The sequence below is a fragment of the Pyrus communis genome, chromosome 11 (assembly GCF_041283825.1).
Source record: "Pyrus communis isolate YQ-2024b chromosome 11, ASM4128382v1, whole genome shotgun sequence".
NCBI lineage: Eukaryota > Viridiplantae > Streptophyta > Magnoliopsida > Rosales > Rosaceae > Pyrus > Pyrus communis.
Genome location: NC_142575.1, coordinates 29,916,555 through 29,977,502, shown reverse-complemented (window position 1 = coordinate 29,977,502; position 60,948 = coordinate 29,916,555). Strand labels below are relative to the sequence as shown.

At 37.1% G+C, this 60,948-nt stretch overlaps 3 protein-coding genes, 2 long non-coding RNA genes, 1 other non-coding gene and 2 pseudogenes across 16 annotated transcripts; 3 read left to right on the top strand and 5 right to left on the bottom strand.

The window, feature by feature from the left end:
* The first annotated feature begins 10,475 nt into the window (after window positions 1–10,475).
* On the top strand, window positions 10,476–11,071 carry LOC148693260 (uncharacterized). Its single transcript, XM_088679207.1, has one exon. It carries the CDS (start codon window positions 10,548–10,550, stop codon window positions 10,965–10,967), a length of 420 nt encoding a protein of 139 aa, XP_088535333.1. The 5' UTR covers window positions 10,476–10,547; the 3' UTR covers window positions 10,968–11,071.
* A 4,232-nt stretch (window positions 11,072–15,303) lies between these two features.
* LOC148693259 (uncharacterized) lies at window positions 15,304–16,444 on the bottom strand. Its single transcript, XR_015953094.1, has 2 exons — window positions 15,959–16,444; window positions 15,304–15,785 (listed from the first exon to the last, which is right to left on the bottom strand). It is a non-coding gene; the product is annotated as an uncharacterized LOC148693259 (long non-coding RNA).
* Window positions 16,445–19,777: 3,333 nt separating this feature from the next.
* Window positions 19,778–21,374, bottom strand: LOC137741868 (uncharacterized; annotated as a pseudogene).
* A 3,054-nt stretch (window positions 21,375–24,428) lies between these two features.
* LOC148693258 (uncharacterized) lies at window positions 24,429–24,990 on the top strand. Its single transcript, XR_015953095.1, has 2 exons — window positions 24,429–24,529; window positions 24,915–24,990. It is a non-coding gene; the product is annotated as an uncharacterized LOC148693258 (long non-coding RNA).
* Window positions 24,991–26,396: 1,406 nt separating this feature from the next.
* LOC137742341 (protein SRG1) lies at window positions 26,397–39,965 on the bottom strand. Of its 11 annotated transcripts, none has more exons than XM_088679196.1 (11): window positions 39,651–39,965; window positions 38,529–38,776; window positions 34,904–35,228; window positions 33,099–34,177; window positions 32,317–32,650; window positions 31,804–31,979; window positions 31,339–31,468; window positions 31,136–31,242; window positions 27,509–27,624; window positions 27,155–27,236; window positions 26,397–26,521 (listed from the first exon to the last, which is right to left on the bottom strand). In XM_088679196.1, exons 1-4 carry the CDS (start codon window positions 39,921–39,923, stop codon window positions 33,932–33,934), a joined length of 1,092 nt encoding a protein of 363 aa, XP_088535322.1. In that variant the 5' UTR covers window positions 39,924–39,965; the 3' UTR covers window positions 26,397–26,521; window positions 27,155–27,236; window positions 27,509–27,624; window positions 31,136–31,242; window positions 31,339–31,468; window positions 31,804–31,979; window positions 32,317–32,650; window positions 33,099–33,931. The 11 variants fall into 11 exon arrangements, with proteins under 11 accessions (XP_088535322.1, XP_088535320.1, XP_088535323.1 ...); XM_088679194.1 differs by having other exon boundaries at window positions 31,892–31,979; XM_088679197.1 differs by having other exon boundaries at window positions 26,397–26,511; window positions 31,892–31,979.
* On the top strand, window positions 37,491–37,637 carry LOC137743969 (small nucleolar RNA snoR138). The gene has a single exon (XR_011069574.1). It is a non-coding gene; the product is annotated as a small nucleolar RNA snoR138 (small nucleolar RNA).
* Window positions 39,966–51,012: 11,047 nt separating the features above from the next.
* On the bottom strand, window positions 51,013–52,562 carry LOC137741870 (putative sodium/metabolite cotransporter BASS1, chloroplastic). The gene is made up of 3 exons (XM_088679205.1): window positions 52,002–52,562; window positions 51,418–51,501; window positions 51,013–51,331 (listed from the first exon to the last, which is right to left on the bottom strand). The coding sequence occupies exons 1-3, from the start codon at window positions 52,029–52,031 to the stop codon at window positions 51,041–51,043; spliced, it is 405 nt and encodes a 134-aa protein (XP_088535331.1). The 5' UTR covers window positions 52,032–52,562; the 3' UTR covers window positions 51,013–51,040.
* A 2,026-nt stretch (window positions 52,563–54,588) lies between these two features.
* Window positions 54,589–55,859, bottom strand: LOC148693257 (uncharacterized; annotated as a pseudogene).
* Between the last annotated feature and the right edge of the window lie 5,089 nt (window positions 55,860–60,948).

Sequence of the window (60,948 nt, the reverse complement as noted above, 5' to 3'; positions counted from 1 at the left end):
ATATAACATAAGATTTTATGGTATCCACTAGTGTAAATATTTTAAATTAAAGATCGAATTCATTCATTGTATTCATATAGGATCAAAGAGTGTAGTTGTAAAAAAAACATCAAAATCGGAGTTAAAATAACTGTTAAATCGTGATTTTTCATTTATAATCGTCGAAAAGTTTTGTCCAGTTACTTGATCTCTGAATGTTTGTTTTTTGCGATTTTTGGCGTATGCGATCTCGAAGTATATACAAATAAGTTTGACGGTTGGATCATTGAAACTAGTTTTGTAGAACGCGTATCCCATCATAACAATAGATTCATTAACACTTAAAGTTTATTTATACTTTCATTATGTATAACATAAGATTTTGTGGTATCTACTAATGTAAATATTTTAAATTAAAAATCGAATTCGTTCATTGCATTCATATAGGGTCAAGGATGTAGTTGTAAAAAAATCATCAAAATCAAAGTTAAAATAACCGTTAAATCGTAATTTTTCGTTTATAACCGTTGAAAACTTTTGTCCCGTTACTTGATCTTTGAATGTTTTTTTTTTTTGCAATTTTTGGCGTATGCAATAACAAAGTATATACAAACAAGTTTGACGGTTGGATCGTTGAAACTAGTTTCGTAGAATGCGTATCCTATCAAAATAATAAATCCACTAACACTTAGAGTTTATTTATACTTTCATTAAGTATAACATAAGATTTTGTGGTATGCATTAATGTAAATATTTTTAATTGAAGATCGAATTCATTCATTGTATTCATATAGGGTCAAGGAGTGTAGTTGTAAAAAGTCATCAAAATTAGAGTTAAAATGAAGGAAACTAATGAAAAGGGCTTGAAAAGTTTTAGTTTTAATAAAAAAAACCATGTTATAAGTTTTGTTTAATGATTAATACAAGGCCGATAATAAAGTAGTCCAATTAAAAATTGCCTAACTATAATAAATTATGATTTGTCGATTTTACCCCTAACTTTTTTAGGTTAAGTTCCAGATTTTCGTCGTTAATGGAGTTCATCGTTGTTTGCAAACCTTCTTCTTTTTCTTTGAAACAAAAATATAGATCCTCATGCTATTTAATTTATATTTTGTATTATTTCGTTGAAACGTGATCGTAGTTATTATTCATAAAGTATTCGAGGTACTGTTTTTCAATTTTTTTTCATTAGTGGAGTTCATCGTTTGTTTCTCCAGATAATAAATTTGAGATCTGTATATTATTCAATAATAACGACGGATCACTGTTTCTGGACTATAAAAATAAACTATTTCTGGATTTTAAGTAACATTATTTCTAGAATCTAAGTCACTGTTTATAGAATCTAAGTTATTGTTTCTGGAATCTAAGTCACTATTTCTGGAATCTAAGTCACTGTTTCTAGATCCAAATGAAATAGTCACACTGTTTCTTAAATGTAAGATAGAAAATAAATAGTGAAATTCATTGTATTTGGATTCAAAGCAAAATAAGCATCTTGTTTCTTAAATATAATCAACTGATGCATGAAAGAAAATAAACAATCAAAGGTTAAAACATAGATTGTTTCTGGAATCTAAGTCACTGTTTCTGAAATTTAAGTCACTGTTTCTGGATTTTTGTTCTTTTCTTTCCAGATACAGTGTTTGTTTATGCACAGAAAAAACTAACACTGTATCTGATTTTTTTTTTCCATAAACAGTGTTATGTTTTGGGTTCTCCAGAAATAGTTTTATGTTTTGGTTTTTTTTTTTCCTTCCTATTTACAAACGCCTGACATGTACGTACATCACCGGAACCGTAGGTCCTTATTAGATCTGATGGAAATAAAATACTAACACTATAAATTGTTCGTGGTGCAGATAAGAGGATGAGGATGAGGATGATGACGAGGAAGAGGAGGATAAGGGCATGAAAGAGGTAGACAATAGTTTTAGATGGTTTTTTATTAAACTTTGAGCCATTTTGGTTAAATAACATTTTAGGATGGTTTTTGGTTAAATATTTGTTGGCCCAAGCCCTTTTCATTAAAGCTCCCTTAAAATAACCGTTAAATCGTGATTTTTGTTTATTTATATAAGTGTAGTTGTATACATGCTGACACAACCCGACCCGGAATGTCCACTAAAACTCTGAATTGAGCTGTGCTGGCTTCGTCACCTTCCGAAATCAAGACGTACTGGCCGTCACGTCTTGATTTCGGTTGGGGTGTGTCATATGCGTTGCGCAAACCAATTTTATTTTATTTTTTATTATATTATAAATTTTAAAATATAGTTGTTTTCATAAGTTTTTATTATTTTTTAAAAAATTTGCGCGATAGATATCAACATTTCGTCGTCTAATAGTTATTTACTTATTTTTTATTTATTTTTATATTTTACATTGTTAAACTAAATTTTTTTTTATTATTTTCTTTGTGCGACGAATACATATTTGGTCACCTAAACCTTATTTATTTTAATTTATTTATATTTTAAATTGTAAAATAAAATTATTTTCTTTTTTATTATTTATAAAAATTATTTTTATAAATTTTGTGCTACGAACCAATATTTCATCGCGCATAATCCTTAAATTTGGACGGGAGCCAAAAATGGGATGCGGGATTTTTTTTTTTAAGACTTTGCACGACCAATTTTTCATCGCGCAAAAAACTTTGCACGACCAACACTTCGTCTCACAAAACTCTAAAAATTTATGTGGGCACAAAAATTGGGACGTGGGAAATTTTTTTTAAGACTTGTGCGACCAAATTTTCATCACACAAAACTCTAAAAATTTGGGCGGGCACAAAAATGAGATGCTGGAATTTTTTTTTTTTTAAGACTTTGCACGATCAATTTTTCATCACGCAAAACTTTGTGCGACCAACACTTCGTCGTGCAAAGCTCTAAAAATTTGGGCAGGCACCAAAAATGGGACGCGGGAAATTTTTTTTTAAGACTTTTCGTGACCAATATTTCATTGCGCAAACTCGTATCCTTCGTCGCGCAAAGTGTTATGGCTTTTAAAACCAAAGAAACTCCTCCACCATTTTCTCAATGTCTTTCTCTACTCTTACCTCTCCTCTCTCTTTCCCTCTCCCCAAATCCGACCCTTTCTCTCACTCTCACTCCTCTCACTTAATCTTTCTTCTCTATCTTCACTATCCCTCACTCACTCACTCTCTCATCTCTCTCTCACTATCTCCTCTAATTCTCTCACATTCACTCCTACTTCTCATTCTCACTCACTCTCAATCTTGCCAAAAGGTATATTCTCCCCAAATTTTAATTTACTTTGTTAATTTATGTGTACATTTGAATATATTATATATATATTGGATAATTTGATCACTACTTTTCATATGTAATTTTATTTTGAATATGTCAATTTAAATTAAAGTAATTAAAAAAAATAAAATCATACAATTAAATTAAATTAAAAAAGTAAAAATTCGAAATATCTTGCGCTACCAAATATTTTGTTGCATAAACAATTAATATAAGAAATAATAAAATAAAAAGTCAAAAACCTTGTGCGACAAAATATTTAGTCACCCAAAATATTAAATTAATTTATTTTAATTAAAAAAAATTTAAAGCAAAATTTAAAAATTTTAAATATTTCATCGCGCAAAACTTTGCACGACGTTAATCTTCGTCGTGCAAACTCTATGGTCACGTGCTTTGCGAGATGAACTATCCGTGACCAAACTTTCGTCGCACAAGGTTTTGCGCGACGAAATTATACTTTGCGCAACAAACTTATTTCGTCAACCAAAGTGTTTTTTGTAGTAGTGTTAAAATGCATTGATGTATAGTAGGACTCAAAGTGCAGACCACATATCTAAATATTTGGAAGAAATCTTTAGAGGACAGACATAAACATCTACAAGGCCTACCGATCCGAATGAAAATTTATAAATTAGACATCTCTCGCATGAGTATACAATAAACGATCTTATTCGAATGAAAATTGGTGGAAATGATTTGGTGGGGTGATTGATTGAGAAGTTTGGGACACTTTTTGAGGTTTTGATTTGGGATTAAGGATTAGGGATTTAAATTGAAATATAAGACAAACGAATTGGATTTGTATATGTAAATTAGGCCAATTGATTAAAATAGTGTACCTGCTTTCTTGTTCCTTAGTTCAATCTTCCTTTTAGATTTGACTATTTGTAACTTTTATTGCCCAAGATAGAGGGAATATATATGGAAAAATAAAGAACCGAAATGGTGGACTGGACGTAGGATAAGAAATGAAAACAAAACCTACTAGAAATTGATTTTCGTTTTCAGTTTTCATTTTGTTTACTCTTTCCTAACCTCCTGCCGCCATTCCTCCATCTTTGCTCATCCCTCCTTTATCCTTCATATTCCCCCTCTATACATAACAAAAAAAATAAAACTGAAAACGAAATGGTATTCAGAGCAAGCCAGAATATGTGAAGATATTTTTGCAATTTTGGCTTGCTATTATCTTTGAAATCATGAAATATTGGAGGACTTTTGATACATGAACAAATATGTGAAACATTAAGTTAAAATCCAGAGAGAAAATCAAAGGGTTCACATTTGAAAGGCAAAGTACATACATTGTTCAACTTATTCACAGACCAGCACCGGAAAGTGCAAATCCAATTGTTTCGCAACTAAAACGTTCGAAAGGAAATTCCGACAAATACCAGCTCATACGATAACATAATGATTGAAGTTTGTACTGCTCGTCTAACGATTTTACAAGACATTTCAATCTTGCTTCTGGGTTGGCACGATCTGTCTCCAGAATCCTGCCAAGGCACTACCCAAGATTGAATGACAAACACTGGAAACAGCATATGGTACCGCAGTTAGGGGGTTTCCGAAGTGCTGACCGGCTAGAACAATTCTGAGCACTGAATTCTGAAACATAGAAGAGCCGATAACAACACTCGCAGACAACTGATAACGCATACAAATTGACATGGATTCTTTCAATCATACATACACACACATCACACGTGTGCACACCCACACAATACAAGCAATCTATGGCTTTGGTACAAAATGAAATTAACAATTGACTGTAATGTCTTTTCGATTGAATAAATGTATGCAATGTCTTTTCACTAGAAAGTAAACAGCAGTGGAAAAGCTGTGAAACTCTCTTTTAAGAAATCCAGAAGAAGAAAAAACAACCCAATGATGCTTACCAGCATGCCAACCTCGATGGAGATAGTCCTTGATGATGTGACATCGAGCCCAAGCATCCTTGAAAATATGTAACCAAAGAAAAATCCACTTGCATGAAGAAGAGCGGAAGCAAGTACCACTTGTTTACCAGACGTAAGGATTGCAGATGAACTCTGGGCAATTGCATTCCCACAAAGAACACCTACAGTTGCTACAGCAATGGGTGGCATCACGGGGGAGGCGAATTTAACCGGGCCTTGGAAATACTGATTCAGAAATGCACCCGCCAAAACAGGGAGCAGTACAACCTGTGTTCAAAGCGTATGGTACCTTTATATAATTTAAAACAGCAACAGCTATAACAAGACGAAGGCAAAACAATTGAAAGCTTTCCTGCAGTGTTGAGAATTAGAGCCCAGCTGCATCTACTGCAACATATTGGCCGGCAAGTTTAGCTGTGAGAAATGGGGTCATGATCTACAATATGAAAGGGTAAAAGAAGTAAGGTTCCTTGAAAAAAGCTTATAATTCAAGTCATTAGTAATAGTAAGTGGTAGCCAAATTTCTATGATTATAAATCCAAACAAGGGAATTGGTGATTTCAATTTAAAAATTCTGATTTTTGTCCAAATTTCAAGTTTATTTCCCATGCCCAAACGGTGGGTTAAGGTCTGATCTTTCAGCAGATCACTTTAGGTTGAGAATCGAACAAAGGAAAATTTTATTCATAATTCATAATTAACGAATCATTTCCAAAGGGAGATAGTTTGATGCTCCCCGTAGCTTTTGACAGGCAAAAGAAATAGATATTGCAGAATGTTAATCAGAATTTAATATTTCCGCGAGTTTTAGCAGAAATTTTGATTCAAACTTATCTTTCTAACTAGTTTTCAATGTATGTGCAAAAGTTCGGACCATACCAGTACACCACTTAAAGAACAAAAAAATATCAAAAGAAATTTATGTCAGTTTACCAACCACGGCTGATAACGTGCTTGCTGCTGTCATTAAAACCGAAAGTGCCACATTTCCACTGCAAAAACAACAAGGTCATCAGATCCTCTGAGAAAAGTAGACTTTTGTCACCCTAGTTTTTGAAAGTTTTAGTATCATCCCTTTCGGTCTTATTCATCTGAGCAGCAAGATGGTACGCAAGGTGCAAGTGAAATGTAGGCGTGCCAATCCTGTAATATTTTTTCAATATAACATACCCATCCAACTCACCAACACTCTGTTGGGGCTGGCAACAGAAAGGGGTGGGACAATTACGACAAGTTTGTCAGGATGCAGAAGATGAAGCTTCTGCAATGGTGTTATCAGAGAGATAAATCACTAGTACAAAAATCAATTTGCGCGACGGAAATTTGCACGACGCATCAAATTTCGTCGCCCAAAGTGTGTTTGCGCGACCCTATCCTAAACGCGTCGCGCAAAGCTATTTTGCGCAACGTACTTTGCGCGACGAAGACGACGTCGCGCAAAACAGCTTTGCGCGACGAATACATCATCGCGCAAAGTTGCATTGCGCAAAAGACGTTTGCGTGACCCCTATATGCGTCGCGAAAGATTTTGGCGCCAAACGAAGGATCGTTACCGCTTTTTTTTCCAAATTTGCGCAACGAAGGCAGAAACACGTCGCGCAAAATAGCTTTGCGCGACGTAGTTGGGAAGGCGTCGCGCAAAACAGCTTTGCGCGACAGAGTTGTACCTACGTCGCGCAAAGTCCTTTTTTTTTTTTTTTTTTTTTTTTTTAATCCCTTTTGCTTTTCTTTTGGGGTTCTTTCATTGCATTTTCCTTTATGGTATCCACTTGTGTAAATATTTGAAATTGACGATCCAATTAGTTCATTGTATTCATATAGGGTTAAAGAGTGTAACTGTAAAAAATCATCAAAATCAGAGTTAAAATAATCATTTGATCGTGATTTTTTCGTTTATGGCCGTCGAAATAGTGTGTCCCATTACTTGATTTCTGAATGTTTGTTTTTTGCGATTTTGGCGTATGCGATGTCGAAGCATATACAAAATAAAGCATGTCCATTGATCTCCGAGAAATTACAAGTGCGTACAAAAAAAAAAAAAAAAAAAGATTGCTCATTTGTGAAAATCGTCTCTGGCCCTTTGTGCTACTCTTGAACTGGGCAGCAGGATTCTTTTGGTCTCCCCCGAAGGTCTGAGCTTACCCCTTCTCTGGAAGTGTATCAACCGTTGTAAATTCCATCTTCTCTTTGGTGATTGCATTGAGGCTTACTCTTGAACGGGTTCTCCCATCGTTGATTTTCCTTTGTGCTACTCTTGAGCTGGGCAGCAGGATTCCTTTGGGTCTCCCCCGAAGGTCTGAGCTTCCTCTTCTTATCTGTTTCTTTGTTCAATCTTTCCAATTCGTATTGAAAAGGGTTAGAGGATAGCTCAGCATTTGCTTGTCTCTACATGCTTCAATGTATCTTTTTCCCCTTGCCTTACTTGCTCCCCCTTGCAGAAGTGGTCCCTTCTCTGGAAGTGTATCAACCGTTGAAGATGACTACTCGAGAGCAACGCTAGGTAAGCAATCAGGAATAGATTCCAGGCAGTTGGCTCCAGATCGGAAGACTGGCTCCAAGTGCCGGCTGATTGCTTCTTTCACTTTGCTATGCGAGTAAGAACAAGGACAAAGAAAAGGACAGGGAAAGAGCATGATATGAGATACATTTGCTTTTGACCTTGATGATATGAGATACCTTTGCTTTTGAAGAAGCGGTGAATGAATCAGCGCATGTATTTCCTCCTGGGTCATATGTACTCCAGGTATCTGGTATCATCTTTGGGGAAGAAGAAAAATTTGAGTATTTCAAAAGGCTTTGCTGGGAGTGCGCCCTCAGAGGTGAGGGAGAGTTGGTGGGCATTTTCTTCAAGTCTGCCTTGCCATAAGAGACGAAGGTCGACAGATATAGGGATTTTCTGAATAGAAAGTGGTGGTACTGTTCTTTTACCCTTGTCGAACGAACGGCTCTTCGATTTCTGAACGAACGGCTCTTCGATTTCTGAACGAACGGCTCTTCGATTTCTGCATGGCAAAAGTAGTCACGGGTGCGGCTCTTTTGACAAAGCTTCACGTGATTTGCGGAGGAAAATCCGGCTCTCTGAATAGGTGGACGCATCGCCTTGGCATTTTATAGAGTTATCTATCACCACAACAAACACACTCTGAAGAATTCCCATTCTTGAAAATCGACTCCGGCCCTTTGAGAATTAATTTCATCCACCCCTTCTCTTTGAACACTTTGAAAAAATGGCAAACCCATCAAACCTTAGCTTAGAATTAAGTCTCAGCAGTGATACGGGCGCGCCGCGTCAAGGTAATGTATGGCGCCCTTCTTTCCTATCTTCTAACGGTCCCCTTACAGGTGAAGACTCCGTGATCCAGGACGCCACAACAGCTACAATAGTAGCTAGGAACCTCCTCACTCCAAAAGATAGTAGGCTGCTGTCAGGACGGTCCGATGAGTTGGCCGTTCAAGAGTCCCTCGCACTTAGTGTTCAGTGTGCGAGCTCTGTGTCCAATATGGGCCAACGCCTACTTGCCCGCTCCCGTCAGGTGGAATCATTGATGGCAGAGGTGGAAAGTCTCAAGCAAGAGATCAAACTGCTTAAGCATGAGAATAGAAGTTTGCACGTGCTTGCAAACAACTATTCGACGGGCATGAAGAGGAAGCTTGATGAGCTGCAAGAATCCGAAGGTCGGATTCAAAGTGACCGTCAAAGGTTTTCGGCTTATCTCCAGAGGCACCTTTTTCCTGGGTCATCCAGCATTTGTCCAAGTATTGAGGCCTCGAATGCTCTATATCCGATGCCTTCCGCTCCGATGCCTTCCGCTTCAATGCCTTCTGCTCTGATGCCTTCCGCTCCAAGAGTTTTGCCACGTAGTGGGGCTTCAAGCAAACAACCTTTGTGAAAGTTACATTCTTTTATTTATTTATTTTTTTTTTTTTTTTTAATGCACATGCTTTTTTCATGGAATCTCGTCAAGTCAAGGTTTATCCTAAACCTAATTAATCAACTTTATTTATAGCACATTGACGGACTCTACAGCTTAATCAACATATACCACTCTTATTTAATAATTTAAATTGTGATTCTTTAACAATGACAGAATAATTAATATATACTTTACAACTTAGAAAAATAAGTGCAAAAGAAAAGCGGATTGACACTTGGTTAAGCATAAGCCATGCAAATCCATTAGCATGATTAGGATATGCCATGATTAAAATCCATGGAAACTCTGTCGGTTCTTTGAAAACAACGTGCCAGAGGACTCCAATTCGGAAAGATATCATCTTCATGTCTCTTCTTCTACAGCCTGTAGATTAAGTGATTCGGACTCTTGAAATTTAATTATACAACAAAAACTTATTATAACTCTTCCATGGCTTCAAATTCACCTCTAACTAAAAAGAAATTAGTTCCACATGTTTAACTAAATCCACCTATTTTTTTTTTTCTTTACCTTCATCATTGCTTCCCAACATCATCATTGCTACCTCTTTTTTTTTTATGCCGTCCATCATTTCCCTCCTTCCCGTAAAAACCCCAGTTTTCCTGTTTCCCTGTAACTAGGTTTTCCCTCTTTCCCTCTTTATTTCCCTCTTCCCTTTTTCCCTCTTTCTTTCCCTCTTTCCCTCCCGTATAAACCTCTTTCCCTCTTCCCTTTTTCCCTCTTTCTTTCCCTTTTTCCCTCCCGTATAAACCTCTTTCCTTCTTCCCTTTTTCCCTTTTTCTTTCCCTCTTTCCCTTTTTCTTTCCTTCTTTCCCTCTTTCCCTCTTTCCCTCCTCACTTTCTTCTCCCGAACTTCCTCTCCACTATCGATCCCCCTTGCACAAAGGAAGAAGACAATGATTTTTTTCAGGACCTCAAGGTTTTATTTCTCCATCTTTTTCTTTGGTTTTTACGATTTTTCCTCTCTTTAGTTTTGTTTTCCCTCTTTTCAGTATTTAATTCACTCTTTAGTTTTGATTTCCCTCTTGCAATCGACTTTAATTTGTAGAAACATGCTTATTCACTCTTTTCATTCTCTTTGCTTCTTTGCAGATTTATGAAGTTGAATCAATTATATCAAATTTGTGGTATGTACATAATACTTTAATAATAATTTACTGTTTTTGTTATTTTTTTTTAAGTTTTTTTTTAATAATTTCATTCAAATAATCGCACTAACATTTATATTGTATGTTTAACAGAAGAAATCTATTGCTGGCAAGAAAGCTCGGGACTCAAAGACACTTCTCCACCATTCCGGTTCAAAGCCCTTTTCGTATAGGCTTGAGGCACGACGTCAGGTAAAAGTATATTAATTTTTAAATTTTATACATTTTATTTTTTATTATTGACTAATAAAATTTACTTAATGATTTTTTTTACTTAATGTTATGGTGGAAAAGTCCACTGCTGTTCTCCAAGAAGCAACATCGCAGCTTCCCCCGGAGACCCCGATCGAGGACGTCAATGTACCCGAGGATGCAGATATTCAGATCGTGACTGAGGTCTTGGATCAGAAGTTGGGTCGTCGTTATGGCAAGATTGTTCGATGTATGGGGAAGGCGGGGGTTCGTGAGACGGGTGCCTCCTCTTCCAGATCGTCCACAGGAGAGGTCAATGCCTTGAAGGAGGAAGTGACAACCCTAAAAGGTCAGCTTGCGGCCCAGGGCGAGTACATTAAGGCCCAGGACGAGAGGATGAGTATGATTGTACAAGCCTTAGCGATGTCCGGCCTCCAGATCCCGATGCCAACACGTGATGTTGCTCCACCTTCAACTTCCCAGCCACTTCACCCAGCTGATACCCAGTAGCATGATGTATCCTAGAAGACTAGTAGTTGTTTTTTTGTGTTTGGACATCTTGTGTGTACATTTTTATATATTTTATAATTAAATACTTTTTCTTGGTTTAATAATTATTGTTTAGAATTTCATTACAATATTTATTAAAAATTAAATAAAAAAAATTCTTTGGCCAAAAAAAAAAAACAAAGGGTTTGCGCGACGAAGAAGTGATCTGCGTTGCGCAAAACCACTTTGCGCGACCCAGGTTCTTAGTTGCGCAAAGTTGTTTTGCGCGACGCAGGTACATTTTTATATATTTTATAATTAAATACTTTTTCTTGGTTTAATAATTATTGTTTAGAATTTCATTACAATATTTATTAAAAATTAAATAAAAAAAATTCTTTGGCCAAAAAAAAAAAAAAAAAAAAAGGTTTGCGCGACGAAGAAGTGATCTGCGTTGCGCAAAACCACTTTGCGCGACCCAGGTTCTTAGTTGCGCAAAGTTGTTTTGCGCGACACAGGACCTAGGTTGCGCAAAGTTGTTTTGCGCGACGCAGGACATTCGTCGCGCAAAGTGGTTTTGCGCAACGTAGATCACTTCTGCGTCGCGCAAACCCTGCTTTCACGCACTTGGCGCAACGGTGAATGCGCGACGAACATCCGTTGGGCTAATTTTTGCACGACGTTTTTTGACTTTGCGCTACGAAGGTCCTGCGTCGTGCAAAGCCTTTTTTGTACTAGTGTTAAAGCATATATATAGAGAGAGAGAGAGAGAGAGAGAGAGAGAGAGAGAGAGAGAAGAGAAAGTTTCGAAGAGAAGAAAACTATCACTGAATAATATCTCAATTGTATTGAATGAATTTACAGTAGCAGTACAAGTATATATATTGTCATAGCCTTTTCTTGCACACTAAGTATACTCCACTAATTGGTTTTAACAACTTAACAACTTAATGCTTAACTTCTTGACACCTGCCATCATCTGGAACCTTCGTATCCTTACATCCCCCCTCAATCATATGCTTGGATGATCCAAGCATAAGATTGGAACAATGTTGATGAAACAAAGAATTAGACAAGCCCTTGGTGAAGATGTCTGCAAACTGCTCATTGGAAGAAACATGTTGAACATTGAGGTCTCCTCGAATAACCCTCTCTCTGACAAAATGACAATCTATTTCTATATGCTTCACTCTGGAATGGAACACAGGATTAGAGGATAGAGCAATAGTCGATATATTATCACAATATATCACTGGGGCAACACTAAGAGGAATATGCAAATCACATAGCAGCTGCCTAACCCATGCCAACTCAGCTGCTGCAATGGTAAGAGCTCGATATTCTGCATTTGTGGAGGACCTAGAGACTGTATGTTGCTTCTTAGAAGCCCAAGAGATGGGACTGGAACCAAAATAAACAATGTGTCCAAATGTAGACCTCTTATCATTGGGATCACCAGTCCAGTTAGCATCACTATAAGCTTGCAAGTGTAGGTTTCCAGATTGAAAATGAAGGCCATAATCCAAAGTACCACTGAGATACCTTAAGATCCACTTGACAGCCACAACATCAGAATCCTTAGGACTATGCATAAACTGACAACACTGATTTACTGAGAAAGCAATATCAGGCCTAGTGAACGTTAAATACTGCAAAGCACCTACTATACTTCTGTATTGTTCAGGGCTGTGATAAGGAGCACCTTCAGATTTAAGTAACCTATGATAGGGTAAACAAGGAGTAGCACATGGTTTCGAGTCCTGTAAATCAACCTTGTGAAGTAGATCTTTGATATACTTGGTTTGAGAAACAAATAGACCTGTAGACAAATAATTGATTTCCAAACCCAAAAAATAGTGCAATTGCCCCAAATCCTTCATATCAAATGCCTTTGTCAAGTCTGTAATAATTACATCAATTAACTCAGAAGAGCTCCTAGTAAGGATGATATCATCCACGTATAACAACAGAACCACAGTTCCAAGAGAAGAGTGTTGAACAAATAAGGAAGAATTTGCAAGTGAAGATTTAAAACCCAATCTAGGAAAATAGCTAGTGAATTTCTCATTCCAAGCTCGAGGAGCTTGTTTCAAACCATACAAAGACTTGTTGAGCTTACAAACATAATGAGAAGGATGATTAGCACTCTAAAACCCGTATGGCTGAGACATATAGACTTCTTCATGAAGATCACCATGCAAAAATGCATTTTTAACATCCAACTGCCTTAATGACCATTTAAACTGTGCAGCCAAGGCTAAGATTAACCTAAATGTTGTAGGTTTGACAACTGGACTGAAGGTCTCATTATAATCAATACCCTCTTCTTGACTGTAGCCTTTAGCTACTAATCGAGCCTTGTATCTGGCTATGGAACCATCTGGATGCCTCTTGAGTCTATAAATCCACTTACAACCCATTAAATTCTTATCTAGAGGCATGGGAACCAATGTAAAGGTATTTTAAGCATGCAAAACATCTATTTCTTCCTGCATAGCAACTTTCCATTCATGAACTTTAGTAGCTGCCTTAAAAGTTGTAGGTTCTATAATATCAACAGAGGACTGAACACTCGCAGAGAAAGCCTTCTTTTTCCTTATCCCACTTTTGGACCTAGTTTGCATAGGGTGCAAATTCACAATAGGAAGAGGAAGGACAACTTGCACATTTTCAGTTTGAAAATTTGGATCACTAGGGACAACAAACTGTGTAGATGATTCAGAGGTTGATAATGTGGTAGGAAAAGATTCTAGAGCCCTAGGAATATGTGTATTGGAACACTCTGAGGCATTAGGGGTTGCAATAGATGAGAACTTTATGGCTCGAGAGGGTAAAGAAGAAGATTGAGTGGGAAATGATGAAACGATGACATTCTGTGAAGTGACCAAAGGTGGATTGTATAGTGCAGATGATGATGGAGGTATATATGATGAAGATGCACCAACAGATTGAATGAGAAAAGAATAAGGAAAACTCTCCTCATCAAACAATACATGCCTTGAAACAAGGATTTTTCCAAAGATTGGATTAAGACATAAGTAACCCTTATATTGGCATGCATACCCTACAAAAACACATTGTGCCACTACAACAGAAGTAGTCATTACTAACGAAGATTTTCTGAGGGCCCCAAAAACTGTCGTAAAAAGCACATTTTGCGACCATAAAATATGGGTCGTCGGTAACATGGCATGAAACAATTTTTTATTACCAACACACATACTGTCCTCGGAAAAAGTCTCAAGTTTCATCGGAAATGCACTTTTGTTTGGCAGGAAGAATTGGCACCAATTGTATTAACGACGAGTAAAGTTCTTATTGGAAATAGAATGGTTATTTCTGAAGGTTTACTCATGTTGACGAAATTGATTTAGTATTTTCGAGGAAAAAAAGGTCCTCTCGGTAATTTTTTTATATTTTTGAGGGTAAAAATCCTCTTGGTAATGCTTTTATATTTTCGAGGGTGATTAGTTGTTGTCAGAAGTTATCATATTTTTTCCGACAAAATTTTTTCTTTGTCAAAATAAATTTTTAAGGCATATGGTTTTGTTGGAATCAATTATTTACCAATGGTCACATGTGTCGCTGGAATATTCTTGAAATAAGTTTGATGCTTAATTTAAATTCTACAATAAATAGATCATATAACTTAGAATACATATGGAGAAGATTAGACCATAAAATTAAAAATAAAATCGTTGAGCAAAAAAGTGTATAACTTAATATAGTATTCTATGACAAAGAAATAATTTGCATGCCTTTGTTAACTCATAACATTAAATAGTACTATCCACTAGTGCAAATATTTTAAATTGCAGATCAAATTCGTTTGTCGTACTCTTATAGGGTTGAGGAGTGTAGTTGTAAAAAATCAGCAAAATTAGAGTTAAAATAACCGTTAAATCGTGAGTTTTCATTTATATTTGTTGAAAGGTTTCATCTTGTTACCTGATATCTAAATGTGTATTCCGTCAAAACGATAGATTCAACAAACACTTGAAGTTTATTTTATACTTCCATTAAGTATAACATAATATTTTGTGGTATCCACTAGTGCAAATATTTTAAATTGAAAATCAAATTCATTCATCATACTCTTATAGGGTGATGGTACAAGCATGAATATTGTGATGGTAATATAGTAGTTTGTAAAAGGGTAATAGCAGTCTCAAGAATGTGTCTATGCTTTCTTTCAGCTGGACCATTCTGCTCCGGGGTATAGGGACATGACTTATGATGTATGACACCTTTATCAAATAAAAACTGTGTAAATATGTGGCTTGTGTACTCACCACCACCATCACTTTGAAAAACTTTAATATGGGCAAAGAATTAAGTAACTAAGAAGTTATAAAAGTGAACAAAGACACTGTAAACTTCACTTTTATTTACTAATGGGAAGATCCAGGTAAACTTGGTACATTCATTGACAAAGCTTACATAATATTTGTAACCTTCAACTGAGACAATAGAAGAAGGCTCCCAAACATCACTATGTATCACTTCTAAGGGTTTTACGACTTTATTTGCAGGAAAAACGAATGGCAGTTTGGTGAACTTGCCTTCGTGACAATCTGTACAAACAGAAAACACATTATCAACAGATGTAGGGATTTTAGATTGACTGAACATTGTAGAAACAACAACGTTGGATGGATGCCCTAATCGTTTGTGCCACAAATTTATTTTGACTTGTTGTCCAAGATAGCATGCTTGGTGCTTAAATGATGCAGTGTACTTTTGTGCTTGAGAAAATAGGTGGTGTGGAACATGGAAAGGCATAAGGTAAAGACCATCTCTACACAATCCCTGGAGGAGGATTATCCTTGTGAATTTGTCCTGAATCCAAAAACAGAATTCATCACAAATCAATCTGCATTTGTTGTCTTTACACAATCTATATATGGATAATAGATGTTGAGACAAATGAGGCACATGAAATATTTTCTTCAACTCAAATGCATAACTAGGAGTTTTCAAGGTAGTGGAACCAATATGAGAGATTTTCAAACCTGTACCACTAGCTATGGTGATTGTTTCATTGCTAGGAAATGGTTTTGCCAGATTGAGAGTAGCAAGATCTGAGGTCATGTGTGAAATAGCACCCGTGTTAGCCACCCAAAAAGACTCTTGAGGTGCAAAAGGTTGATAAATGGTGTGTATGGCAGTGAGATTAGAGGAAGCTAGTTTCCTTTGGTAAGAGAAATTTTCCCTGTGATAGCACTGAATAACAGTGTGGCCAAACTTCCAACAAATCTAACATTGAACTCTGGATGATGAAGAAATGGAGCTAGAATGCCGTTGAAAACAATCTGAAGCTAGGTGACCCTTTTTGTTATAGATTTGACACACATGAATATCAAAGCCATGCTTGGAACAGGTAGAGACCTGAGGCTTTGGTGAGCCAAGAATTCCAACACCATTATTAGGGGCACATTGAATCTGAAGGGAGAATGAAAATTGTTTCGTCCTCTTCCTCTTCCTTGAAAGCCAGAAGTATGAAAATTGTTACAATGATGAGTTGCATGAGAGCATGATCATGCATTTTCAGATTTGAAAGTCATCAGTTTCAACTCCTTCAAGCTTAGAATCTTTCTCAAATCGAGAAGGACATCGACGAGATCCATCCACAAATCCAAGAATTCCATGACTTTCAAGTAACAATTGTAATTGATAGTGCCAAACAAGATAATAATTTCTATCATCTAACTTCACAGTAACAGATGTATTCACATTTGGAATGAGATTTGTAATCGGAGATTGCACAATTTGCAACTGAGTAGAAGTCACCATAGTTCTATCACAATTTCAAAGAAATGAGGAATTTCTTGAAAATATTTGAAAAATTATGGTTTCAAACTGCACAATCTTGAATATACAGAAGCAGAGATCAGAATCAAAGAGAAAGAACAAAGAATTTCAAAGTAGAGAGAGAGAAATTTTAGTCAGACATTTCTTCAAACGCATGGCGAGCAGTCAGCAGAAACAAATCACAGATCGCAATTTCACAAAAGGAGAAACTGGTAGCATCAAATCAGAGAAGGCAAACATGTACCGATCTTCAAAGAGAGTGCGCGGAAGCAGAAAGGATCTCAGGATCGAAGAAACGAATCCTCAACCAGCGAAGATAACATGTCAGGATGCAGAAGATGAAGCTTCTGCAATGGTGTTATCAGAGAGATAAAGCATATAGAGAGAGAGAGAGAGAAGAGAAAGTTTCGAAGGGAAGAAAACTGAATAATATCTCAATTGTGTTGAATGAATTTACAGTAGCAGTACAAGTATATATATTGTCATAGCCTTTTATTACACACTAAGTATACTCCACTAACTGGTTTTAACAACTTAATACTTAACTTCGTAACACCTGTCATAATCTGGAACCTTCATATCCTTACAAAGTTGATACTATTTCAGATGATTCATGTACCGTGCAATATAAGTTACAATGTTGCTGTTCCTGCAACGAATTAACCTGGGAAAAATTGTATTCAGAAAGAGCGGTGAAGATTGAGTAAACATAACAACGACATCTACGAAAAGACTGGCACAGATACATACCACCTGGGCAGCAACCAACCAATATCAAACCAGCTGCACAATACGATGGCAAATTCAAAAGCTTGCTCACAAAATATCCTGATAAAGGCATCACCTGCAAGTAGTACTCACCATTTAAATCGTAAATGTTACATATTTGCGCCTAAACAGATCAAAGGACACATAGCCACAATTTTTCACCCCATTACAAAACAACATGGAGTTAGAAATGTTTGCAAGATCAAAGTTGTTGACACTGGAGCCTAAGATAACAAGAGGATGAACTCTGGAACTCTGCAGGGTTAACTAAGAGTACTAAAAAAATTTATATATTCGGAGTCACCAAAAACAATGACATTTGCTTGCAGGCTTGAACTGGAAGATTAACACAAATATCAATGATTTTATGTGATATGAACACAAAGGCTAATTACTACAATAAGCAAAATAAAATGAAACAGCTTAAAATTTTAGGTTAGGTAGTTAAATATATCCTAGTACACGTGTATACTGTGAGAGAAGTCTGCTCTTTTTATTTTTTAAATGGAGACTTGGAAGAGTACTTCAACATTCTTTTTGTGTATGTGTAAAGAGTAATTGATCACTCCCTCTCTTCTTTTCTTTGTCTAATCTAACTTCTAACTTATACAGGGGTTATTCAATTCATGACGCTCATGGCAACTCTTGAGCTTTCTTTGAGAACTGTGATGGAACTCAAATTCTAAGCGGCGTAAGAATTGAAGTATTCCTCTGGGTTATATTTTGTTAATTCCTTCTGGAAATGTAGACTTTAACTAACCCATAAAACCTCAACCTGACTTCTCTCATTCAACCTGCACCAAAGTAACTTTGTCGCTAATCTCAAGAACCACTTGAACCACCAGAGTCAAGCTGATTCTTCCTTGCCTTGTTTTGGCAAAACTTACAATGTCCCCACAAATTCGTGCATGTCTAATCTGAAGCATAGGTATTCGTAAGGTTTAATCGGTCACTCGTCACCTTTAGCCGTTGCATATAAATTAAAAGATTCTCTCTCACCTTTAGCCGTTGCATATAAATTTAGAAGCTGAGAGCACCCTTGCCTCATCGTCTACCAATATCTCTGAGGTTGATATCAACCCTAATTAAAGGTTTAATTTAGTGTTGTTCAACGAGTTCAATTATCTCCCTTGGTCAAGGGCAATAATTCTAACCCTTTGAGGAAGAGCTAAGCTTAGCTTCATCAATAGAATCATTCAAGCACCGGAGAACACCTCTCCATATTATGCATCATCGATGTGCAAGGACCAGTTGATCATGTCATGATTACTTAACTCCAAAGAGAGGAAAATTGCTGAAATCTTCAACTATTTTGAATCTTCACAGAAGTTATATGAAACAAGGTAAGAGAAATGTATGACAACCAAATAACTCAACCAGAGTTTTTTGGCTCAAAAGAGATAATGTTACCCTTAAACAAGAAATTAAGTAAGTTCTTTGTTCAACATCTCGGTGACCTCTCCTCACTACAACGTCAATGTGGAGCGAGTTGGACGCTTATAGGCCTCATACCACCGATATTACTGTACTGTTGAAGAGTGATGAGGAAGAAAAAATCTTCCAATTGTTAGTCGGTCAAAGTTCAGTGTATGAAGATTTGAGGAGCCACATGACATTTCAAAGTAGCTCAAACCCACCGTTCAAAAGCAGTTATGGGTCCAATCTTGCAGCATCTTCCTCACTAAACCATGCAGGTCAAACTCCCAGTGGTGGTTTGTTAGATTTTACGTCAAATCCTACTACATTGATCAATGAGTTTGCTTCCTACCTTCAACGCAAAATTGGAGGGGTCAGAGTGAAGAAAGAGTGAGAAGTGGAGCCGAGAACCACACTACTCTCCTTGGGAAGTTCACTGGGTTTTTGGCAAAAGCAGAAGGAATACCGCATGAAGACACTGGAGGTATCTTAAATACTTTTTCAATAGCTCAAAATACAAGTCTTGTGCATGATTATTGGATATGGGTGTCATTGATCACATGACAAACCAACCTACAAACTTGCATGATTTTCAAAAAATGTTATCTTAAGTATCAGTTGTTAATGGTAGAGAAGTTTCAGTCATGGGCAAAAGGAAAATTAAGCTAATATCCAAACAAAGTTCAGTCCATTGTCCTTTATGTTCCATTCTTTCCTTTCAATCTCATGTCAGTAGGAAGGATCACCCAAACACTAAATTGCCTAGCAATTTTCTCACCCCATAATGTGACTTTTTAGGACATAGTTACCGGAAAGATGATTGGTGATGGCTTCTTTCAAAATGGCCTTTATTACTTGTCTATGAAGTTTTCACAACTAAAGGGTCTACAAGTCAGTACAAGTAGTTGTTCAAGTGATGAAATTTTGTGGCAATAGCTCCCTTATTCATTCCATCCTTGTACTCAATACAAAGATCCTTATTCAACCCACAACTCACATGAAATGCCAAAGGGCATTTAAGCTCAGACCACTGGATAGCACACCCTCTTGAACTCTCACAAACATAGCACCTCTCCTTCCACCGCCTTTTCAAAACCATGGAGCAATTAATCCCTTCCCGGCCTTCAGGATCCTTGAATAACACTTCCAGTGTAGAAAGTGAATCTCACATTGATGAGATGAGGGACTTTGCATGTGCTTATAAGGTAGTTGGGCTACTTCTCATATTGCGAATTGATTTTATGGTGGAACCTTAACTTTCTTCATACTATCAAAATAGGATGGCCCACGTGTGAAGCCCATCGACCACACTTGCTCCACGTCACTTGAGTTATATTATCCACGTGTTAGGCTTGAAAATTCGCCACATGTAAAATGACGTGTTGAGAGTGAATCCTACATTGATGAGAGGAGAGACCTTGCATGAGTTTACAAGTAATTGGGCTATTCTCCATATTGCAAATTTTATGGTGGAACCTCAACTTTCTTCATCCATGACATAAAGCTCGTACACAATGTGTGCCTACCTGCCGTCTCCAGTGGGCTTTATTACGCCTAAATTAACAGGACACAAGCAGCAAGAATAGGACTCAATGTATTGGGAATGCACAGTGGAAAATGCGCATTTGGCGCAGAACCAATCGCGTTTAAGATACCTTTACAAGGGGATTTCCATAGTAGGAGGCATGAACCATTAGATCACACCCGTCACAGAACACAATTAGATCTGATGGATCTTCATCTGCGCTCTGACAAACAGCACAAAAAAAAAAAACCCATCATCTTCTTCATTGCACTCTTCATCCCCTGCAATTTCTTAGCTTTTCTGTTCTTGCTCTTGGGTAATCTCGATATTTTCATTGCAGCAATTTTTAGATTTACCCTCCACTTCCTCCATTTTCTCCACCACCTCTTCTTCCGACTTCGACCCAAAATGTAACTTGTACTCAACATTAAGGTCCAATGTCGAAAGGTGCTCTCTGGGAAACAAATCGAGCTGAAACGCCCAAACCATTTTCTTGGCAGGCACAGAATAGGTGAGATGGTAGCGGCGGAGGCAACAAGGTCAGGGAGAATGAGTTGGTCCCTAAGCGCATTTCGCTTTTTCCCCAGAATGTGCAAAGGGGACAAAAGGGCATCCTTCTGCTGCTGCCACACGAGTCTGAATCTCTTGAGAGGAGGTGGGCCATGGAATCTCTGATCCATTTGTTGGTCTGGTTTTTGGGCAAATAAAAATGGGCAAAATGATTTGGTGGGAAGATTGATTGAGAGAGTTTGATCTCTTTTGAGGTTTTGATTTGGGATTAGAGATTAGGGATTTGAATTGAAATATTAGACGAACGAACTAGATTTGTTGTGGGAACTTTGAAAGTTACGAGCCTTCGTTTTCATTTGAGTTTTAGTAGCCAATATTTGAATTTGGCGGGAATTTAAGTTTTTGGTTGGGGGAATTTTGGTACCAAAAGTATTTGGGTGAGAGGTCTGGCTTTGTTGTTGGGCTTGGGCCTTGGGTTACGATTTGAGAGAAGTTTTCTCTCAAAATGACTTGGAGATTTTTTTTTCTTTTTTTTTTTGGGTGTAAGATGATAAGCCGAAAATTGAAATCTTTCGATCTAAACTTTGTAGATGTAAATGAGATCAATTGGATAAAGTTGTGTACTTGCTCCCTTGTTCCCCAATTCAATCTTTTGGATTGGACTATTTGTAACTTTTCTTGTCCGATATAGAGGCAATCATATCCAAAATAAAAGAATGGAAATGGTGGACCGGACATAGGATAGGAAAGAAAAATAAAAACAAGTAGTGTTACACTTATCACATTTTTCATACCACATTTATATAATCTCTATAATAGAGGTGTAACCCACCAATACATGTTTAACTTATTCACAAACCAGCACCAAAAACTACAAATCCAACTGTTCCATAGCTACTACATACGGAAAGAAATTCCGACATACGTTGCCAAGGCATTACCCAAGATTGAATGACAAATGCTAGAAACAATACATGGTATTGCAGTTATAGGATTTCCGAAGAGCTGATCGGCTAGAACTATTCGGGCGAAGATTTCTTTAGGGAAGGATCCTCGAACCTCAACACAGCTCCCTAAGGGATTGGCACTTTGGATGTGTAGTCAGGGTTCTTGCTTGTTGATGTGCTACAAGACGAGGACAAAGTTAGTTTTGAAATGTGACTTTATGGGGCCTTAGGTGTAGGCCTTGGGGGTCATAATCAAAACTAACTAAGTGTTAGGCGTGCCACTGTTATCTCAGTATAGCAGATGTAGAACAAGAGTGTTTTTAGTCAATTACTTGCGCCCCAAGTTACTCGGACTTCTTGTTATCAAAGGATTGTCATGGATGGGTTAAGTCCACGTTAAATTCTTTTTCTTGCCTTGTGACCAAGGACTTTTAGTTCATAGTCTTGTATGTTCAAATGAAGGGAGTCCAAGGCCCTTTAAGTCATTTACTAGATCTTGATTGATTTTAATGAAAGCATATTCATTAAAATGACTAGATCCAGATACAAATGAGACTCTTAAAGTAGGAAAACTGATGGAAACAACTTGAATGCATACTGGAGAATGCACTAAGTAATAGATCTACAAATTCAGAAAACAAACAAAGAGCTTCGGGCAAGATTTCACCTTGTCTATCAAGGTTGAACTTCTTGCAATCACTTCTCTTTGTGTTAACAGGGGTTTATGTGCTAAAACGGGTTGGATGGTAAACAAGATTGCACGTGTAACATCCCACATCCCCCAGGGGAGTGGATCCTCTAAGCCTTATATGTATATTCTCATCCCTACCAAGCACGAGGCCTTTTGGGAGCTCACTGGCTTCGAGTTTCATTGGAACTCCGAAGTTAAGCGAGTAGCGTGCAAGAGCATTCCTATGATGGGTGACCCACTGAGAAGTTCTCGTGTGAGTTCCCAGAAACAAAACCGTGAGGGCATGGTCAGGGCCCAAAACGGACAATATCGTGCTACGGTGGAGTCGACCCCGGGAAGTGGCAGAGCCTGGGCCGAGATGTGACAATTTGGTTTCAGAGCCTAACCCTGGCCGCGTGTGTGCCGACGAGGACATCGAGCCCCTAAAGGGGGTGGATTGTAACATTCCACATCGCCCAGGGGAGTAGATCATCTAAGCCTTATATGTGTATTCCCATCCCTACCTACCACGAGGCCTTTTGGGAGCTCACTGGCTTCGAGTTCCATTGGAACTCCAAAGTTAAGCGAGTAGCACGCGAGAGGATTCCAATGATGGGTGACCCACTGGGAAGTTCTCATGTGAGTTCCTATAAACAAAACCGTGAAGGCGTGGTTGGGGCCCAAAGCAGACAATATCGTGCTACGGTGGAGTCGAGCCCTGGATGTGGTGGGGTCCGAGCAGGGATGTGATAGCATGAGGGAATCGATACTACGATGGTTGAAGGTAGCATAGCTTTAAACTAGAGAAAGATAGGCTTTCTAATGAAATCTAGACAAGAGATAGCTTGTCGCTAAAAATGACTGAATTTGGGTTGATTTCAACTTTTGGATGCAAATCTGGATTGAGAGTAGAGTTTGTATGTTTGTTTGTTTGATTGGTTGAGTGTCCTTGTCTCTGGGGCCTCTTCTTCCTTTTATAGGCAAATTAGGCCGATTGTTGTAGCTTTGTTCTTGCCCGAAAGCATCTGAAGGGTAGTGAGTCATCAACTTTTTACTTGGAATGCCACTGAAAAGTGTTTTTTGGCTGGTAGTAGGTTAGTCTCCATCAGTTGTCACTTCAATGGTAAACAAATGGCTTATATTTGGCTGAGAAGGCTTCAATTTGCCTCTAGGCTTGGTGCTGGGCTTCGGGCAAGTCTTCATTTAAGCTCAACATTCAAATATTAACCCAAACAAGAACAATTCCAAGCATCGAATTCTGAAACATAAAATAGTCGATAACAACACTCGCAGACAACTGATAACGCATGCAAATTGACATGGATTCTTTCAGTTATACGTACACGTCACACATGTGCGCACCCACACAATACAAGCAATCATATGGCTTTAGCTAAGATATATCATATATGGCTTTAGCTAAGAGAGTGGGGGAATTTAGTTAGATGTTTGGGGTTTGGTGGTGGGATAATAGGATCGTTAGTCATATTTGGCAGGAAAGAAAAAGAGAGAAAATTGAAATGCGTCAAACGGTGGAAGAAAGGGAATAGAGAGTGTAGAAAGGGATTGGTTTAAAATGGTAAAGATGATATTTCCTCTTCATATTATTGTTAATTATCAAAAATTTATTGCTAAGATATATCATATATGGCTCACTTCCTAATTCATAAATAGTTCTTATTCGCAAGTGGGGGCATAACAAGTTTTCACTTTGCTTTAAGCGAAGTAAGCAGCCATTTATTGGCAAGCAAAACCACAGCTGAAGTAACCTTCCACCACCTGCTTAAAGAAAGTTGTCTCCTTGTTATGAACACACTTTTCTTTTCTCAACCCATTTTTGCTTATTACAGAACCACAACTAAGAGATTGGAGTTTGAGAGAAACCTAGTGTAAGTGGTAGTTGCTGGATTTCACAGTTTGGAACATAGTGAATCAAGTAAGTTTCTTTGTCTTGTTTGCTTTGCTTCCATCTTTCTTAATCTCTATGCTGCATTGTTATTGAGCTTTGATTCGGTTTTCAGTTGTCTTCTTTGTCATTTGCACCTCTTTTGATTATTCACTCAGATATCATTGCCTTGTTTTTCATTGTTCAAATCGTTTGTAGTCGTACGTCGAATAACATTTGAACTTGTGGTTGATTCAGTTCGTCTGAATCATAGTGTTTATGCCTTCTTTGTGAAGGAGTCTGGACCTCTGATCAGTTGGATAAAGTCATGTAACCACCTTGTGAATAAAGCCTCATTGGATTTACTGATGAGGAATTACAGAAGCTATTTGTATTGTTATTAATTCATTGGATTCTTGTGTCCATTCTATTGCAGATAACCTTTCTCCCGCCACTTCTCTGCTCCCTGCTAGTCCCACCACGAGACTATCGCCTTCCGTCGTGAAAACCTCAAGACCACCCACTAGCAGGACGTGGCTGACGTCGTCACTCGAGGGATGGGACAGGGAGGATTAGGTGGAAGATGTGAAGGATGATGTTGAACTCGTCAGCGGTGACTCAGGTAAGGTCGAACTCATCGGAGTGGATGGGTACGATTGTCATTTAATCCTTCATTCCATTCCAACCTGAGCGTACACCAAACGTAGCATGGAACCTCTGTTCCTTCCTGTTCTGTCCCATCTACGCGCGTACCAAACGGTACCGCATATTACTTTGTAGTGTAAACAATTTGGTCATAGACTTTAAAACCTTCAATTGGATAGAGACGTGGAATTACTGAACTAGCTTGAGTGTAACGAGGATATTTCTGGAAACTTGGTTACATAATAGTGTTAGTCTTAGGTCACATGATAAGTGCTATAAAGTGATGGAATACGTAAGAATTTTATGTCCTTTTAAAAATTTGGATGTTTAAGCAATAAATTAATTGTCATGCACTCACTGCTAAAGTTTTCAACTATAAGTTTGTCAAATAACTTAAGCATCATATCCAAGAAAAGAAAAAGAAAATATAACTATAGTTTGTTGAATTTTTTTTGAGAGACCGCATTTTTTAACTATTAGTGTATTATTTAATGTGGTAAGTGATATGTACATGTCATGCCTATTAATTAACTAGTAAATATGCCCATGCATTGCTGCGGGATTAAAAATTATATTTAAGATTATGCAAATTCATTCACTTCATAATTAAGCAATGTTTGAGTTCGCAATGTTTGAGTCAAGAACTAAGGATTACAAATGAAAAAACCAAAAAAAAAAAAAAAAAAAATGAAAAAAAAAAAAGAAAATTTAACTTGACAAAGAGACCTCAATGATCTGGCTCAATTCATCATTCAAGACTTGGTCAAATTGTGATTCACTCAATCTATCCCTAAACGAAAGAAAACCAAACCAAGTTCAGCAAGAATTATGCATGATTTTTGTGAAACTATATAATGAATGATACCACATTGTTAAACAAACATAGACTGGAGTTGATTTTAAAATTCATTTAAAAGGAAAGTGGTAAATACCATTCGCTTGAGATGCTAACTTTTCAAGATATGACACTAACAAAAATTGCATAGAAGGATGAAACACGTATTAACGCTTACAATTGATCATAGATAACTATAACAAAATTTCATTTTACTTTACACAATGTTGCAGGAAATTGCCTAAATAGGCAATGAACAATAGCATAGGGAGCGTGCAGTTGTGGATCCATAATTATATGTCAGAATGATTGATGCAGAGTATCAAGGATATATATTGATATACAGTACTACGCCTCTAAACAATTTTCTGGTTTTTTTTTTTTTTTTTAAAGTACAAATATAAACTCGCAATACTTCCCTGATGACGATGGAGGGCATAATCAAAACGAATTTTATAAATCTTTATATGTGACATTACTCTCTTGAATAATACTACACTTGAAAATTGTTTCATGATTCAGTTTACTGCTCTTTGAAGTACAATAAGTGCAGCTACAATTCCCTAAAAAGAGTGTATATGTTAAAGAATTGATTGAAATAATTATAACAGAAGTAAGTTAAAGATTAGATAATGGAAAATTGGATGCAAAATATATATCAACAGCGAAGTAAATGTAAGTGGTGCGAGGCTATCCTGATTATGCCCTGATCATCTTAAATCGACACAAGAGTTCATCAGTATTTGGAGGTGATGGAATAGTATCTAAAAGGGTTCATCAGTATGAGTATAGGATTACTGGGTATTTCATCTTTGCTTACATTGCAGCTCTAGGAGGCTCTATATTTGGCTATGATCAGGTCATTTTTCTTCCCGGTTTATGATTCAAACTTTGAAATAAATTAGATTTATTTTCCTAGGCGCCCTTTCCTCCTGTAAGCATAGGTGGCATAGGCTGACGTTCCGAATTCAATGACTACCGTGTGATATGAAAATCTAGGAATAAAAAGTTTGGAAGCCAAGATGCAATACGTAAACTAAAATTGACAGCCACACAAGGATGGAAACGGAAACCAATTGCTAGCATCCAACTAAACTTGACATTTCTATATGCACCCACAAAATTTCATCATTCAAATGATATTGCTTTAAACCAAAGTATGTAAAAAAAAGAGTGAAAACTTGATTAGCAATTACCACTTCCAGCGGTGCCACGATGCTAAGTTTTCCTCCTCGAATCTCCAACACATAAGGCTCCTTTGTAATTTCTGCCTGAACACTAAAATAAAAAATTGGTACATAGATGAAGAGTAAAAACTACCTTCCATAAATCAATAGAGACCTACATTAATGTGAAAATCCACATGTATAACCTATGTGTCCATCATTATAGGTTTGAGCAGAAATACCATATTTTCAAAATCATTGATGATTCAATTTTAACCTAAAACCTGAGACTATCTCCGGTTCTTGGCAGATCCAAGCTCAATAAACAGCCACACATGTGAAATGAACAAAAAGAAACAGATATCTCAGGGATTAATAGCTTACCATGAACGAAGATCTCTATGAGCTAGGCCGGCCCTGTAAATCATGCGACGCCTCCAAAATATCCACGGAGAGTACAACACCAGCAACAACACCCAATCCAATTCGAATCCATAGTGCTATGATAAAGAACGAAGAAAAAGTTAATTATTACAATCCCAAATTTTACAAATGTTGTATCTCAATCTTGTACTCGATCGTATACCAAGGTATTGGAGCTAACATTTCTATTCTAAAAGCCTAGAAATCATAAAGCAAAGAACAAATCTTTTGTCTTGTAAGCAACCATGCCTATATAATCGAATTTCGCTTACCAAAGTGATCTTACTAATATTATTTACAGAACAGAAAATTGAATAAAAAGAAAATAAGATAGACCAAAAAACTTTCTTTGATTTGAGCTCACCCAATAAAAAAATCCTTCAATTAAGAGAATAGGATAAACAATACTTTCATATAATATCTTAATTGAATTAGCCTTTGAATTGAATAAATTAGAGGAGAATCAAGTGATTGAATAAATTAGACAAATAAAATAGACGGAAGTGTAAAAATCATTAACTTTTGATCTCATCATATCTGTGATTCATAGTATCATCATATCCTGTTAACCAGATTTGTTAAGACTGATGCTTAGCTTCAATACCAATGTTTTTACAGAACTAATTTGAGAGATTAGATGTGTGAGCTATAAAGTTTTTAGTTTTAATCTACATTTGAAGAGAGATTTTTTATGTTTTCTAAGGAAAAAAAATACAGAAAATTATAATAGTGTTAACTACATTGCAATGTTTGAGAATTGAAAGGAAAATCAAGACGAAGGGATGAACAGAAGGATGACCACAAAGATATTAGAGAGAGAGAGAGAGAGAGAGAGAGAAATATAAGATTTTTATTAACTGAAAAAGGAAGATTACACAATTATGTTTTTATAAGAGAAAGTCTAACAACTCTAATCAAATACTAACAAACTTACTAACTGTATTGCTAACTATATTTCTAACTGTATTGCTGACTTGTACCCTTAATACTCCCCCTCAATCTGAATTGGGGAAATCTAGTTTGAGATTGAAAGAATTGAGACATGGTAGCACTGAAACTGTAGATTTAGGAAAACCACCATTGGATTGATACCCAAACATCTGTCCACATGTAGCACTTTGACTAGAGTCACCACTTTGGATTAGCCTGGTGCAAACAAGAAAGACGAGCTGATTATCCTTCATTTTGCTGGAAAAACTAAACCTGCTCTCACACAGGTTTTTGAAAGAACGATTTTTCTTCCATTGATCAACAGATAGATTCTCTTCTTCTCGTCCATCTGCCCGCCTTCTGGAGAACATGTAAGATCTTCCATCCTGTTGAATTGGCCTTAAAACTGATTGTGCCTCTAGTTCGGTCATCATTTGATAAGCACGCTCAAAAGACTTGGCATAAGATTCATCCATTGGTTTATTTCCAAATGAATCTCTTACAACTTGAAGCAGATGTATAACCATACGATAGAGAGTAAGTGCATATACTCAAACCATATCACCAAAGCCTCTAGCTTTCCCAGAGCCCTGAATCAAACAAGTGTACCCCATGACCTCTTTGTAGCTGTTGACCAAAAGCCTCTGTCTTTCAGTCCAAATTTCTTCCACTGCCTTACAAATAAAGACACCCTGTATTCCTCTGCCTCTATTAGGAGTTTTACACAAGAACAACCTTCTATAAAGTAGTTGTAGCACACCCTCTTGCTAGTATAACAACTTCTTACGGGATTACCCTTCGTGGGATTTACCGTCAACAATCTCATTCAACATTGGCTTTGGCCTTTAATATTTACAAAAACAGAAAATAAACAAACTATAATGTGGCATCGGCCCTAACTATATCATCACAGGATCGCCCTTTGTGGATTTTACTAGAAACAACTTCTTTGAACAATGGCATCGGCCTTCACAATTTCAACAACAGAAAATCAACATCTATGTAGGATTACCCTTCGTGGGATTTACCTACTCATAAAATGGGATTACCCTTCGTGGGATTTATCGTCAACAACTTCTTCAAACTTTCTCTTCAAGAAATATACAACCGGACTTCTAGTAGATACATGCTACAACTAAGCTGGTTAGACTCTGAAATTATAGGTTGAGATAAGCTCCTGAACAATTCATACCCAATGAAGAGACAGCAGAAATTCAAGAACTTCCATTATACAATCTTGAAACTAAGTCCCATTTGGAACAAATTATGGTAGCAATCGCTGCATTATAAAGGACCACGAGAAACTTCAACAGGTGTGCTTCTTGGGTGTTGGCAGGTAATCTCTGGATCAGATCCTATAACCATTCAAGAAAAATTGAGGGATGTGCTTCCACGTTCACCAAAAAAGCAACTTTATGATGCTGTTATTCTTCATACTTCATTTGCAAGGCTTTCACCCCAACGCATCATCCACGATGCTATCTAATACTTCATAACAAGTCCACTTCTTCCAAGAGCTTGTTAATCGTATAAACAATGAACTCCAAGACCCAATTGAGAGTAAAATCCACAGACTATCAACAAAATACTTATTCCGATACTACTGAACCCCAATGTCATTATTCCATAACTTTTTCCTCTTCATTCATTACACACAGATTTCTCATCTTCGTCCTCGATCGATCGTCTTCATCCTAGTACTGGGGCGACGGTTGCTGCAACCGTGGTGGTGGGGAGGCTGTTCAAAGCATTGTCTTGTGAGATGAAAAGGGTGGCGCTCAGAGGGAAGACTAGTGGGTTTGCGCCAGTGATGATGTTGACCCAGTTCCCGAAGTTGCCAGCTCTAATTAGGACGTCGATTATGTTGTTGAGTTGTTGGGGTGTCGTGCTTGGGGATGGCCGTGAATGTGGAGGAGGCGGTGGTGGTGAGGGAGAGGCAGTGATGGTGGCGATTGGGTTGATGGCTAAGAATAGAGTGGTGAGAAAGAAGATTAGGAGAAATAAGTGGTGGTTGGGCGCCATTGGAGAAGCTGAGAGAACTATGAATACGGAAGCATAAACGATCAAATACGCGGAAACGATAAAAAGTAATGAAGAAAGAAAGTAATGAGAGGAGCAATTGATCACCAAGATCCATGGTGTGAGCCTTGGTGGCTCTGATGTTAACCACATTGCAACGTTTGAGAATTAAAAGAAAAATAAAGAAGAAAGGATGAACAGAAGGATGACCACAAAGATATTAGAGAGAGAGAGAGAGAGAAATATAAAATTTGTATTAACTGAAAAAGGAAGATTAAACAATTATGTTTTTATAAGAGAAAGTCTAACAACTCTAATCAAATACTAACAAACTTACTAACTGTATTGCTAACTATATTTCTAACTGTATTGCTAACTTGTACCCTTAATAAATAGAAGGCTCTATTTGGTGTTCTAAACAATTAAATCGATGCTTTCACGAGATTTATTTTCAATCTTGATTTTGCATTTCTTCAAAGTAATTATTCACTTCTCATATTTCAGTCCCTTGATTCTCAGTTTATTTATTCAATTAAAAGCCTAGAAGAAATTGGATCAGTACAACAAAACAAAAGAGGAGTCCAATCATTTTTCTTTGCTAAATTTCCAAATTGTTGCAAAAACTTTTCAATGATATACCTTAGTTGCAACATGCCGTCAGTGATGCTTCTCACCTAACATCACCTAGCATTCGAATTAAGAGAGATGTAGGTGTAGAGGTCAATGGAGGAAGCCACTGCACAAAGCTGCGCGAGGGAAGGCAAAGTTATGGTAGTTCATTTCTGTGAGAGGGAAGCAAAATGTATTTTACTTATGCAAAAACTTGCATATTTATTTCATACCCAACACTCATATCTTTAGTAGGAATACAAATTCACCAAATAGTTGGTCGAACACGAAACCGGATAAAAATCCAAACATTCCAAGGTCTAGTAAACAACACTGGGATAGGGAGTCCAAGTTCTTCAGCAACTGTGATGGTAAAAGGCATGAAACCGTAATCACCAATATTATTCAACGAAAGATATAGACATTTGGTAATAATCATACATGAGATTCATACAATCTTTTCATATATTGCATAAAATTATAAGAAGAAGAAAAAAATAAAGAAAAAGAAACTTAAGGAAAAGTACCTCTTGCCCCTGCCCTTGAAAATCCCCCCCCCCCCCCCCAAAAAAAAAAAAAAACAAACAAAAAAAATCCTAAATACCAAGATAGAAGCAGTTCAATACTTACCAAAGAGAAATCCACCACGCATGAAATAGAAATTAAACAAAAAAATACGGAAGAAAAGAAAAGGGTACCTCGTACTTCACCTGCAACTACTTTTCAAAAACCAAAAAATCTTAGTTCCTAAATACCAAGAAAACACAGAAGCGATTCGATAATTACCAAGAAAAATCAGAAACGTTACTGTCGAAGAGAGGGAGAGACACGTGAAGAAGACGATACCAGATGACTTGAGGATGTCCTTACAGTCCTAAAAATTGAAAGCCCAACATAACCACCAAAATTGACGATGACAGAGGAGATAAGCACCAAAATTGAAGAATAAGAAATTTCACAGCCCAGAAGCTAAAATTAGCAGATAATTAGTAGCTGATGAGGTAAACAATATATACATATGGTTAACAATCCAAGAGTTAAATTAGCACAAATTCATATACTATGAAGCTAAAATACCCGTTGACCACAGAAAAATTCATGCAAAGTTTTGACCTTTAAGCATGAATATTAAAAACCAAAACCCAAACTTAAAAGCCAATAATTAAATTAACAAATTAATTAAAAAAAAAAAAAAAACCCCCAAATGTCACCTGCTCCGGGATTCTGAAATCAGACTCTTGAAATTGGAGCACTAGTACTTCAATTCGTCTTCGGTGCTCCAAAGCCATTTTTGGGTTTTTTTTTTTTTTCTGAGAAAAAGAGAGTTGAATGAGAGAAGGATTTCATAGAGAGAGAGAGTTGAATGAGAGATGCAGGTTGTGGTTTCTGGAAGCAATTAGAGTTTATGCATCCTCTTCTCTTTCCACGCTGACCGACAAGTGCATAACCTTTTTCGTAGCTGGGTTCAAAAAACAAAGAACAGACCAAAAGAAAGGCTCCACCGATCATGGACACCTGGATAGCAAGGGCAAATCCTGCACATCACTGTGGATAAAATAAGCAACAAAACGGCAAAGCAAAGAAAAACCAGGGGCATCTCTGTCCTGACACTGAAGATCAAGGGTAAACTGAGTTTTAGTATATATGACTAGAGTCCGGGCGATGCTGCGGGTTTTAAAACTGTTAGGCATAACAAAAACAGTTGGTGCAAAGTTGTAATGAATAGTTTGAAACTAACAGTTTCTTGACATGTTCATGCTTTAGTAAATAATATTCATCAGCATATGTACAAACCAAACTAAATTTATTAATTTAAAAAATTATTTGCTTCCTCTGCCCAACCCAAATTAATTCATACAAATTTTACACAACACAAATTAAGAGATCAAACCAAGTCTACACAATTCAAATAAGAGATCAAACCAAGCTAATCTTTTTCTTCCAGAAAAAGCAGCATACTCTTGGGAGAAAAGTGAGGTAATTAGTAGTGTACCTCTAATCAGACCTCTGTAAATCAGGTTGGCCTTAATTGATCAAACCGCACATGCTTTCTGAAATTCTGAAATATCTATCAAAATGAAATCACACAAAATCAAATTTGAAAGACAAACCATACTAATTCAAATAAGAAATACATAGAGTTCCCAAATAAAGAGCATGGTTCAAGTTAGTGATTTGGGTTGCTTCGGCGAAGGAAGAGGTGGAAGAGAAAAAGAAGAAAGAGAGAAACGAAAGATGCTTCCAGCATCTTACGGAACCCACGAAGGTGAACCCCTTTGATTTTCTTTTGCTAAGCGGGAGAAATGGAGGGTGAATTGGTGTTGTAGCTGGTTGCGAGATAGTGACAGAGAAGTCGATGGAAAAGAAGAGTCCAGAAGAGGAAAAGAAGAGCAAGGAAGCAAGTGGAACACCCCAGATTTTTCAGCCTGCTTCCATTTCACCGATGACAAACACGTGTAAAACATGGCACAATTGAAATTAAACAGACCAAGCAGGGGCAAATTCGTCAGATCACAGTTAATGAACAGTGTTCATCAACAGAGTTTTAATATATAAATTTATCTCATTGGATATTAGTTGTATGCATAACTTGTCACATAAAATAATACACTAATATGATACAAAAATATAATATCCCTAGCATTACTCCATATTTGTCTTGTGATAACAACCAGAGAATGGCGTCCAAAATTCTTATTAGATGATAATTTCTGACAACTAAGATATCATTTATTAATTTTACAACATACACCTTTTTATTCTCTTCAGAAATTTACATAAACCTTTTTATTCTCTTCAGAGATATCTCTCTACTGCTTAACATCATTACTTAATCCTCAATTCGTCAAGATAAGACTTTCCTTGGAGCTTACGATCAAACATTGCTTTGACATATTCATCAACACTCAGCCTTTTAAATGCTGCAGGTGTTTGCTCAGTGATCAAGCTAGGGGCCGGGCCGAATTCACCATCAACTCTGGGGTTGTAAAATGTGGCGATTGAGATCCTTTCTTTTTCAGAGTTCACAGTTGCACGATGTTCAATGCTACGATACGTCCCATTTGTTATAATCTGCCATGCATACAAGCATATATTTAAACACTAAAAATAAAAGGTAATAGCTGCAATAGGTATAATTATTAAGGATCAAGCTTTTGTTTGAAATAATTGTTCAACACATCTCTCACAAAGTATAGGACACACTCACGCAGTAAAAGGTTATTGAAGATTAAGCTATGTGTGAAAGATTTACATGCTTAACAATATAGTTAGTAAACATGGCATGGATAACACTACACTTTTTTTTTCTTTCTGTAACAAAATGTTTAGAGGGAGGGGAGACTACCCATTGCAGGTCCAGGGCATACCACATGCCTCTTTGAGGACTTACAGAGTGGGGCTTTAGCCTTTTTTTTTTTTTTTTTTTTTTTTTTTTTTTTTTGTACAAATCACTCACCAAGAAAGATTGTCAGCAGCGAGACTCGAACTTAAGCATTGATCTAGTAAAGAGAACAATCCTTACCAACTCAACTAACTCTTGTTCGCAACACTACACTCTTTATATAGACTTACCAGAGTGGTTATTGGTACTAAGTAATGTTGGAGTGAAATTCTTTTTTACCAGATATTTTTCTACATTACGGTGTAAATTAATTTTGAATATGAACTCTATGTAGTTAAAAAAGAACTGATCACCTGATGGTCAATGGTATGAAAATGACAGTTGGATAACATTTTCATCTACGTATCGAGCAAGATAATATTCAAAAGGTTAAAGTTATCAGCGAAAATCATTACCTCTAGAACGTCTCCAATATTCACAACAAAGGCATCTGGTAGTGGCTTCACAGGAACCCAAATCCCATCTTTCTTTACTTGGAGGCCATCCATTTCACTGACTTGTAGGAGGATGGTGAGAGCCCCACCATCAGAGTGAGGGGTCAGACCGAGGACTTTCCCCGGCTGAGGACACGGAGGGTAATAGTTCACCCTCATCGCTTGCAATGCACCTTCGAATATGTTGGTCGCTTCATTGGTTTCCATCTGCAAAGCTTTTTCCATTTGTGATAGGAGAGTCATGGCTAGGTTTTTCAGTTCCAATGAGTAAGTTTCTAAGGTCTCTCTGCATTATAAAAATATAGGTGAATTATTTGTACACATATCTTACAATGATAAATTGTGCCTAAAATATGTTACAATATATGCAAATAAAAATAAATAACCAAAAACAAAAACCTCCCACTCCTCTCTCTCTCTCTCTCTCTCTCTCTCTCTCTCTCTCTCTCTCTCTCTCTCTCTCATTTTCTAAAAAATGTGTTCATACACACAAAGTATATAGGCAAATGTTAGCCTTATACTAATAAAATGTGCCCTATATGCATGCAAAATAAACTACCTACATAATAAAGGGTTGTTATTTTTTATTAAAAAAATAATTTACCTATAGTTTAAATAAAAATAAAAATTAATTATTTGACAATACATATTATTGTTGTTTTTTTTTTTTTTTTGTTAAAAAATAGATTTTGTTAGATTAGATTAGCCACTGACGAGATTTGAACTCACTCCATCATGTAAGGGTCCAATTCCTTTCCACCATTGTGGTAAAAGGCCAATTGCATATTAGCATTGCTCAATATATTTAATAATACATGTAAATAATTTACCTATAAAAATAGTTATTTGCTCATTATCAATTTGTAAATAGGTAAACTAATTGGTAGAATATTTTTGTACGTATTTGCAGCACTATTTATGTGCAAATAATTTATATCTAAACTACCTATTAATAAAACTCTCTTTGTCAACCAAATGAGGGTGAAAAAACTATTTAGTCTTCTATCACACAAAAAAAAATGATGTGCAATAATGTAATTTCATAAGTCCAAATTTTATTATTTTTTTATTGAAACCTCACCTACATGTAATGTTAAAATATCTCTAATATTCAAAATTAAAAAAAAATAAAAAATAAAAAACCAAAAACAAATACCCCCCGGGAGACGTTCTCTTTCTCTCTCCCTCTCTCCTTCCCATTTTTCTAAAAAAATATGCTTTACACACAAAATATATAGGCAAATGCTAGTGTATATATATTAAGGGTAATAATACGTGTCATAATTATTAAGGGTAACAATACATATCATAATTTTTTTCTAATTTTTTTTTTTGAACAAACGATATTATCTATACTAAGGGAAAGGGGTGGACTTAGCCTTACAATGAGTTAGAAATAATATGGTTTAAACTCGCCTTTGGCGAGAATCGAACTTAAAACCACTCACTTACAAATGAAGAAAAATACCACTAGACCGTAGTACTAAGTGGCATAATTATTTTCTAATTAGAGTGAGCAGTAACATTTATTGAAATAATTTGGATATTGTGGCACGAGGTGCGATTATTTTGTATAATAATCAATTATTTTTCTACATTGCTGTCTTTATGAAATTTGTATTTTATTTGAATATTTAAACATAGGTGGCTTTTTGTCTATAAAATAGGAGTTGCAAGGGGGTGTGTATCCCTAAAACACCCCAAAATAAATTGTTTTTAGTCTTTCAAATATAAAATAGAAAATTGGATTAATGTCAATGATTGTTTTAGAGAGATGTTATTCTTACCCCTAATGTCTTATCTTCCCACCTACCTTTTTATGAATTTTTTAATTACAAATTTGTCAATTTGTAAAATGACTAATAAGGACCTTAGTTACCCCCTTTTGCATTACTTTTTTTTTTTTTATATAGAAAAGAAAAAAGAAAAGTTTAGGCGTGATAACTCTCATGCTATGTTTAGAAAACTTTTTATTTAGAGAGGTGTTATTCTCACTGCAATGTCTTATCTTCCCACCTACCTTTTTATGAACTTTTTAATTACAAATTTGTCTATTTGTAAAATGACTAATAAGGACCTTAGTTACCCCCTTTTGCATTACTTTTTTTTTTTATATAGAAAAGAAAAAAGAAAAGTTTAGGCATGATAACTCTCACGCTATGTTTAGAAAAAATTTCTCTCTTAAACCCTAACTCATCATTCCCATCTCCTTTCATTCAAAGAAAGCAAAATCATTCAGAGAAAGCAAAAAGAATGAACTTAGAAGATGACGTTTCTATGGAAGAAGTATATGATTATATTTCCATCGAAAAGGTAAAAGATAATTTTATGTGACTCTTGATTTGTTGACATCGTACAATTGAAGCATCGCGTGACTTTTTATTTGAATTTGCATTAGGTTAGGGTGCAATTTGTTTCACGTTTTCCTATGAGAATTCCTGGAATTTGTTTTCATTAGGTTAGGGTAGATTTGTTTTGTAATGAGTTTTCCTTGAATAACAGTTTCCCTCTTTTCCTTTCTACAGTATTGTTGAATTTTATATAATTAATTGCCTTTCGAATAACCAGAAGGTGAAACACAAATCTCACACCATTTGCTTCATACTGGGCGCACATTGTTTCAAAGCCTTTTGATGGTGATGAACTCCATTGCTTCATCCTTTATTCATTTTCGAACATTTGGTTTCAGTTAATTATTTTAATTTTGAAACCGAAGTGAACTCCGAAAAAAAATATATATTCCTGTTTCTTTATTTTTGAACTTTTCCTTGGATGAGCCCTTGGAATTTGAAAAGGGGAAATGCATATCAAAAAGAAAACAAAAGGGGAAAAGCAACGAATGAAAACCCAGAATTCTTCATTCCCACCCCAGTTGGAATTTGGAAAGGAAATGGTTTTTGTTTTTTTTATGGCTTTTAGAAGAGAGTAATATTATTTGTTTATATTCTTTTTTTTTTTAAGATAAATTTATCTCTAATTATATATAGGGCTATTTTAGGAATAATAGTGGGTGGGAAAATAACATTTTAAATTTTTAACTTTTTATAGTGGGTGTAAATATAACGTGGGTGAGGAAATAAGACAACGGGGTGGGTCTAGTAGCTCTCTTGTTTTATTAGATATTGGTGCCATAATTAGGGTTTCACCATGGTGATAATCATGATATACACGTAGGTACGTACTATTCTAGTTCATTGTTCTGGATACATTTTATGAATTATGTAGCGTACCTATGCGTATAGATTCAAAAGATTTGAAACAATATTTTACCTCATAATAAGGACCACTATAAAAAACTAATATCATGTTAGGATGAATATAACCTAGATGCCCTATTGCACTGATATCTATCAATAATATTATTAGACACATAAAAATGATTTCATTAGTAACACGTGTTAATAGAAGTAAGTCTGTATGTTACACTCACTTATGTCAGTACTCAACTAGAGATTGTCAGAAATAAAATCAGATTTTTTGTTTTTTTGTTTTACTAAATAACATTACTCTTCGATGTATTCGTGCATTCACATTCATATTGCACAAAATCATAGACAAACATATTTATTTGGAATCACGAGAGGACCTGAAAGGAGAAGGGAGTTTTGGGAGTAGGTGAGGCCTCCTCAGTTGGACAGGAAGGGTGGTCAAGACGAAAGTGTCAGCCCAATCGAGTTTTTGGTCTTCAGAAACTACAAAGGATTGACCAAAACCTTCAATGTCTCCTGGCTGTTGCGAAAATTTTTTCTTCTCTTCCATGGGTAGGTTGAAGAACTCTTGAGTTTCTGTCTTCATTTTATCCAACAAGGAAGAGCTCACACCATGGTTTACCAACTGTAAAAATATACAGAGTGAATACTATGGCCAAAAAACTTACGAAATAGCAAATTCTAAAATTTAGTATGCAGGCAAGGTGAAAAAAACATAGGTTAGGCCTAGAAAGTAGCCAAGTTAACCAAGGAAAAGAACAACAAAAAACTAAAATATTTTTTTAAGCAACCTATTAACGAAATTTTTTTTGTAGCAACCTCATTTATAGCTTAATGCCTAGGCTTCCACATCATGGTATCTGTTTGCACCATACTTCACCCGAATAGGGGGCTGGTCTCACATATAAAGTCCAACGGCCACTTGTACTTCACGTTATCCAATTTGTGTTGTCCATATGTTAAGCTTGAAAACTCACCACACGTGAGTAATTAAGGGTGTTTACAGTATGAATCCCAAATCGAAGAGAAGAGACTTTGCATGTTCTTATTGTAGCTGAGTTACACTCCATATCGCCACTTGGTTTTGTTATGAAACCTCAAAATTTTGCAGATCAGCCCATTCGATTGATACCTAAAATGGTTTTATCCGTAAAAACGGTCCGTAAATAACCAAAAGGTCGAAGCCATGAATTTCCAGAAGGGTAGCCTGGCTATTTTTAAGTTTGACTCACTTGTTGCTAACATGAATTTTAACCAACGACAAATCAAGGGAAAGTTTGATATAGAAGTGGACTACTAATCAAGCCTACCTTGAGGTGAAATGTGTGTGTGTATAATTACATGATTACATAGTTATGTACTGCTCTTCATATCGCCAACGAAGACTAGATGATACTAGACTAAATGATCATCGGCAAATTCCTCGAACTCGTGGGCAAAAAACAATCAGCACTATTTGATGAAAGATTTAAGTGGCAAAGGCTAGGTAATTTGATTACCTGAAAGAAACCCCACTCTTGGCAAGCAAAATGGAGCCTGGCTAGTTCAGGTTCAGAAATGGTTGATTCTTGGGAAAGCAATTTCTGCATGTCAATGGATGGTATTTGATGAGCATGATGATCAGAACTGATGATCTCTTGATGAAGAGGCTGTACGTATCTGGGTGGGATTGTGAGTATTGGCTTTTGTACTAATTCTTGAACACTAGGAACAGGAAGAGAACCACCGTACAAGCTCTTCCCTGCAGATGCCTTTTCTTCCATACTTAGCATTTGCGTACGCTGTAAGTAATGGGTGTTTTAGATAGGCTCTGGTAATGGTATATATACTGTGTGCAATACTATGTGTGTAAGTGTGTGTGGGTGGGTGTGGATGTGTTGGTGCTACGACGACGTCTGATGATCAAAAGGTTGGTTTGTCAGACTCTCCCTTGTGCCTCACTTTCTACATGAGCTCAGCAGCGATATGGACCTGTAACCACCCTACCTTTGAATTTTGATCTGATTAGAATAGTCTCTCTCTCTCTCTCTCTCTCTCTCTCTCTCCAGAAGGGACACGTGGTTCCTTAATGGTCGAGAATTATTCTTATCTATTTGTATAAACAAGATATCAATTAAGTTCAAATTACATAAATGATGAGTTAAAACATCTACAGCGAACTCCCTAAATGAGCTCCTACCTTCCTATCCACTTCTTGAGATAGAGATTCTACTATGAGCTACTAATTCTAAGGAGTGAGAAAGAAGAACCTAGCATTAAGCACTAATATTTAATAATATTTTAAATAAAAACGCTCTGCCTAGAGTCACTTAGTACTACAATTTAGTGGTATTCCTATTTACTTGTAAGTGAGAGTTCTTAGGTTCATTTCTCACCAAATGAGAGTTTGAACCACATTATTACTAACTTATTGTGAGGCTAAACCTACTATTTCCACCTTAGTATAGATAATATTGTTTATTCAAAAAAAAAAAAAAAAAAAGACTTCCTAACTTAGAGAATATAATTGGAGAAGAAATTTTTTAGGGATCTCTTAAAATAATTTACTAGTCTTTTTAGCTGCAATCTAACTAAAAAATATTTCGTTATATTTGACTTCATAAGACAAAACATATGACTAGAGATGGCATGTATCAATGTCTAGAAAATGTTAAAAAAGGATGAACTATGCGTAGTGGCTTTATTCTTAATTTACAATACCGACCCTTTAAGAGCAACTCCAGCGTAGGAGCCCTCCCCCCAAGCTATTCACCATTCAATCCATCTGGTAAATAGTAACTACCATTAATGAACAGTAATCGCTTTTTGCATCTCCACCGTTACACTTCAATAGCCCTGGCAATAGGCAATAAAATATTAGTATTTTATTTATTTATAAAATAATACAAAATAATTTTAATTGTAATTTCGGATAAGATTTTTAATCGTTCTCGTTGTGCCACATGTCATTATCCGAAGTATTATTAAATGGATGGATTTCTGATAAGATTTTTAATCGTACTCGTTGCACCACGTGTCATTATCCGAAAATACAATTATTGGTGACAGATTTCTGATAAGATTATTAACTAATCACGTTACGCCACGTGTCATAATCTGTTTACAATCTTTGATGATAGATTTCCATCAGATTTTTAATGAATGACGACATGCCACGTGTCATTATCTGAAAATACAATTATTGGTGATAAATTTCTGATAAGATTATTAACCAATCACGTCGCGCCACATGTCATAATATGTTTACAATATTTGAGGATAGATTTCCATCAGATTTTTAACGAATGACGGCACGCCACGTGGCATTATCTACAACCTAATCCTTTCTGAATCCTTCATATAATCCCAGCATCCATCCGCACAATCTCACACCAATTTTCTCAAGATCTCTATCATTATTCATAGTTTATGCTTCTTTCTTCACAAAAATCTGTATCATTATTCATAGTTTCTGCTTCTTTCTTACAATGTCTTCTTCTTCCTCAAGGATGATGTGGGAACTCGATCAGGAAGAGGAAGAATTGTTTAACCAATCAGAAGGAATGTTTAATCTCCAGGTGGCAAAAATTGAGAGGGAAGAGGATAAGGAGCGTAGAAGGAGAGATGACGAAGTAAGAATGGGCAGAGCCTCACATTCTCGTTGAGTCATCCAAGCTATGACTCAGATCTGCAGGCCCAGCCGTTCCGAAAACCTTGATAGAAGCAGGCAACGATGAGGTACGAAACTCTTGGACGTTTATTTTGTCCATAATAGTGCATTCTCTGATATGTACTTTAGACGTCGTTTTAGAATGGAACGACATTTGTCCAACAAAATCATGATTGTTGTTTGCAACCATGATTCTTACTTTGTGCAAAAGAATGATGCTTTTGGTGCTATGGGTCTCATTCCTCAGCAAAAAATTACTACTGCCTTGCGGATGCTTGCATATGGAGCATCTGCAGACCAAGTGGATGAGATAACAAGGATGGGGAAATCAACCATTCTTGAGTCCCTGATGAGGTTTTGCGGAACAATCGAATCTATCTACACCGCAGAGTACCTCCGGAAACCTACAAACATAGACTTACAAAGGCTTCTGAAGAAGGCCGAGATGCGTGGTTTTCCTGGGATGATTGGAAGCATTGATTGTATGCACTAGACATGGAAAAATTGTCCAAGTGCATGACAATGCTCTTATGGAGACAGAAAATGAGCAAAAAGTATCATTTTGGAGGCGGTGGCATCTTTTGATGCATGGATTTGGCATGCCTTTTTCAGGGTTCCAGGAGCTCAAAATGACCTCAACGTCTTTGCCCAATCCCCAGTGTTCAACTATGTCCTACAAGGAAAGGCACCAAAAGTCACGTATGAGGTTAACGGATGTATGTACGACGTGCCATACTACCTAGCTGACGGCATTTACCCAAGGTGGTCAACATTTGTCAAAACAATGCCACGTCCACGAAATGCAAGGGAAAAACACTTTGCAAGTTGTCAAGAGGGGTGCAGGAAGGATGTAGAGCGTTGTTTCGGTATCCTCCAAGCTCGCTAGGCGATCGTCAGGGGTGCTGCCAGATTGTTTGATGTAGAGTAACTTCGATCCATCATGATGACGTGCATCATTCTTCATAACATGATTGTGGAAGATGAGTACGATTATGAAGCCGTTGATGAATATGAGCCAGACACGATGAACAATTCAAGAACACATATATATTGTGCTCATGACGCCACCGATGAGCCCGTTCAACATGAGCCATTACAATGGGATAGACGTTACAATGAAAGGCTTATTCAACGATATACTGCATTTCAAATGCCAGACATGCACAATGTCCGGCAAATTGACTTAATAAAGCACCAGTGAGCATTGAAACAAGCTGAAGATAATTAAGTTCATTTAGTGTGTTTTTTTTAATTTGGTATGTTTATGTAATTTTATTTGGTGTGTTTTATTATTTGATATGTTTATGTAATTTTTTTAGTTCAGCTTTAGTGAGTTTTTTATTATTCGGTATGCTTATATAATTTTATTTGGTGTGTTTTTGTCATTTGAATAAATATTCTCCTAGTATAAATAACTTACCAAATTCATTTGAATAAATATTCAATAAATTGGAAACAACATAAAGTACTATATTCAATAAATAATAAATTACAACCCAAAGTGATTGGAAAATTATGGGCTCCGATTACAAAAACTACTCTATTCATCATCACTTAACCAATTTGTGGTGCTAGGATGATCTTCTCTTGTGGTGCTAGGACCATCTTGGCTTGCTCTCGCTTCTCTTGCACGCTTCCTTCGCACCACGTCCGTTTTCTCCGACTTCCAAAAAAATTTAGAATTTGGAGACTTCCCTTCTAAATGCGTGTTCATAATCTCACGATCTCGTTGAGCCGGTCTTTCTTCTCTAACATGTTCCCTTTCTTGCCTAAGTAGCTCTCTTTCTCTCTCATTAGCCTGAAACTCTCTCTCAATAGCTGCAGTTTTTGCGTCCTCTCTAACCTTATCAGCCTCATATTTCGCCATTTTCCTCGCCAAAGTCAATTCACCTTGGCGAGTAAGTTCTTCCATGAACTTTGCATAATCATTCTTGGAAGCACTCCCTTTTCTCTTTGAAGTCTTCTTACCTTGAGGCCTAATTAGATAACGGGTCAAACTCGACGCTTGTTCAGGGAGGGCGTTTCGGACACTTCTTCTGCATCATCTTCATGAACATGCGAGACATGATCGGGTGTAGAGTGTAGAGGGGTGCTATTCATGAAAACTTTTGGACCGACAGGCACAACTGTAAATTTAGGACAATCTTTGACAATATTCCAACATTTCCACCGGTTGAATGATTTATTTTTGCTTTTGGTTTTGGCACCGTACCAAGCTTGTGCTTGAAGTTCCTACACAATGCGGGAGAAGAAATAATTATAATGAAAATATGTAACAAATAAATAATACAAACAAATAATTATAATGTAAGTAGGTAACAAATAAATAATACAAACAAATAATTATAATGTAAGTTTGGGTATAGTACAAACAAATAAATAATATATTGTTACCTGATCCGAGTAATTTTTCCCACTTCGAATATTAGTACTAACTTGTGCCAAGGCGTTTCTCCACGTACTAAACGATTGGTTAAGTAATTTCCAACGACTGGACATCGATTTTTTGGTTCTTTTCCCACCAATTTTCTCAAGATAATTGGTATGAATAAGACTCCACATTTCTCGCAACTGCATCTCATTACCCGTAAGCGAACTATGGGTAACTTCAACTCAGCTAGTACACAACACAACATCTTCAAAAAGCAACCAATTCGTACCTGCATCAGTAGTCATTTTGTTGAAAAAAAATGGATTGAAACTTTGAGAGAAAGAAAGGAATGTAATTGAAAGTAGTTGAGAAAATATGAAATTGTGGTGTAAGGTAGATGATAATGAGAATGTATTTATAGAAAAGTAAAAACAATTTTTTTTCGATTTTTTACAATTTTTTTTTAAAATTTTTATTCAACTAATTAATCTCTGCCGTTGGATATAAAAAAATTTAAATTCCAACACTCCAGATTGTGCCACGTGTCACAACAGTAACTTTTCTTAATTTTAAAACTATTTTTTCTTTTATTTATTTATTTATTTATAAAACATATTAATATCGACTGTTGATCTCAGATCGAACGGTGGATATTAAATAAGACTTTTTTTTAATTTTTTTTACCGTTAAGATCGAACAGTCTAAGTTAAAAAGTCGTTGAGATCGAACGGACCGTGGGAAGCCACATGGCTTCCCAACGGTAACATTTGAATCTAAAAAAGTGGGCTAATTTTTCTGAAAATGTGTCGGCGACGCGCCCCTACGCGCGAGTGAGGTGCATGCACCTGACAGAAAAAAAAAAAAAAAAAAAGACATGACGTCTGGCTGACGTCAGCCCTGGCGTAACATCCACTCGGGCTCTCAGGCTAGCAATTCTTCATAGGCCCGGAGCTCGGGCCTCCACCTCCACTCCGGCTCCTTCACGCTGGAGCCGATCCACAGGGCCTTCGGCCCTTTTCTCTGGGCTGTCCCCCGAGCAATCCACCACGGTGGAGTTGGTCTAAGAGAAGGGATTTCCAATTTTTCTAAAAATTTAGGATTAATTGTAGAACTCACTCTACATCGAATTTCAACAATCTGAACCGTCTATTTTGTAAGCGTCAATTCATAGATCATCCTTGTAAAAATTCAATTCAATCTAAAAGGAGTTTTAATGTTTCTTAGATTCATAGATCATCCTTACAGAAATTCAATTCAATTCAATCACAAAGGAGTTTTAATGTTTCTTAGAGAACAAAGTGTTCATTAATTTTTTTGAAATTAATTAGATGCCTCAAATATTTCCGATTTGGCTAATATTTTGCAAGGATGATCTATGAGATGCACCTTAAAAAATGACGGTTCAAATCGTTGAAGTTCGATGTGATGGGGTCCCCACAACTAATTCCTTTTTCTTTTTCTTTTTAAAAAAAGAAAAAGAAAAAGAGATTCCTTTCCTTAAAGGCATCTATTTACAATATAACTAAGATCTTGTAGAGGATACAATAACATTAGTTTGCAACTTCAAATTAGGTCGCCCCATGGCGATTTCTATTGTCAATTAAGGGGACTTTTCTGAGTTCAATGTCATCTTCAAATTATAGTAGTGTGGATAAGAGTTCTAGAGAGATTAACTACGCAATATCACGGTGACGGTCTATATTTCTTGTTTAAATTAAAGAAATTTAGCTTGACTTCAGAAGCAATACTATAATATAATAATAATAATAATAAATAAAACAATAAAAAGAGTCGATTTCTAAACTCTTACTTATGATACAAGCAAGACGTCTAATAATATATAAAGGACAAGCCTTGCTCAAATCTAACATCGGATGCAAGACGTCTAATAGTGTATAAGGACAAGTCTTGCTCAAATCTAATATATAAGGACAAGTCTTGCTTAAATCTAACGTCGGATGCAAGACGTCTAATAATATATAACGCCCATGGTGACTTTTACTGTTAGTTTAGGGGACTTTTCTGAGTTCATTGTCATCTTCACAGAATTCTAGGTTGACTACGCAGTATCACGGTGACGGTCTATATGTCTTGTTTAAATTAAAGAAATTTAGATTGACTAGATCAGAAGCAATACTGCTCATGAACTATGACGGGTTTGTCCAGCATGGATTGACATTGAAAAGGCTTGGATCAATAATGTAATGCAATGTAATGTTGAATTAAGACATCACACAACTATAAACGTATTTCGTGTAAGTTAATCTTCTTTTACTAATCAATATTGCCTCTTTTTCTTTTTGTTATGTTTGAGTATCAAAACGCACAAGAGACATACACAGGGGGCTCTTTGCACTCGAGTTACACGAACAATTTTGCTAAACCTGAATGAAAAAAGTTGGAAGTTTCATCATAAAATAAATTGACAATAAAGGGTTTGGTAAACTTCCGATGGGAAACATTTCTTCACACTTTTCCCATGTGTAATGAATTTTCAAATCTAACATGTAAGTCAAGCTGCTTTGATACCCTAATTAAAGTTCCAGCATAAATCAATTGGTAGCATAACAAATTAACTAACTTCTTATCAGCCTTTGCAAGATTAGTGAACTTCTGATATGCGACATTTATTTACATCTTCATACTGAATGCAACGAGTCCTTCTTTGGCATGTCTTAGCTAGGCAAACGAATAACATCCCACATAACTTTTCCATCACTAGGCTCCACATCTTTTTTGACCTCCGTAGAAACCCTAACAACTGCCACAAATTGTGATAGAAAAGTTAAAGCATATGGTCAATAGTTTATTGCAGCAAGGCCATATGATTCAGCCTTAGAGAAGGAAGAGAACCCACTTGAATAGGCATAAGCAGTTGCATGGAAAATATACAATATGCGTAGAATATTTACAGCTCTTTCTTTTGACTGCTTAATGCTTACTATGACACGTCCCGATCCCAATATTTTTCTAATACCAGGATAGACATGTGCTGGTCTACGCCCAAGGATGACGATAGTCATTTATTGAGTGAAAATGCTGAAAACAAGGGGTAGATAAGACTTATAAATATAAAAGAATAATGAATATGCATTTAAGGAACGTGTTCAGAGCATACAACTAACTAAAACACTAAAAGAAATAAAATAAAATTGAATGAAACAAAAGAGTGGGTCCTACACCGAGAGGACTTGAATATGCCGATGCAGAAATGCCTGGATGTCTAGATTGTACGCCTCGATTCTAAGTCCTGAAGGGGGCATAAAACAAACATGAGTGGACCAAGTTGATACACACACACACACACACACACACACACACACACACACACACTAACCCCCAGGTTTTATGAAAACACTTATATATCATGATAAACATAGGTTTTCCAAAACCTAGCATATCGTGCAATGTCTCAAATCATAACTTGTATATATACTAATCACTAGTGAATGTCCGATAACCCCCAGGCCCCATGCCGACTCCCCGTCTCTGAGCAGACAGTTAGAGGAAAATACACTTCAGGCTTCATGTCGGCTCCTCGTCCTTGTGCTAATAGCCAGAAGAAACACACTCCAGGCCCTATGCAAACACCAAACCGTCTCCCGGGATGGACCAAAATCTATCCCTACGTCCCGTAGCGGAAAGGACCACTAGGTAAGTACAAAACCAGTGAACATATATATATTGAAAAGCAACTTCATAGTACGAAGTCATCCATCATCTATACTATAAAGAGGTGTTCTAAACATGTTCTAAATATCATATCGTCATCCATCAGATATTCTATAAGAACATGGGTTATAGGAAAAATAGTGATAATTCAAACTAACCTCAGTAAGCATGTTTTCTCATAAAACGTTTCATAAAACATAGTCATCAAGTCATGCTTTTCATGTATGCACTTCTACTATCAAAACATGCATTTTTAGAAGGGGTCCACTCACAGTATTTAACTGCCAAAGAGCCACGCAACTAGCGAAAACGGAAAAGCCACAAATAATTGCCCCTAAGCACATAAAGGATGCATTTCGTCAAACTCTACTAAAACGACTTATTTTGGGAAAATGGACATCGGAAACGGATTCAGGATGTCGAATTACCCTAAGAAGGGTCCCGGATAAATTTGGTAAAATGTCAACATAAGAATTTTCCAAACAATATTGCAACCGGATCTAGACGAGGCTGATGAGTTTGGGCTGAAATGTGCTAGGCCTAAAGGCCTAAATTCAAAGGGTTTACGGTTTAAAGTGCACGGGCCTAAGGCCCTAAAGGGAAATGGCCCAAGGGCCTTTAAATTTCAGAAAAACAATTAAAATAAATAAATGGGTTGGGTTTGATTTTAACGGGCCAAAGGCCCTAGTTGGTAAGGCCCAAAGGGCCTGGTTTGCCTGGTTTGAAGGGTTGGGCTCGGGAGCCCGTTACTCACCGGGGAAGATGGCCGAAATTCGGCCAGAAATTAGACAAAATTTAAACGCTCATAACTTTGTCAATACTTAACGAAATCGAGTGATTCAAAAATGAAAATTATAGTTCTCGAAGAGATGAAGAGAATGGTACCTCTCACGACGTCCAACTCGTCGTGATTTGGCTTGAAAATTCTTCCAAAGCCGCGAAGGTCGCCGGAAACTGGGTAAGATTCAAATGGATATAACTTCTTCAATACTCAACGAAATTGGATAAAACAAAAAGGAAAGTTGTAGTACTCGGTGAGACGAAGAGATTGATACCTTGCATGTTGGCCAACTCGTCGGGGTTTGGCCTGAAAGTGGCCTGAAAGCCACGGGTATTTGCTGGAATCTGGGTTTAGTTCTCCGAGGTGGTTTTCCTATGTAAAAACGTCCCAAGACAATACCTATTTTCATTAAAACCACCAGACCGTTGAAAATGAAGAATGAGTGATGGTATTTCGAGCCTCACCTAGTCGGGAATAGTAGAACTCGCCGGTGTGGGTGTGCTAAACATGATTGGGTGGTCTCTGTGCTTCACAAAGGATGAGGGAGAGAAGAAAGGCCCAACGATGATGGTGATGCCGTCGTGTGTTTGTATGTTTGTGTGTGTGTTCGACGGTGAGGAGGGAAACGTAAGGTCGAGAGAGAGATATAGAGAGTTTCGGGTAGAGAGAGAGAGAGAGCCAAAGGGAGTGACAAGGGAGAGTGAGGAAGAAAAGAGAACTCTTGAGAAAAAGGGGGAGAGAGACTTTTCAGAAAAATTTAAAAAAAGGGAAGGGAATCGAGGGACAAATCAGGGATGGCCCCTCCTTGGGGAAACCATTTAAGATCTAAAAATTATTTTTAAAAAGAAAATATCCTCAAACTTAGTGAAAATACAAAAATACTTTTTTGATTCCGTAAATTCCAGGACGGATTGTTACATACTACCATACGCAGCTGAAAGCTACAAATCAATTATACATATGCCAATGTGCGATACATGAAAATGAAAGAGATCCCTCATTTTCTAGTTTTCGAGTCTTCCTTTTATCTAACCTATGTAGAAATTCATGTACAATATATATTACTGAATTTAACAGCTAAATGTGCGGTCAAAAATCCACAAATATCTAGCAAGTGGAATATCTAAGCAACTTAAAATGCATTGATGTATAGTAGGACTCAAAGTGCAGACCACATATCTAAATATTTGGAAGAAATCCTTAGGGAACAGACATAAGCATCTGCAAGGGCTGCCAATCCGAATGAAAAATTCATAAATCGGACATCTGTCGAATAAGTATACAATAAACTAGAGTGAAATTAGTGGAAATGATTTGGTGGGGTGATTGATTGAGAAGTTTGGGACACTTTTTGAGGTTTTGATTTGGGATTACAGATTAGGGATTTGAATTGAAATACAAGACTAACCAATTGGATTTGTATATGTACATTAGGCCAATTGATTAAAATAGTGTACTTGCTCTCTTATTTTCTAGTTCAATCTTCCTTTTAGATTTGACTATTTGTAACTTTTCTTGTCCGAGATAGAGGGAATATATATAGTTGTTTAGTCTTTCCTAACCTCCCGCCACCATTCCTCCATCTTTGCTTATCCCTCCTTTATCCTTCATATTCCCCCTCCATAACATAACTAAAAAAATATAAAACTGAAAACAAAATGGTAATCAGAGCAAGCCAGAATGGGTGGAGATATTTTTGCAATTTTGGCTTGCTATTATCTTCGAAATCATAGAATATAGGACTTTTGATACATGAACAAATATGTGAAACATTAAGTTAAAATCCAGAGCGAAAATCAAAGGATTCACATTGAAAGGCAAAATAACATAGTTCAACTTATTTCAGAGACCAGCACCGGAAAGTGCAAATCCAACTATTCCGCAGCTAAAACGTACGAAAAGAAATTCCGACAAATACCAGCTCATACGATAACAGAAGGATTGAAGTTTGTACTGCTCGTCTAAAGATTTTACATGACATTTCAATCTTGCTTCTGGGTTGGCACAGTCTGTCTCCAGAATCCTGCCAAGGCACTACCCAAGATTGAATGACAAACACTGGAAACAGCACATGGTACTGCAGTTAGAGGGTTTCCGAAGTGCTGACCGGCTAGAACAATTCCGAGCATCGAATTCTGAAACATAGAAGAGCCGAAAACAAGACTCGCAGACAACTGATAGCGCATACAAATTGACATGGATTCTTTCAATCATACATACACACACACATCACACGTGTGCGCACCCACACAATACAAGCAATCATATGGCTTTGGTACAGAATGAAATTAACTATTGACTGTAATGTCTTTTGGATTGAATAAATGAATGCAATGTCTTTTCACTAGAAATTAAATAGCAGTGGAAAAGCTGTGAAACTCTCTTATCCAGAAGAAAAAAAACAACCCAATGATGCTTACCTCCATGCCAATCTCGATGGAGATAGTCCTTGTGATGTGACATCGAGCCCAAGCATCCTTGAAAAGATGAATCCAAAGAACAATCCACTTGCATGAAGAAGAGCGGAAGCTAGCACCACTTGTTTACCAGACGTAAGGATTGCAGATGAACTCTGGGCAATTGCATTCCCACAAAGAACACCTACAGTTGCTACAGCAATGGGTGGCATCACGGGGGAGTCGAATTTAACCAGGCCTTGGAAATACTGATTCAGAAATGCACCCGCCAAAACAGGGAGAAGCACAACCTGTGTTCAAAGCATATGGTACCTCTATATAATTTAAAAACAGCAACAGCTATAACAAGACGAAGGCAAAACGATTGAAAGCTTACCTGCAGTGTTGAGAATAAGAGCCCAGCTGCATCTACTGCGACATATTGGCCGGTAAGTTTAGCTGTGAGAAATGGGGTCATGATCTACAATATGAAAGGGTAAAAGAAGTAAGGTTCCTTGGAAAAAGCTTATAATTTAAGTCATTAGTAATAGTAAGTGGTAATTAAATTTCTATGATTATAAATCCAAACAAGGGAATTGGTCATTTCAATTTAAAATTTCTGATTTTTGTCCAAATTTCAAGTTTATTTCCCATGTCCAAACTGTGGGTTAAGGTCTGATCTTTCAGCAGATCACTTTAGGTTGAGAATCGAACAAAGGAAAATTTTATTCATAATTCATATTTAACGAATCATTTCCAAGGGAGATAGTTTGATGCTCCCCGTAGCTTTTGACAGGCAAAAGAAATAGACACGACAGAAAGTTAATCAGAATTTAATTTTTCCGGGAGTTTTAGCAGAAAATTTGATTCAAACTTATCTTTCTAACCAGTTTTCAATGTATGTGAAAAAATTTGGACCATACCAGTACACCACTTAAAGAACAAAAAAATATCAAAAGAAATTGATGTCAGTTTACCAACCACGGCTGATAAAGTGCTTGCTGCTGTCATTAAAACCGAAAGTGCCACATTTCTACTGCAAAAACAACAAGGTCATCAGATCCTCTGGCCAGGAGAGGGGAAAAAAGTAAAGTAGACTTTTGTCACCCTAGTTTTTGAAAGTTTTAGTATCATCCCTTTCGGTCCTATTCATCTGAGCAGCAAGATGGTACGCAAGGTGCAAGTGAAATGTAGGCGTGCCAATCCTGTAATATTTTTTCAGTATAACATACCCATCCAACTCACCAACACTCTGTTGGGGCTGGCAACATAAAGGGGTGGGACAATTATGACAAGTTGATACTATTTCAGATGATTCAGGCACCCCAAAGCAACCCAAATCGGAAATGCAGTCGACACAGCCTCACCAACCAGTTCAACCCAATCCCTGAAACTCCTAGTTGCATTTGCGTTGGAGCTGTTGGACGAAATGCTGCAGTGAAGCGGAGCTAGTGGTAATCGTGCGTTCTTGGCTGTTGGTATCGCTCTGGATTTTAACTTAATGTTTCACACTACTAGAAGGATTTCAGTAGGTTAGCACAAAGCAATCAATTGCTCTGCCCCTAATGGATCATCAACTGTGTCCACAGTAAAGCTTTCACAAGGCATTTCCATAAGAGGAAATAGGTTGACGACTCTAAAGGGAAGGCTTTTGGAATCTGCCACAAATTGTAAGCTGACCCATCCAGATAGTAAGGAGCTCAGTATTCAATGGTTCTTTGACAAAGAGAAGAGAGATTGCGAACCGGCTCGAACCACAATAAGTACTTAATAAGCAAAATAAATGAAACAGCTTAAAACTTTAGGTTAGGTAGTTAAATATATCCTAGTACACATGTATACTGTGAGAGAAGTCTCCTCTTTTTATTTTTTAAATGGAGACTTGGAAGAGTAATTCAACACTCTCTTTGTGTATGTGTAAAGAGTAATTGATCACTCCCACTCTTCTTTTCTTTGTCTAATCTAACTTCTAACCTATACAGGGGTTATTCAATTCATGACGCTCCTGGCAACTCTTGAGCTTTCTTTGAGAACTGTGTGATGGAACTCAAATTCTAAGCGGCGTAAGAATTGAAGCATTCCTCTGGGTTATTTTGTTAATTCCTTCTGGAAATGTACACATTAACTAACCCATAAAACCTCAACCTGACTTCTCTCATTCAACCTGCACCAAAGTACGTAACTTTGTCGCTAATCTCAAGAACCACTTGAACCACCAGAGTCAAGCTGATTCTTCCTTGCCTTGTTTTGGCAAAACTTACAATGTCCCCACATATCCGTGCATGTCTAATCTGAAGCATAGGTATTCATAAGGTTTAATCGTCACTCGTCACCTTTAGTCGTTGCATATAAATTTAGAAGTTGACAGTGTGGATGGAAATTTGTTCCTTCTTGTTCTTGGACGAAAATGCACCTGCAAAAACAATTAACACCTTAGGTCAAGACCAAGAGCCTCACACGTCCACAATGATTTTGGGGGGGGGGGGGGGGCCGTTGGCCGAAGAATCTTCAATGTCAAAGTTAGAATTTTGAGGGAAAAATGTTTGGAGAATTTTGCAAAATGATTCAACTTACGTTTTTGGAGAAATGAAATGGTATTTATAGGGATGTGGCCGGCCCCCTTTGGAGAGGTGGGAATTGGCCACATTTGGTGATTTTTGGGTGTAATTGCAAGATATTATGTCACATCTTGATTTTTGTATGAAGATTTAAGGAGCCACATCTTGATGAACTCGGAGTTTCCATCTTTTTCCAGTGTATGTGCCACCATACAACGAGAAGAAGTTAAAAGGTGAGTCATTGCTCTTGACACCGAGTCCAGTGTGCGAGAAGCTCGAGCATATGCTTCAAATCACAAGTCACCTCAATCAAAGGTTTACAAGGGAAAAAGGTCAGACTTAAAATGTGATCACTGTCTTTGTATTGGTCACCTTGGAATTCGTCATACCAAAGATCGATGTTGGATACTTCATCCAAAGTTAAAACCTAAGTTCAACAAGGATGACAAATGACATTTCAAAGTAGCTCAAACCCACCATTCAAAAACAGTTATGGGTCCAATCTTCCAGCATCTTTCTCAATAAACCATGCAAGTCAAACTCCTAATGGTGGTTTGTTAGATTTTACGTCAAATCCTACTACATTGATCAATGACTTTGCTTCCTACCTTCAACGCAAAAATTGGAGGGGTCAGAATGAAGAAACAGTGGAAACTGGAGCCAAGAACCACACTACTCTCCTTGGGAAGTTCACTGGGTTTTTGGCAGAAGCAGAAGGAATGCCACATGAAGACACTGCATATATCTTAAATACTTATTTCAATAGCTCAAGATACAAGTCTTGTGCATGATTATTGGATATGGGTGTCATTGATCACATGACAAACCAACCTACAAACTTGCATGATTTAAAAAAAATGTCATCTTAAGTATCAGTTGTTAATGGTAGAGGAGTTTCAGTCATGAGATTTTTCAGGACATGGTTACCGGGAAGATGATTGGTTAAGGCTTCTTTCAAAATGGCCTTTATTACTTATCTATGAAGTTTTCACAACCAAAGGGTCTACAAGTCAGTACAAATAGATGTTTAAGTGATGAAATTTTGTGGCAATAGCTCCCTTATTCATTCCATCCTTGTACTCAATACAAAGATCCTCATCCAACCCACAACTCACATGAAATGCCAAAGAGCATTGAAGCTCAGAGCACTGGATATCACACCCCCTTGAACTCTCACAAACATAGCACCTCTCCTTCCACCGCATTTTCAAAACCTTGGAGCAATTAATCCCTTCCCAGCCTTCGGGGATCCTTGAATAACACTTCCAGTGTAGAGAGTGAATCTCACATTGATGAGATGAGAGACCTTGCATGTGCTTATAAGGTAGTTAGATTACTTCTCATATTGTCAATTGGTTTTATGGTGGAACCTCAACTTTCTTTGTAGTATTAGAACAAGTTGGCCCACGTGTGAAGCCCAACGGCCACACTTGCTCCACGTCACTCGAGTTGTGTTGTTCACGTGTTAGGTTTGAAAATTTGGCACACATAAAAGGAAATGTTGAGAGTGAATCCTACATTGATAAAAGGAATGACCTTGCATAAGTTTACAAGCAGTTGGACTATTCTCCATATTACCAATTATTTTTATGATGAAACCTCAACTTTCTTTGTTCGTACACAATGTGTGCCTACCTGCCGTCTCCAGTGGGCTTTATTACCCCTCAATTGACAGGACACAAACAACAAGAACAGGACTCAATGGATTGGGAATGCACAGCAGAAAATGCGCATTTGGCACAGAACCAATCGCCTTTCAGATACTTTTACGAGGGGATTTCCATAGTAGGAGGCATAAACCATCAAATCACCTCTCACAAAACACAATTGGATCTGACAAATAGCACACAAAAAAACCCATCATCTTCTTCTTCATTGCACTCTTCATCCCCTGCAATTTCTTGGTTTCTCTCTTCTTGGTCTTGGGTAATCTCGATATTTTCATTGCAGCAATTTTCAGATTTACCCTCCATTTTCCCCACCACCTCTTCTTTCGGCTCCAACCCAAAAGGCAACTTGTACTCGACATTAAGGTCCAATGTCGAAAGGGGCTCTCTGGGGAACAAATCGGGCTGAAACGCCCAAACCCTTTTCTTGGCAGGCACAGAATAGGTGAGATGGCAGTGGCAGAGGTGACAAGGTTAGGGAGAACGAGTTGGTCACTAGGTGCCTTTCCTTTTTTCCCCGAAATGTGCAAAAAGGACAAAAAGGCATCCTTCTGCTGCTGCTACATGAGTCTGAATCTCTTGAGAGGAGATGGGCCATGGAATCTTTGATCCATTTATTGGTCTGGTTTTTGGGCAAATAAAAATGGGCAAAATGATTTGGTGGGAAGATTGATTGAGAGAGTTTGATTTGTATTGAGGTTTTGATTTAGGATTAGAGATTATGGATTTGAATTGAAATATTAGACGAACAAACTAGATTTGTTGTGGGAACTTTGAAAGTTACGAGCCTTCGTTTTTATTTGAGTTTTAGTAGCCAATATTTGAATTTGGTGGGCTATTTAAGTTTTTGGTTGGGGGAATTTTGGTACCAGAATTATTTGGGTGAAAGGTTTGGCTTTGCTGTTGGCCTTGGGTTTTGGGTTACGATTTGAGAGAAGTTTTCTCTCAAAATGACTAGGAGTTTTTTTTTGTGTACAACGATAAGCCAAAAATTGAAATCTTTCGATCTGAACTTTGTAGATGTAAATGAGATAAATTGGATAAAGTTGTGTAATTTTTCCCTTGTTCCCCAATTCAATCTTATGGATTGGACTATTTGTAACTTTTCTTGTCCGATATAGAGGCAATCATATGCAAAATAAAAGAACGGAAATGGCGTGGACCGGACATAAGATAGGAAAGAAAAATAAAAACAAGTAGTGTTACACTTATCACCTTTTTCATACCACATTTACATAATCTCTCTAATAGAGGTATAACCCACCAATACATGTTCAACTTATTCACAAACCAGCACCAAAAAGTGCAAATCAAACTGTCCATAGCTACTACGTACGAAAATAAATTCCGACATACGTTGCCAAGGTAGTACCCAAGATTGAATGACAAACGCTGGAAACAGTACATGGTACTGCAGTTATGTCACATCCCGACCTGGGCCCCCACCACATCCTGGGCTCGCTCCACCACCGTAGCACGATATTGTCCGTTTTGGGCCCCGACCACGCCCTCACGGTTTTGTTTCTGGGAACTCACACGAGAACTTCCCAGTGGGGAACCCATCATCGGAGTGTTCTTGCGTGCTACTCGCTTAACTTCGGAGTTCCCATGGAACCCGAAGCCAGTGAGCTTCCAAAATGCCTTGTGCTAGGTAGGGATGAGAATATACATATAAGGATCACTCCCCTAGATAATGTGGGGTCTTACAATCCACCCCCTTAGGGGCCCGACGTCCTCGTCGGCATAATGCGGCCAAGGTTATGCTCTGATACCAAATTGTCACATCCCGACTCGGGCCCCCATCACAACCTGGGCCCGCTCCACCACCGTAGCACTATATTGTCCACTTTGGGCCCCGACCACGCCCTCACAGTTTTGTTTCTAGGAACTCACACAAGAACTTCCCAGTGGGTCACCCGTCATAGGAGTGACCTCACACGCTACTCACTTAACTTCGGAGTTCCCACAGAACCCGAAGCCAGTGAGCTCACCAAAGGCCTCATGCTAGTTAGGGATGGGAATATACATATAAGGATCGCTCCCCTAGGTAATGTGGGATCTTACAAATTAGAGGGTTTCCGAAGTGCTGACCGGCTAGAACAATTCCAAGCATCGAATTCTGAAACATAAAATAGCCGATAACAACACTCGCAGACAACATGGTACTGCAGTTAGAGGGTTTCCGAAGTGCTGACCGGCTAAAACAATTCCAAGCATCGAATTCTGAAACATAAAATAGCCGATAACAACACTCGCAGACAACTGATAACGCATGCAAATTGACATGGATTCTTTCAATTATACATACACGTCATACATGTGCGCACCCACACAACACAAGCAATCATATGGCTTTAGCCATAGGATGGAATTAACAATTGACTGTTATGTCTTTTGGTTTTAATAAATCAAAGCAATGTCTTTTCGCTTGAATGAATGAAATTAACAATTGACTGTAATGTCTTTCCGTTGCGATGTGCCGATGCCATGCCACCGCAACGCAACAGCCGTTACGCCATACTCAGCTGGGGAAGTTGCAGCATGCACTCCATGAGCAGCAGAAGCTTCCCCACTACACAGACGGTGTGCGTTGAATAATTCGAAGGGTTGAGTTGATAAGAGAGAAGGTGAGATTAAGGGATGAGAGTGAAAAAGGACACTGAAAGGAAAGATTGGGGAGGAGGAGGGGGCTGGTTTGTAGCATGTGGGAGAATACAAATTCAAAAAAAAAGAGAGTGGGGGAATTTAGTTAGATGTTTGGGGTTTGGTGGTGGGATAATAGGATCGTTAGTCATATTTGTCAGGATAGAAAAAGAGAGAAAATTGAAATGGGTCAAACGGTGGAAGAAAGGGAATAGAGAGTGTAGAAAGGGATTGGTTTAAAATGGTAAAGATGATATTTCCTCCTTCATATTATTGTTAATTATCAATATTTTATTGCTAAGATATATCATATATGGCTCACTTCCTAATTCATAAATTGTTCTTATTCGCAAGTTGGGGCATAACAAGTTTGCACTTTGCTTAAAGCGAAGTAAGCAGCCATTTCTTGGCAAGCAAAACCACAGCTGAAGTAACCTTCCACCACCTGCTTAAAGAAAGTTGTCTCCTTGTTATTAACACATTTTTCTTCTCTCAACCCATTTTTGCTTATTACAGAACCACAACTAAGAGATTGGAGTTTGAAAGAAACCTAGTGTAAGTGTTAGCTGTAAGTTTATGAGCATGAATTGTGGAAGGAATCAGTTCTTGTGTCTAAGATTGATATGGAAAAGTCTTTGTCAAAAGCTTTAACTTATTTGGTTTCCTTGTGGAATAAGTATTGAGAGATTCTGAGTAATCCTTGTGAGATTAAAACTCAGTAATAGAACACGTTTAGGATTGATATGTTGTATCAATCGTGGAGTCCGAATCCTAAGTCTATTCTGATAGGGAATGACAAAAGGAGTACTGTAAAAGGCTTATGCCACTGCTCTTGCAAGATACGGTTCATAGCATTCTGAGTCCTATTTTTTGGAAGAACCATTGTGCCTTGCTAAAGAGGAGAAGGCTGCAAGCTGTGAAGTTGCAATGGCTTCTTCATCTGGTTCCAATTCTGCAGGTAAGTTCTTGAGTGTTTCTCAAGTATGAATTCATCTCTTGGTTAAATGAAGTTGTGATTTAATTGGTTGTATCCATGTTCTTTAGATTGATGAACTGTTCGAGTTTATTCTTACATGTGGTATCAGAGCCTTGGATTCTAACCATTAAGTTCAACCCTCCATGGAAACCATTGAATCTGGGACACGAGCTGCACGCTAGGGTTCAAAGAATTCGAAGCTAAATAAAACGGTGTCGTTTATAAATATGGCCGTCTTAATATATAAAATTTAAAAAAAAAACAAAAATAAAAAAAATGGTGTCGTTTTAATTACAAATCTGGGATTGCTGTCCCGTTTGTGTTCTTCGAGATGAGTTTTCTTTTTGTTCTCTTTCCCTTTCCTTATTCCATATTGCGAGAGTTATTCTAATGTCGAACAATAAGTCTTTCAAACTTCTTGAATAAAGATATGAATTCTGATTTAATTTGCACCTGAGTTTTCAATTTTAAATTTGTTCTGCATACTGTCATGCTAAAAGGAAAATTTGAATATGTTCCTGTATTTTCTGATTACCTTGGATGTCAATAAAGTTTTGAGTTGAACGGTTGCATAGATTGTTACAAATTGTTTTCGCTGGTATAACTAATAAGAAATAAATCAAATAAGTTTTGTCTTACTGTCTTATATTGTACAATCGGTGCTAACCACTTCTGCAGAAATATGACAAATAGTATTGCAGTTAGAACAATTAGTGTTGTTTGTGGATTTCATTGTAATTGTTTACTCTACATATATATCATTAAACTCCAAGGATATATATATGACTAAATTGATTCAATGGGCTAAATTTTAATGGTGAAAAAGATGGAAGTCAGGAATCTTTAAAAGGGTTCATAGTTCTAATTTTATTTATCAATTCTGCAGTTTCACTCAAGACACTAAATTTAGCAGCAGTACCAATACTCACTGGTGGAAGCAATTATAAGAAATGAAGAAGAGATATTGAATTGCTCTTGACACTGAATGAGTATGACATTGCCCTTGACAATCCACAACCTGAAGCTTTGATTGATAAAAGTACCAAAGCGGAGAAGACTGAGTTTGAAAGACGGACTAGAGCAAACAAGGTGGCTTTAGAAAGTGGAATGACAGACACCATGTGTGGGGGAATCAAGAAATTTGCTCTTGCTAAGGATTATCTTCAGGCCATTGAGAATAAATTTAGGGAATCTGAGAAAGCTGAAATTGCTCAACACATGTCTCTCTTAACTTCTTACAAATTTGAAGGTGGAGGCTCAATCAGATATCGTATTATGAGGATGACTGTGCAGCCAAGAAGCTCACTTCCATGGATGTCAACATTTGTGAAGAGCAACTAATTTTCATGATATTACAAGCCCTGCCACAAAAGTATAGCCAACTCAAGGTATCTTACAACACTCAAGACAAAACTTGGACCGTGGATGAGTTGATTGCTCAATGTGTGCAAGAGGATAATCGACAAAAGCAAGAAAAAGGCAAAGAACCTGAGTTTGTCAATTTTGTGCAATCTGCAAAGGGAAAGAAGAAGGCAAATTCAGATAAAATTTCTAAACCTCAGACTTTTGATAAATCTATGATACCTGCTAAAAATTCCAATTCCTCTAAGTCTAATAAATTTAAGGTGAAAAACAAAAATATTGAAAAGGTTAGATGTCATCATTGCAAAACCAAAGGTCACTATAGAAAAGATTATGAAATTTTCAAGGATTGGCTGAGATCTAAAGGAAGAACGGATGTCTATGTGTGTGAGGAGTCAAATGTCATTTGATATTCCTACTGATTTTTGGTGGTTTGATACTTGTGCATCTGTGCATATCACAAATTCTCTGCATGGTTTTAAAGAGCAAAAGAAAACAAACTGTTTTAAGGTTTTTGTTGGGGAAGGAACCAAAGTGGCAATTGAATCTATAGGGACTGTAAAATTGAAATTGGTCACTGGGATGATAATGCAGTTGGATGAAATGTTATACGTACCTAAAATGAGGAGAAATTTAGTATCAGCATCAAAACTAGTAAAACAAGGGTATTCCTTTAAGGGCAGTGATGAGAGTACAAAATTTTTCAAAAAAGGTTTAATACA

Bases quoted from the DNA above. Each gene is read 5' to 3' on its own strand.
- LOC148693260 (XM_088679207.1), top strand. From the start codon at position 10,548: ATGGTGGAAAAGTCCACTGCTGTTCTCCAAGAAGCAACATCGCAGCTT.
- LOC137742341 (XM_088679196.1), bottom strand. From the start codon at position 39,923: ATGCTAAGTATGGAAGAAAAGGCATCTGCAGGGAAGAGCTTGTACGGT. The intron at 38,777-39,650 runs GTAATCAAATTA...ATATTTTTACAG, and splicing joins AAGAGTGGGGTTTCTTTCAG to TTGGTAAACCATGGTGTGAG. The intron at 34,178-34,903 runs GTAATGATTTTC...TATGCATGGCAG, and splicing joins ATATTGGAGACGTTCTAGAG to ATTATAACAAATGGGACGTA.
- LOC137741870 (XM_088679205.1), bottom strand. From the start codon at position 52,031: ATGACAGCAGCAAGCACTTTATCAGCCGTG. The intron at 51,502-52,001 runs GTTGGTAAACTG...TTCATATTGTAG, and splicing joins CAAGCACTTTATCAGCCGTG to ATCATGACCCCATTTCTCAC. The intron at 51,332-51,417 runs GTAAGCTTTCAA...CTTTGAACACAG, and splicing joins TCTTATTCTCAACACTGCAG to GTTGTGCTTCTCCCTGTTTT.